Raw genomic sequence first — 72,089 nt, 5'->3', positions numbered from 1 at the left:
GGCTGGGCCTGGTTTAAGATTTTGAAAACCCAAAGCCTGCTCCCTTTGTGGAGGTGTGTTATTTTTTCCAACAAGACTACACCTGCTTCAACAAGGCCATACCTCCTAATCCTTCTCAAGTAGTGCAACTCTCTGATAACCAAACATTCAAATATGAGCCTCTGGTGGCCATTCTAATTCAAGCCACCATATTTTCCTTGACAGTGTGGGACTTCCTCACTGTTTCTCTTAATGACACCCCTTCTTTTACAGACACGTGGGCGTGTGCATGTGCGCGTGCGTGCGCAGACACACACACACATATACACACATATGCTTGCATGCACACACATACACACACACATATACACACATATGCTTGCATGCACACACATACACAATACACACATACATACACACACATACACATGTACATACATACACACACATACACACATACACACATATATATACACACATACACACATATATACACCACATGCATACACACACAAACTCACACATACACACATATGCACACACACTCATGCACACACACATACATACACACATATGCATGCACACACACACATACACACACATACACACCATATACACACATACACACCACACACATACACACACATATACACACACATACCCACACAGACACACACAATCACACACACATGCAAACACATACACACATGTGCACACACACACGCACAATCATGCACTTTCACAACAGGATGTTGAACTCAAAAGGCATGAATTTCCCTCCTTCATCTCCCTCTTCCTGGCAACCACCAGGATTTTCAGCTAGCCTGGTGTTTTTCTCTCGAACTCTTAACCAAATGATCCTTGAGCTTAGTTTGTTCTACACTCTCTACCTAATGAGACTACAAATCCAGAGATGGGAACCTCCAGAAATGGTAAATCCAGAGGTGTTACCTCCCTGGTAACACCTTTCCTTTCCTCTTCCTCTGCTTTCTTATTTGTACCCCCTTTCTATTCTCTCCTTCTCCAAATAGAGCATTCCTACTTTTTGACAACCAGAAACAGATAAATGCTGCTTAACTACAGACAACAGTAATTCATACTACACAATAAATGATTATTAACTAATTATTCCAGCCCAGTGCTACTGACTCATCTTCCTCCCAGCTTAGCCCCAGATGCTTGTCACAACTCAATTTAGATGGCAATCTGTCTGGCATCTTCGCTCCATTTCTCCTCTGGTCTGTCCTGGACACTGAAGACATACCAAACACATCATCTAATTCATGCAGGTCCCTTTGTTAAGAAAGTGAAGTGTCTCCTTGCTCCCTTGCTGCCCAATTCAAGGACCAAGAGCAGTGGACAGGAAGGAGTTGGAGCCCGGAGAGAAATGTGACTCGTAGCATATAACTTTATGACGCATACTTCCCTTTGCCTGGTTTCCTTGCCTGATACTGTGGCCCCTCACGACTTAGCTCTGAGATCATGCCTCTCGCTGGTTCCACTTGTATCCACCCATTCCTCCTAAGAACTCCTGGAGCTACTACTCATTCCATAGGAGGCTACAAACTATAGGTCCCCCGAGAGACCTACATGTGTGCCTAACGACCAATGAAAACCCACCTCCATATCTTTTCCCAGCGGTTGGCTTCTGATGTCTTTATTAGCTAATCAACAATTAGAGAAACTCCCCCTCCAGTGACTTATTAGGGAGGCAGTGGGCACGAACCTGGGATTCCAATGATATCAGCACAAAGCACCCATTACGATTTCTAGGACGTTTTGTTTGGAAACAAAGAATTGAACCAGAGACATATGGAGAATGGTGGAAATAGAGATAGTTAGAGCGATTCCAGAACAGAAGTGAAAACAGAGAGGTGGGAAAGGTTGGAAGCTAAAAAACCTTGGGCAGGAAAGTTGTGACCCTTTAGGGCCATGTACACAGTACCAATCTTCCTTCCTTCCTCCCTCCCTCCCTCCCTCCCTTCTTCCTTCCTTCCTTCCTTCCTTCCTTCCTTCCTTCCTTCCTCTCTCTCTCTCTCTCTTTCTTTCTTTCTCTCTCTTCCTCTCTCTCTCTCTTTCTTTCTTTCTTTTTCATCTTTACTAAATTGGGTATTTCTTCTTCACATTTCAAATGTTATTCTCTTTCCGGTTTCCAAGCCAACATCCCAACTCCTCCGACTCCCCTTCTATATGGGTGTTCCCTTCCCCATCCTCCCTCCATTACTACCCTCCCCACAACAATCCCATACACTGGGGGTCCAGCCTTGGCAGGACAAGGGCATCCCCTTCCACTGGTGCTCTTACTAGGATATTCATTGCTACCTATGAGGTCAGAGTCCAGGGTCAGTCCATGTATAGTCTTTGGGTAGTGGCTTAGTCCCTGGAAGCTCTGGTTGCTTGGCCTTGTTGTTCATATGGGGTCTCAAGCCCCTTCATCTCTTTCAGTCCTTTCTCTGATTCCTTCAACGGGGGTCCCATTCTCAGTTCAGTGGTTTGCTGCTGGCATTCGCCTCTGTATTTGCTGTATTCTGTCTGTGTCTCTCAGGAGATATCTACATCCAGTTCTGACAGTGTGCAGTTATTTGTTTCATCCACCTTACTTAATTTGGTGGCTGTATATGTATGGACCACATGTGGGGGAGGCTCTGAATGGGCGTTCCTTCACCCTCTGTTCTAAACTTTGCCTCCCTATCTCCTCCCAAGGATATTCTTGTTCCCCTTTTAAAGAAGGAGTGAAGCATTCACATTTTGGTCATCCCTCTTGAGTTTCATGTGTTCTGTGCATCTAGGGTAATTCAAGCATGTGGGCTAATAGCCACTTATCAATGAGTGCATACCATGTGTGTCTTTCTGTGATTGGGTTAGCTCACTCAGGATATTTTCCAGTTCCATCCATTTGCCTATGAATTTCATAAAGTCATTGTTTTTGATAGCTGAGTAGTATTCCATTGTGTAGATGTACCACATTTTCTGTATCCATTCCTCTGTTGAAGGGCATCTGGGTTCTTTCCAGCTTCTGGCTATTATAAATAAGGCTGCTATAAACATAGTGGAGCATGTGTCTTTGTTATTTGTTGGAGCATCTTTTGGGTATGTGCCCAAGAGAGGTATAGTTGGGTCCTCAGGTAGTTAAATGTCTAATTTTCTGAGGAACCTCCAGACTGATTTCCAGAGTGGTTATACCAGTCTGAAATCCCACCAACAATGGAGGAGTGTTCCTCTTTCTCCACATCCTCGCCAGCATTTGCTGTCACCTGAGTTTTTGATTTTAGCCATTCTGACTGGTATGAAGTGGAATCTCAGGGTTGTTTTGATTTGCATTTCCCTTATGACTAAAGATGTTGAACATTTCTTTAGGTGCTTCTCAGCCATTCGGCATTCCTCAGCTGTGAATTCTTTGTTTAGCTCTGAACCCCATTTTTTAATAGGGTTATTTGTCTCCCTGCGGTCTAACTTCTTGAGTTCTTTGTATATTTTGGATATAAGGCCTCTATCTGTTGTAGGATTGGTAAAGATCTTTTCCCAATCTGTTGGTTGCCATTTTGTCCTAACAACAGTGTCCTTTGCCTTACAGAAGTTTTGCAGTTTTATGAGATCCCATTTGTCGATTCTTGATCTTAGAGCATAAGCCATTGGTGTTTTGTTCAGGAAATTTTTTCCAGTGCCCATGTGTTCCAGATGCTTCCCTAGTTTTTCTTCTATTAGTTTGAGTGTGTCTGGTTTGATGTGGAGGTCCTTGATCCACTTGGACTTAAGCTTTGTACAGGGTGATAAGCATGGATCGATCTGTATTCTTCTACATGCTGACCTCCAGTTGAACCAGCACCATTTGCTGAAAATGCTATCTTTTTTCCATTTGATGGTTTTGGCTCCTTTGTCAAAAATCAAGTGCCCATAGGTGTGTGGGTTCATTTCTGGGTCTTCAATTCTGTTCCATTGGTCTATCTGTCTGTCTCTGTACCAATACCATGCAGTTTTTATCACTATTGCTCTGTAATACTGCTTGAGTTCAGGGATAGTGATTCCCCCTGAAGTCCTTTTATTGTTGAGGATAGTTTTAGCTATCCTGGGTTTTTGTTATTCCAGATGAATTTGCAAATTGTTCTGTCTAACTCTTTGAAGAATTGGATTGGTATCTTGGTGGGGATTGCATTGAATCTGTAGATCACTTTTGGTAGAATGGCCATTTTTACTATATTAATCCTGCCAATCCATGAGCATGGGAGATCTTTCCATCTTCTGAGGTCTTCTTCAATTTCTTTCTTCAGAGTCTTGAAGTTATTATTGTACAGATCTTTTAGTTGCTTGGTTAAAGTCACACCGAGATATTTTATATTATTTAGGACTATTTTTTTATATTTTATTTTTTAACTTGAGTATTTCTTATTTACATTTCGAGTGTTATTCCCTTTCCAGGTTTACAGGTCAACATCCCCCTAATCCCTCCCCCTCCCCTTCTTTATGGGTGTTCCCCTCCCCATCCTCCCCCCATTGCCGCCCTCCCCCCAACAATCACGTTCAGTCTTAGCAGGACCCAGGGCTTCCCCTTACACTGATGATCTTACTAGGATATTCAATGCTACCTATGAGTTCAGAGTCCAGGGTCAGTCCATGTATAGTCTTTAGGTAGTGGCTTAGTCCCTGGAAACTCTGGTTGCTTGGCATTGTTGTACATAAGGGGTCTCGAGCCCCTTCAAGCTCTTCCAGTTCTTTCTCTGATTCCTTCAATAGGGGACCTATTCTCAGTTCAGTGGTTTGCTGCTGGCATTCGCCTCTGTATTTGCTGTATTCTGGCTGTGTCTCTCAGGAGCGATCTACATCCGGCTCCTGTCGGTCTGCACTTCTTTGCTTCATCCATCTTGTCTAATTGGGTGGCTGTATATGTATGGGCCACATGTGGGGCAGGCTCTGAATGGGTGTTCCTTCTGTCTCTGTTTTAATCTTTGCCTCTCTATTCCCTGCCAAGGGTATTCTTGTTCCCCTTTTAAAGAAGGAGTGAAGCATTCACATTTTGATCATTTTTGAGGTACTTTATATTATTTGGGTCTATTATGAAGGGTGTCGTTTCCCTAATTTCTTTCTCGGCTTGTTTCTCTTTTGTGTAGAGGAAGGCTACTGATTTATTTGAGTTAATTTTATACCCTGCCACTTTGCTGAAGTTGTTTATCAGCTTTAGTAGTTCTCTGGTGGAACTTTTGGGATCACTTAAATATACTATCATATCATCTGCAAATAGTGATATTTTGACTTCTTCTTTTCCGATCAGTATCCCCTTGACCTCCTTTTGTTGTCTGATTGCTCTGGCTAGAACTTCAAGAACTATATTGAATAAGTAGGGAGAGAGTGGGCTGCCTTGTCTAGTCCCTGATTTTAGTGGGATTGCTTCAAGTTTCTCTCCATTTAGTTTAATGTTAGCAACTGGTTTGCTGTATATGGCTTTTACTCTGTTTAGGTATGGGCCTTGAATTCCTTTTCTTTCCAGGACTTTTATCATGAAGGGGTGTTGAATTTTGTCAGATGCTTTCTCAGCATCTAATGAAATGATCATGTGGTTTTGTTCTTTCAGTTTGTTTATATAATGGATCACGTTGATGGTTTTCTGTATATTAAACCATCCCTGCATGCCTGGGATGAAGCCTACTTGATCATGGTGGATGATTGTTTTGATGTGCTCTTGGATTCGGTTTGCCAGAATTTTATTGAGTATTTTTGTGTCGATATTCATAAGGGAATCTGGTCTGATATTCTCTTTCTTTGCTGGGTCTTTGTGTGGTTTAGGTATAAGAGTAATTGTGGCTTCATAGAAGGAATTCGGTAGTGCTCCATCTGTTTCAATTTTGTGGAATAGTTTGGATAATATTGGTATGAGTTCTTCTATGAAGGTCTGATAGAATTCTGCACTAAACCCATCTGGACCTGGGCTCTTTTTGGTTGGGAGGCCTTTAATGACTGCTTCTATTTCGTTAGGAGTTATGGGGTTGTTTAAATGGTTTATCTGTTCTTGATTTAACTTTGGTATCTGGTATCTGTCTAGGAAATTGTTCATTTCCTGCAGATTTTCAAGTTTTGTTGAATATAGGCTTTTGAAGTAAGATCTGATCAGTTTTTGAATTTCCTCTGATTCTGTAGTTATGTCTCCCTTTTCATTTCTGATTCTGTTAATTTGTACACATTCTCTGTGTCCTCTTGTTAGTCTGGCTAAGGGTTTATCTATCTTGTTGATTTTCTCAAAGAACCAACTTTTGGTTCTGTTGATTCTTTCTATGGTCCTTTTTGTTTCTACTTGGTTGATTTCAGCTCTGAGTTTGATTATTTCCAGCCTTCTACTCCTCCTGGGTGTATTTGCTTATTTTTGTTCTAGAGCTTTTAGGTGTGCTGTCAAGCTGCTGACATATGCTCTCTCCTGTTTCTTTCTGCAGGCACTCAGTGCTATGAGTTTTCCTCGTAGCACAGCTTTCATTGTGTTCCATAAGTTTGGGTATGTTGTACCTTCATTTTCATTAAATTCTAAGAAGTCTTTAATTTCTTTCTTTATTTCTTCCTTGACCAGGTTATCATTGAGTAGAGCTTTGTTCAACTTCCACGTATATGTGGGCATTCTTCCCTTATTGTTATTGAAGACCAGCTTTAGCCCATGGTGGTCTGATAGGACACATGGGATTATTTATATCTTTCTGTATCTGTTGAGGCTTGTTTTATGTCCAATTATATGGTCAATTTTGGAGAAAGTACCATGAGGTGGTGAGAAGAATGTATATCCTTTTGCTTTAGGATAGAATGTTCTATAAATATCTGTTAAGTCCATTTGGTTCATGACTTCTCTTAGTTTGTCTATGTCTCTGTTTAATTTCTGTTTCCATGATCTGTCCATTGATGAGAGTGTGGTGTTGAAATCTCCTACTATTATTGTGTGAGGTGCAATGTGTGTTTTGAGCTTTAGTAAGGTTTCTTTTACGTATGTAGGTGCCCTTGTATTTGGGGCATAGATATTTAGGATTGAGAGTTCATCTTGGTGGATTTTTCCTTTGATGAATATGAAGTGTCCTTCCTTATCTTTTTTGATGACTTTTAGTTGAAAATCGATTTTATTCGCTATTAGAATGGCTACTCCACTTTGCTTCTCCCGACCATTTGCTTGGAAAGTTGTTTTCCAGCCTTTCACTCTGAGGTAGTGTCTGTCTTTGTCTCTGAGGTGTGTTTCCTGTAGGCAGCAGAATGCAGGTCCTCATTGCATATCCAGTTTGTTAATCTATGTCTTTTTATTGGGGAGTTGAGACCATTGATATTGAGAGATATTAAGGAATAGTGATCATTGCTTCCTATTATATTCATATTTGGATGTGAGGTTATGTTTGTGTGCTTTTCTTTGTTTTGTTGCCAAGACGATTAGTTTCTTGCTTCTTCTAGGGTGTGGCTTGCCTCCTTATGTTGGACTTTACCATTTATTATCCTTTGTAGGGCTGGATTTGTAGAAAGATATTGTGTAAATTTGGTTTTGTCATGGAATATCTTGGTTTCTCAATCTATGTTAATTGAGAGTTTTGCTGGATACAGTAACCTGGGCTGACATTTGTGTTCTCTTAGGGTCTGTGTGACATCTGTCCAGTATCTTCTGCCTTTCATAGTCTGGTGAGAATTCTGGTGTAATTCGGATAGGTCTGCCTTTATATGTTACTTGACCCTTTTCCCTTATTGCTTTTAATATCCTTTCTTTGTTTTGTGCATTTAGTGTTTTGACTATTATGTGATGGGAGGAGTTTCTTTTCTGGTCCAACCTATTTGGAGTTCTATAGGCTTCTTGTATGTTTATGGGCATCTCTTTCTTTAGGTTAGGGAAGTTTTCTTCTATGATTTTGTTGAAGATATTTACTGGTCTTTTGAGTTGGGAGTCTTCACTCTCTTTTATACCTATTATCCTTAGGTTTGATCTTCTCATTGTGTCCTAGATTTCCTGTATGTTTTGGGCCAGTAGCTTTTTCTGTTTTACTTTATCTTTGACAGTTGTGTCAATTATCTCTATGGAATCTTCTACTCCTGAGATTCTCTCTTCTATCTCTTGTATTCTGTTGGTGAGGCTCATATCTACGGCTCCTTGTCTCTTCCTTTTCTTTTCTATATCCAGGGTTGTCTCCCATTGTGCTTTCTTTTTGTTTCTATTTCCATTTTCAATTCCTTCACTTGTTTGATCGTGTTTTCCTGGAATTCTTTCAGAGATTTTTGTGTTTCCTCTCTAAGGACTTCTACTTGTTTATTTGAGTTTTCCTGCATTTCTCTAAGGGAGTTCTTTATGTCTTTCTTAAAGTCCTCCATTATCATTATCAAATTATCATTATCATGATCAAATATGATTTTAAATCTAGATCTTGATTTTCTGGTCTGTTTGGATATCAGTGTTTGCTTTGGTGGGAGAATTGGGCTCTGATGTTGCCATGTAGCCTTGGTTTCTGTTGCTTGGTTTCCTGCACTTGCCTCTCCTCATCAAGCTGTCTCTGGTGTTACCTTGTTCTGCTCTTTCTGACAATGGCTCTACTGTCCTATAGGCCTGTGTGTCAGGAGTGCTGTAGACCTGTTTTCTTTCAGCTAGTTATGGGAACAGATTGTTCTGCTTTCAGGTGTGTAGTCATTCCTGTTCACTGGCTTTCAGCTGTTCCTGTGGGCCTGTGTCCTGAGTCCACCTGGCAGGTCACTTGGAGCAGAAAAGTTGGTCTTATCTCTGGTCTCAGGCATGAAGTCACTCCTTGGGGCTGGATTTCAGCTCTCTGTGAGGGCAGCAATCAGATGGGCCTGCCCTTTCTTCTGGGTCCCTGTGTGCACGTGCCCCTGATGGCGTTAGGTGTTTTCCTGTAGAGTCAAAAATGTGGGCAGAGAGTAGTATCCTCTGATTTCCCAGGTGTGTCTGCCCCTCTGAAGGTCTAGCTCTCCCTCCTATGGGATTTGGGTGCAGGGAGCTGTTTGACCAGGTCCGTTTCCCCATCTTCTTTCTCATTTGTATACTGTTGTCTTTTCTTACATGGAACCCTCAAGGACTTCCCAGTCTTCCTGCCCATTGGCTTCTTTCTTAAGCCATACTTCCTCCCTCCCCTTCCTCTCCTTCCCTACCATATAACAGATTCCCAAACCCTGCAGGTGCTTACTTGATCTGCAATTCTGAGTCTGCCCCCACAGATCCTGCCCCACAGAGACACTCAGCTGACTGGAAGCTCACTGGCTGACCTACAGACATTGCCTCATGGTGGGGGTCTGCTTTCCATCTGAGAAAGCTTGTTCTTTCCTTTGGGCAGAGTCTCAGTGCTCTTCCTTACCAGAACCTTTGAGCATGCTTGTTGCAGTTTGGCTTTTCTTACTGTCAACTGCAGAAGTTATTTAAAGCACAGAATCTGGGGTGGTTACTATTGGTTGCCCTCTTGACAGGATCTGGTCTCCCAGAAGAGACAAGCCTCTCTGGGCAGGCCTGTGAGAGAGTAACTAGATCAGGTTCATTCAGGTAAGAAGATCTACCTTGAATGTGGGCAGCTGTTGTCGAAATTATTTAATCTCAATCATGGGTTTCTACTCCACCTTTGAACATTCAGTTCTGGGATAAAAGATACACAACTCCTATTATTATAATAAGACTTACTCATCACTAGAGCTGGGCAGATATCTACCCTCTAAGTTATTAGAACCTGTTTTCTCATTACTAACCCCAAATTATAATCTGCCACGTTCCATTTGGACAGCGCTTAACTTTAATTGGCCAGCCCTCATGGCCATGCTTTCATGATTCACTTAACCCATGGTGTCTTCCTTCTCCTCGTGGTTCTCCTCAGACCCCAAGCCTGAGAGCCTCAAGCTCCACCTATTTCAATTCTTCCCTTTATAGGCTGTAGGCATCTTTATTCACCAATCAGAGATAACCTCATCACATAGAGTCACTTGGGTCTATGTGCAGGTTCTCTCATCCTTGGGGGCAACTAGACCTTGGGGGCCAGTATTTAACAATACATAGCAAAAGGCAGCACCATGGCATGGACTGGAAGACTGGAAAGAATCACCTGGAAAAAGCCAGCCCAGCCCCAGCAATCATCTCTCTCTGCTTCCTGACTGGACACAATACCACCTAAGGCTCCTGCTACCATGATCCCTGCCCCACATCCCCATGGTGAACTGTATCTCTTTAAACTCTAAGCCAGAATAATTCCCCTCTTAAGTTGGTTTTGTCAAGAATTTCGACACACAGCAATAAGAAAGTAATTATTAACAGTCACTTGATCAAAAGGGTTTGATTGAAAAAAAAAAAAGCTCAAACAAATTAAATGAGACAAGTAAATATGGGATCTACCTGGCCCCGAAGACTGAGCTCTTCTGTAGTTGTAAGTGACACTTTCTTTTTTTTTTCTCATCCCTCCCCCCGGAGCTGGGGACCGAACCCAGGGCCTTGTGCTTGCTAGGCAAGCGCTCTACCACTGAGCTAAATCCCCAACCCCGTAAGTGACACTTTCATTGTCACTATTCTTTCTTTTGTTAAAAAAAAAAAAAAAAAGAGCAGCTAGTATGGTGGTGCACGCTGGTGGATCACGCCTTTAGTCTTAGTGCACAGAAGCCAGAAGCAAGTGGATCTCTATGAGTTCAAGACCAGCCTAACCTACAGGTTCCAGGCTTGTAAGAACTACATGATAAAACCTTATCTTGTTAAAAAAAATTACTATTTGAAAGTGGTTGATTATTTCTTCAAATAAATCTTTTAAAAATGTGTATTAGGGGGTGATTCGGGGCTGTGGAGGTGACTGAATAGTTAAGAAAGCTCGATGTACTTTTAGAGAATCGGGATTCTGTTCCCAGGACTCTTCCTGGGGCTCACAGCTACCTGTAAGCCCGCATTACAGACTTACAGAGGGATCTAATGCTCTCTTCCGGCTTCTGTAATGTACCCTGAACATATGTGGTATATCCACAAACAGATACACATAGATGCATACACAGACATAAAATAAAACTCAGAAAAATTGAATCAGCACACACACTGCTGGGCTTCATTGTGGCATTTTAAAACAAAAGCTACAAAATAAGACTTTGATAGGTTCCTGGAGCATACACCGTGAGACTCCATATCCTCGTGTAGAGAACCTTGTACATTCTTCTTCACTGTATGCACAATATCAAGGAAATTCAATCAGCCTAGATGCCCATCAGCAGATAAATGGATAGTGAAGATGTGGATCACACACACAAAGGAACTTCATTTAGCTCTAAGTATTGGCATTTCGTCTAGGCCCCGCCCCAGTTACCTGGCAACAGCCAGGTGTGCCTGACTCACTATAAAAGGGGCTGCTTGTCCCCTCCTCACTTTCTTGCTTTTGCTACTCCTTTCCTCTCTTTCCTTTCTGTCCCTTCTCTATACTGTCCTGTCCTGTGGCTGGTACCTCAGGGGAAAGGATGCCTCAGCATGGGTCCGCAGAGGAACCCCCTTCACCTCACCATTCTGTGCCTCCACCAAACATACCTCTGGCTTCTTTATCTTTTTTATAAAATGCAACAGTAAGGAAAATTGAAATCATGAAAATTTGCAGGCAAATGGATGGGAAATAAAAAGTTAGGTGACCCAGAAACAAAGGCAGAACTTGCTCATTGCGGTGGTATTTTGACATGCAAGCTGTCCCCAACTGTGATTTCGTAACACAAAGCAAGGAGCAAGCAATTTCAAAAACAACCAGCAGATGGTACCTTCCTACCAGGAATTAAGTTTCGGGCTGCAGAAATTCACATTGTTTTTGTGCCTCGCAGACATGCTGTGGAATTAGATGGCCCATCATGCTTACCAGTAAAGGAAAATAAGTTGTCAGGACAACCCATGATGGACAGTGTGCAACATTTTGAAGCAGCAGAATTGCAAAGAGAACTCGCAGTTTTCTTACTCTGGTGTGGGAAGCCACGTATAGGGCAGACTCTTGGATGAGGACATATGTGGAAGAAAGACCCTGAGGGCCTAAGCTTAGAGAAACATGATAAAACTGTAAGCAACTTAATGGAAGTAGACATGGTCAAAAGAGACACTGTGTCTCTCAGTATGACCCTCGAACTGCAGAAGCAATGGATCCCCAAAAACTGGGGATGTCCACAGGAATCTCACGCCCAGAGAAGGAAAATGAGCCAGCCAGCTGGGGGACTGGTCTGTCACAAATGGACTCACAGCTTGTCAGATAGGCTTATAAGTTGAGACAGAAGCCCAGAGAGTGACCGGTCAGTGGTGTATGGGACCACACCCTTGATTGGGACTGCTTAGATGTTCACATTCTGGGTTCTCTGTTTAAACTTGAATCTCATTTCAGGACCTAAAAGATGGATGGGGGCTGTGTGTGTGTGTGTGTGTGTGTGTGTGTGTGTGTGTGTGTGTGAGAGAGAGAGAGAGAGAGAGACAGAGACAGAGACAGAGACAGAGAGACAGACACACAAAGAGGAACATATACACAAAGAGAGAGATAGAAAGGCAGATACACACATTCTTGGGGAGTAGCGAGGCCTGGATGTGTTTTTCCTCACAATGTAGCCACAATGAACTTTTCTTGCTTTTAACTATTAACTTCTCTATTTCAATTGTCTGTTTGGAGACTGGCAGTTGTAAGGATGGGTAGTTGAACTTGACTTTGTGGTGGTACCGACTGTGACCCCAAGTTCACTAGGGGAAGCAGGCCAGGAAGATGGCTCTACAAATGACAGAGTAGAGCCTGTGTGTCTTCCCTTCCCCACTGAAGGAACCACTAGCAGGGAGAGCTTTCCACTCTAGGAGAAGATGTCACCAACTTCAGGCAGGTCGGAGCTTGGGGAGAGAAGGCCATTAAGAAGAGATCAGAAAGGAGAGTTGGCTCCTTACCAGACCCAGAAGTCCCCTACCACTGGCACCAGAGTGCTGTAACCTGGCACAGGGCCTTTGACCAGGACTGAAGTGGAATCCACCAGGAATTTCCCTGAACCTGACTTGCATGGCTCCTATTTCCATGGCAGCACTTACACAACTGGAAATCCCATTAACAGTGTTCCCCACTAAGGTCTCAGAATCACATAACAGCTAACCTGGCCTGCCTCCTTTACATGGTGAAATTACCTGTCAGGACGCTAAATACAAAGAAGCTCACCCGCGTCGAACAAGGACTTCTCTCCATGGTACTTCGTTAAAGCTCTAGTTTCCGGTACTGGGTCCATACCTCCCATGCCCTAGAATAAGTCCCTGAGACAAAAAGGTAACCTGTGGGTTCCCAGGTAAAGCATGAATAGTTGGGGTTTTCTGCCTATGTGCCTTGTCTACCCTGAGGCAGGGTGCTTCTGCCCAGGATCCCTGAAGATCAAATTAGTTGTAGAAATTCACCTTGTTGACTGCTCCTTACTCCGTTTGGAGCCGGCCTTGCACACAAAGCATTTGAGTTCTGGGAACCCAGCTGAGACCGTCAAGTACATTTGCCAACTAAACCATTTCACCTACTGAGCTATCTTGCCTGCTCCTGCATTCCTGAACATCAGAAGGTCTCCATTATTTTCTTCAACTCACGAGAATGTTAGTCGTAGACAGTAAAACAGACCCTACCGCAGTCTCCATTCGTAAAAGTATGCTTAATCACGGAAGAGTGGAAAAGATAATCTCTGAATTAACAATAGCCCTTTAAAATTGAGAAATATGATTTCAAGAGGAAAACCTGTTGTCTTCTTTTGTTACAACCCTTTACAAATGTCACCAGGGATTAGCGTGGGGCCTGCTGCCTACAGATCACTAAGTTTGAGGCACTCTGCTGCCCTCTAGTGGTCAAGGGAGTTGCTGTCGCTGCTCCCAGGTGTCCACAGGCAGGATTTAACTGAACACTCATTTTTTCTGTCTTTCTCAAACACTGTGTTGTCTTAACATGGCCTTAGGATGGCATACGAGCCATGCTTTTGCTCAAAAGAGCTTCTCCAGAGACACTGATGGCTCAAATTAAACTTGCAAAAAGTTTGGGGTTTTGCATTGAGAAGTCAACTTCCGTGCTATTACTGAGAATAACTGCTGAGGCACCGAGGCCTCGGGTCAAAGTATCTTCTCCGTGTGAGTGATAAGCAAGTATAGGGGAAGTTATTGGGAACAGCAAACAGTCTCTGAGTCTTTGTGGCTTATAACAGGATTATTTCTGCCTGATGTTACATAGCTACTGCAGGCCATTGAAAGACAAGGTCACCAGGCTAAGGGAAGGGAAATTTAGACACATAGTTACCTTTCCGTTGTGGGAAATCTCACTCCTGGCTGAACTATTGACAGCAAACTGGCTGTTGGGTGAAGGGGAGACATTTCTTCAGGGGTTTGTGTCGCCACTGGCCAGCTGTCCATATTCCTGCTAGCAACCCGCATTACATTCTTTGAGTCATATACTAAACCATAGGAGACAGGGGAAGTGGGAGTCGGGGTTGGGTGGGAAGAGGAAGAGGATAGACAGGAGGGAGAGGGACATAAGAGGGGGTTGCGGAGGTGGATATAATCAAAGTAATTATGTACATGTGTGAAAATGTCACAAGAAAGCCCATTATTTGCATAATTAATACATGCTAATACATACATATTTGAAAGAAGAGGCAGACCGAAGCCTTCATTCACAGATGAGGCTGGGGGACTGGGGAGATGGAGCAGGACAGCTTCTCTTCTGCGTTACAAAGCCTGGGTTCTCTGGCCTGTGGTCCAGCCTGGTCCTCAGAGCTTTGAGCAATGCAGACCAGAGGAGGCTGGGTGAGCGAAGGCCTTCATATCTGCTTCTTAGGAGGGAAATGCTGATGTCCCCACTGTCATTTCTACAAAGTTTCGGTCATATAGCTTTACTCCTGGTGGTGGGGGGACACAGGACAATCGGTCAGTAAGCTCATAGCAGCATCAGGTGCTTGTCTTACTTAAAAAGAATTATTATGGGGTTGGGGATTTAGCTCAGTGGTAGAGCGCTTGCCTAGGAAGCTCAAGGCCCTGGGTTCGGTCCCCAGCTCCGAAAAAAATTATTTACTTATGTGTGGACACACCCGTGCCATGGTGTATGAGGTGAGGATAGAGGACCACTGTGGGAGTCAATTCTTTCTTTTCCGTATGCAGGTCCCTGTGATTGTCAGACTTGGTGGCAAGCACCTTTACCCAGTGAGCCATTTCTCTGGCCCAGCATTGGGTCCTTTTTAATGAAAAGAAAAAGATCCTCTCCTGAGGTCATGTGACCTATTTTTTTATGGTTTGTGAATTCATGTGTGTGTGCATGTGTGCCTGTGCATGTGTGAGTGTGTGTATATGTGTGTGTGTGTATGAGTGTGTGTGTGTGTGTAGGTGTGTGAGTGTATGTGTGTATGTGTGTGTGTGTGTAGGTCAGAGGACTTGTAGTTGCTTCTTTCTTTCCACCATTGATGGATTGAACTCAGGTTGTCAGACATGGTAGCAAGCATCTTCCTGTGCCACCTCACCTGGAAACACTATATTCTAAGGAGATTCCATTTGGCTGTCAAACAATGGAGACAGCGGCGCCCCAAAGCAGTGAAATTTCCCTCGGAATGCTTCAAGAAGAAAAGGGCTGGATCTTACTGTCAGCTGGAGGGAGCGCTTGTTTCCTGGGGACAGAGACTTCACACAATTCTAACAATTTGTCAGACGTCTTAGGGCTGAGGCTGCAGCCCAGGCACTGACAGATAGAGATAGATGACAGCACACCAGGGCTACTTAGCTGTGCATGTCTCCTGCTTTCTCTTCAAACCTAAGCCTCACATTAAGACCTCAAAGATGGACTTGGCCACAGAGGACTCGCTGGACCTCTTTATTCCTCTTCCCCACATTGAATACATCTCCTTTCTTTGCTTGTTTCTGTTAACCAGGGTCACACCATTTTATAAAGCTGTGTTTTGGCTGAACTCTGATAATTCCAGAAACAACAGTAGTTTGCTTTCCGGGATTACAGTAACCGTTTGTCTAGATTTTTCACCCTCTAACCCTCATAGCTGATTCAAAGACAGCCTGACTGCAAGCATAGATTATAGGTTTTATTCATCAGGGGTATCAGAACCCTCCCCTCCTCTGAGACATGTAAGGCGGGACCCTCACTTTGCCACATAGATCTTATCTTTTTAGGGACCCCCAGCATGCTGCTGCCTGTCTGTGACATTAACAATTCTCCTAATAAACTTCTTACCACATCAGAACAATCTGTTTTCCATATATCCCTGAACTCTAAGCCCCGAGCCTTTCAATTTCTTTAATTGGTCCATTGAGAATGGGTGACCAAGGCTGGCCCTGTTATGGTTGCCGGAGCTTTGACCCTAACCAGTCTGGGAACAGCCTGGCGTCCATCAGAGCAATAGTTTCATCTTTACTTCAGAGTCTGGGAATTCAGAGAGACAGTAAGTCATGGATTATGCTAGAACCCCGAGGCACTCAGAAGATGAAGCCTGTTCTGTCCTGGGTCTCTCAGGCCACCTGCTTGATGTCATCCAAGCCAGCTTTTCTCAACAGAGGAAACCATGAGTCCACTCCCATAGGTCACTATTTACAAACTTTGTAACTTGAGTGAGGGGACATTGAAACTAAGTCAGTAACTTTCAAGTTGTTCTTTGTCCTAACCAGATGGACGCCAACCATTTATTATCCAAATATACAGTTGGTATCACAGCAACATAGTATCTGAGATGGTTAAGGACCAAATTTGAGCTACCACCTGCTCCACACTTTATAGAAAAGGATCAAGAGATGGCCAAGCTGGTAAACTGCTTGCTGTGCAAACATGGGAACCCAAGTTCAATTCCTAGCAAGCACTAAAACCATCAAGGTGTGGTAGAGCACACTTGGAACCCCTGCACCAGGGAAGCAGAGGCAGAAGGCTCCCTGTGCCCATTGGTCAGTCAGCTTTGCCCAGACAGTGTTTACCTGAAACATTGCTCTGGCCTCCAAATAACATGGATTCATGTACATGTGCATGGCACATGCATGCATGCCCACACAAACATACACATGCACACACACATACATATATATACCTGAACACACAGCACACACTCATAATTAGACTGCACACACAAACATGCATTCGTGTACACTTGAACACATAAGAATATACATATATATGAATACATGTATATCTGTACACACAAGCACACACACATAGCACTTATGTATTACCTTCATGCACAAGCACACACACATAGACTTGCACACATAAGCGCACACACTTGAACACATGTATACTTGAACACACATATATACACATATATGCACACACAAGCAAACATAGATGCATATATACTTGCACACATGCACACATGTATACATGCACACACATATGCCCACATGTGCACACATATACACACATACAAACACACATAGGAATTTGTATCCAGGCCACCTGCAGATTGCTGTCTATTAAGCTCTTTAGAAAATATTTCTCTTAGTTACCAATGAGACAACATAAAAGAAGAGGAGATACTGTAGAGATGTCTCAGTGGGTGAAGTGCACATCACACAAGCAGAAGAACCTAGATTGAATCTCCAGAATCCGTGTAAAATCTAGGCATGGTTGGGAATACCTGCAATTGGAAAGCTCTTATGCTGCAGTGGGAAACTGAGTCAGGAGAACATTTGGCAGTAAGCTTAAAGTTCATAGCAGTGAACAACACAGAGAAGACACAGCAAATGAGGTGGAAGATGGAGACTCACATCTGAGGTGTCCTCTGACCTGTGCCATGGCATGGGCACCCACACTAACACGTGCAAACATACCTGCATACATGCACATGTGCACACACAGACACAGACACAGACACAGACACACAGACACAGACACACATGAACACATACAAACACTACACATAGAGACACACACATAAACACACAAATATACACATGCACACACATAGACAGACATGCACCACACACATAGACACACATGGACACACACACACATATCATACACACAGATATATGGACACATATATGGATATATACTACACACATACACACACACACACAGACATGGACACACATAGACACACAGACACACATGCAGAGAGACACACACATGGACACATACATGGACCATACAGATGTACACCACACAGACATACATGGACACATACACTAACTACACACACACACACACACACACACACACACACACACACACACACATAAACACACAGAGACATAGACAGGCACACGCACAGATATATGAACACACACACCACACACATACACATACACGTGTACAAATGGTCAAATGGTGACACACACACACACACACACACACACACACACACACACACACAAGTTTCCTGCTAATATAGCTATGTAAAACACCCATAGCACAGTACAAATTGGTATGAGAAAGTGAGTCTCAGGTGCAAAAATTTATGAGTGAATTTTAGGTAAGTATTCATATTCAAGTTAACCTGTTTTAAAGCAGATCAAGCCTCCTCCGGTACCTTGGCCCCCAATCTTGGCTGTTTGCACCCATGTGCTCCTGGAAGGCAACCTTTAAAACAGGCTAGTGTGACAGAGTGGAGGCATAAGGAAAAGACAAGACTGAAAAGGGACTAGTGTTTATTTGTGAATTCATCTCAATTTCTCCTGATCATTTTTTAAAGAATCGTGGTTTGTATGACGAGATTTGCAGCAGAGAGGTTTTGGGAAAGTGGCTCATTTTTTAACCCAATCGATACTGCTGTTTGATTTCAAAAGCAAAATATGATTCAGTGCTCTGATATATCTGATTTAATATGCTCCACTACTCCAGGGGCTGTCTGCCATCTATACTCTTAAATTTGATGCTGTCAATATGACCTGACATTTAATTATTTGTGTTGCCTGTTTAAAATTAAAATAGCAATGGACTCTGAGGTTCCTTTAAAAATTATATTTTTCATAAATTATGCTGCTGTCTAGCAGACCATTATGCCCTTCAACTTCTGTAATAAAAGGGGACAATGTGACTTGGTGTGTGAACCATAGAGACCAGCACGTTGTTGGACAACGATGGACATCGCTCAAATCCATTAATCAAAGCTCTTTAAACCCTTATGAGCTGAGAGCTGTGGTGTCCAGGTTTTGACTAAAGGCAGAATATAGATGTCAGAAGAGATGCTGCCCAGGCAGGTCATGTCTCAGAGACCCCGACTCACAGAGTGTTGATTTCAGTTTAGTTGTTCCCGGGTCATTTTTGGAAAGTATTTGCTAAGAGGAAGTGCATTTGAGCTGCAGTGTCTTCTTAGGGCTACTGGAAATACTATGAGATTAACACAACAGAAACCTGAAACCTTCCAAAGCAATTTTATTATCTTTATTTCTTTTAAAAAGATGATTTTATTTGTGTGTGTGTGTGTGTGTGTGTGTGTGCTCGCACGCAAGCGTATGCACAGTCAGTGCTCATGTATGAGGTTAAGCTTAATTGCTGTTACATGAGCATGGATGCAGGTTATTTACTGGACTTTGGGTAACTTACTAGTGGCTCACCATGTTTGTGAGAAGAGTCTCTCAAGGGTCTTGCCAGGAAGCCAGTGTTGGATCAGGGCTCAGGTTTTGTTACATGCATTCTGGGGCCTGAACTCAGGTGCTTGTTCTTGGGAGACAAACATTTTACTGACTGAGCCCAGTTTAACTCATCCTTATTTGCTAATGCGTTTGACAGGCTGTAATCTTTGTGGTCCCCAGCAGACTGCCAAATATCACACACCCCAAGGGACTGTCTGTGGTCTCCCTTGATCCTCACACATACAGAGCTGCTTCCTTCCTGTTTCCTTCTTCAAAGCAGCATCTATTTTCTGGGATTCTCTGCTAGTGGTTGTGGAGGATGAAAGTACAAACAATGTGGCTTAGGCTCTGGGCATCATCACATGATAGCAGAGATCGGGGACATCCATGTCGCCAAGGAGACAGGAAGATTGTCATGGATTCAAGGACAGCTTGGGCTACATAGTAAGCTCCAGGCAAGTCTGGTCTACAAAGTGAGACTGCCTTAAAACTAAATAAAGACAGACACAGACACAGACACAGACACAGACACAGACACAGACACAGACACACACACACACACACACACACACACATTTAGATTAAGTTGAAGAGAAGCAAATCTATCTCTCATGTTTATTTATAATCTGTCCATCATCTATCCATCTATCTATCCATCTATCTATCTATCTATCTATCTATCTATCTATCTATCTATCTATCTATCTATCTATCTATCTATCTATCTATGTATCTATCTATGTATCTATCTATGTATCTATCTATGTATCTATCTAATCTATCTATCTATCTATCTATCTATCTATCTATCTATCTATCTATCTATCTATCTATCTATCTATCTATCTATGTATCTATCTATCTATCTATGTATCTATCTATGTATCTATCTATGTATCTATCTATGTATCTATGTATCTATGTATCTATCTATGTATCTATGTATGTATGTATGTATGTATGTATGTATGTATGTATGTATCTATCTATCTATCTATCTATCTATCCAGCTATCTATTATCATTGATCATCTGTCTATCCTTTCTCTCTCTCCTGTCTTATTCCCATGAAATTACTTGATCCTCACTGTATCCTTCTCTCTCTCTCTGACATATACACACAGAAAATATATTGGGGTTATATTGCTTTATAAACTTGGTTTTCAACCTAATGAATTAATTTTATGCCAACAAATATTTATCAAGAGAATAATTTCTTTAATGGCTGTAACCAATCTTCTATTTTGAGATATTTAGGCTGCTGTTATAAATAACATGTGATGAGTATCCTTGTAGCCAATAGTTAATTTACATTCTTAATTAGCTAGTTAGACTCACTTCCTTAAAGTAGAACTCTGGGGTCAAAAAGAGTTCACAGTTTCTGGGTGCAAGTGGCTCTACATTGGCTCTGTGATCTGTTATATGAAACATTGGAACATATTTTCACTGAACTTTTTCTTTTGCTGCTGCTGAGAATGGACAGGTGTCATGCATGCCAGGCAAACATTTCGAGATCCAGTGCTGGCCTTTTAGTCAGGGTTTGTTGAAAGCAACTGATTTCATTAAGAACTACATTTAGTGGTGCTCATGTGTTTACAGAATATGAATGTTGGGATTGGGTATTTAGCTCAGTGGTAGGGCGCTTGCCTAGCAAGCACAAGGCCCTGGGTTCGGTCCCCAGCTCCGGAAAAAAAAAGAAGAAAAGAAAGAAAGAAAGAAAAACAGAATATGAATGCTGAAAACATTCAGAATAGATTCTGATATCAATCTTTAGGTCTACAATGCTTAGGGAATGGCCAGGACTCAACTCACGGGGCCAAGAGAACAGTCTCTTACAGGGCATTTGTGCCTGAAGTCCTTGATATTTGCTTATGCACATGTTTTTATACATATGTATCCATAGTCTTCAGTCGATGAGTTTTCTACTCTTATGCTTTGAAGTATATGTGAGTGGTGTGAATAGGTGTTCACATATGTGTGGGTACAGATATGTATGGGTGCATGTGAATGTATACTTTGTGTGTATTCACGTGGAGGCCTGAAGTTGATGTCAGGTGCTTTTCTTGATCTCTCTTCACCTTCTTCATTCATGTGGAGTGTCTCAGCTAAACCCAGCACTCCCTTACATGGCTAGTCTAGCTGGACATCTTGCTCCAGGGATCTCCTGTCTCTGCTTTCCAAGCACTGGAATTATAGGCAGGCCATCACAAACACACGGCATTTACAGGGGTTTTGGAGATTTGAACTTTGGGCTTCACAGCAAACACTATCGGCTGAGCCATTTTCACAGCTCAATGTATGGCTCTTTATTTGGCCATTTATCCTGAGGACTATGTACTGACGTCACTCACAGACTAATACAGAACCCTGTCAGGAAGTGGGGCTTCTTTCATTGACTGTGTGTCTGATATGAGATTGTATCCTGTCTCTGTTGAAAAGAAGTTTGATTCTCTTTTTGTTGTTGATTAAGCCTAGTTGACCTTAGATCAGGCATGAAGAGTTAGGTCAGTGCTTCAGAACACTTACTTTTTTCTACCCACAGAGTGGTCTAGTTTGGAGATTTCAATGCACCTTCGCTTACAGGTCAGCGCTTCAGATGGAGTTCATTTTAAAAAATAAGAGGGTAGGGTTGACTACAATTCAGTGGTAACTAAGAAAGCAACTGAGAAGGACTCCTGGCTGCTCTGTCTAGGTCATTATGCAATCTGCAACACCCTACGTAGATCTGGAAGCATGAGGATGGCAGAGGAGGCCAGTGTCTTGGTCACTCACCGGGCTGCTCTGAAACCTGAGCTGGCCCTTCTAGGAGTGTGAGGACAGCATGAGTGGGCTGGGATCTGGGGTAGTCACCTGGCTAGGATGGTACACCAGCTCTTTGACTAGGCTTGGGATGATATGGGTAGATAGGGATACAGTGAGCTTATCAGGCTTGATGGTTGCACAAGCTGTGACTCTGCTAGGACAGGGAATCTAGAGATGGTGTGGGCAGAGAGGCATGGGTCTAGAGAGCCCTCCAGGCTATGCCAATGCACAAGAAGCATGACTAGAGCTAGGCCTGGGTGTCCTGCTTCCCCTTTATATTTAATCCAGGACTCCAGTCCATGGAGAGGGACTGCCTGCATTTATTTATTTATTTATTTATTTATTTATTTATTTATTTATTTATTTAGTTATTTATTTATTTTTTATTAACTTGAGTATTTCTTATATACATTTCGAGTGTTATTCCCTTTCCCGGTTTCCGGGCAAACATCCCGCTCCCCCCTCCCCTTTCTTATCGGTGTTCCTCTCCCCATCCTCCCCCCATTGCCGCCCTCCCCCCAACAATCTAGTTCACTGGGGATTCAGTCTTAGCAGGACCCAGGGCTTCCCCTTCCACTGGTGCTCTTACTAGGATATTCATTGCTACCTATGAGGTCAGAGTCCAGGGTCAGTCCATGTATAGTCTTTAGGTAGTGGCTTAGTCCCTGGAAGCTCTGGTTGCTTGGCATTGTTGTTCATAAGGTGTCTCGAGCCCCTTCAAACTCTTCCAGTTCTTTCTCTGATTCCTTCAACGGGGGTCCTATTCTCAGTTCAGTGGTTTGCTGCTGGCATTCGCCTCTGTGTTTGCTGTATTCTGGCTGTGTCTCTCAGGAGCAATCTACACCCGGGTCCTGTCGGTCTGCACTTCTTTGCTTCATCCATCTTGTCTAATTGGATGGCTGTATATGTATGGGCCACATGTGGGGCAGGCTCTGAATGGGTGTTCCTTCTGTGTCTGTTTTAATCTTTGCCTCTCTATTCCCTGCCAAGGGAATTCTTGTTCCCCTTTTAAAGAAGGAGTGAAGCATTCACATTTTGATCATCCGTCTTGAGTTTCATTTGTTCTAGGCATCTAGGGTAATTCAAGCATTTGGGCTAATAGCCACTTATCAATGAGTGCATACCATGTGTGTTTTTCTGTGATTGAGTTACCTCACTCAGGATGATATTTTCCAGTTCCAACCATTTGCCTACGAATTTCATAAAGTCATTGTTTTTGATAGCTGAGTAACATTCCATTGTGTAGATGTACCACATTTTCTGTATCCATTCCTCTGTTGAAGGGTATCTGGGTTCTTTCCAGCTTCTGGCTATTATAAATAAGGCTGCTATGAACATAGTTGAGCATGTGTCTATTTTATATGTTGGGGCATCTTTTGGGTATATACCCAAGAGAGGTATAGCTGGATCCTCAGGTAGTTCAATGTTCAATTTTCTGAGGAACCTCCAGACTGATTTCCAGAATGGTTTTACCAGTCTGCAATCCCACCAACAATGGAGGAGTGTTCCTCTTTCTCCACAACCTCGCCAGCATCTGCTGTCACCTGAGTTTTTGATCTTAGCCATTCTCACTGGTGTGAGGTGAAATCTCAGGGTTGTTTTGATTTGCATTTCCCTTATGACTAAAGATGTTGAACATTTCTTTAGGTGTTTCTCAGCCATTCGGCATTCCTCAGCTGTGAATTCTTTGTTTAGCTCTGAACCCCATTTTTTAATAGGGTTATTTGTCCTCCTGCGCTCTAACTTCTTGAGTTCTTTGTATATTTTGGATATAAGGCCTCTATCTGTTGTAGGATTGGTAAAGATCTTTTCCCAATCTGTTGGTTGCCGATTTGTCCTAACCACAGTGTCTTTTGCCTTACAGAAGCTTTGCAGTTTTATGAGATCCCATTTGTCGATTCTTGATCTTAGAGCATAAGCCATTGGTGTTTTGTTCAGGAAATTTTTTCCAGTGCCCATGTGTTCGAGATGCTGCCCTAGTTTTTCTTCTATTAGTTTGAGTGTATCTGGTTTGATGTGGAGGTCCTTGATCCACTTGGACTTAATCTTTGTACAGGGTGATAAGCATGGATCGATCTGCATTCTTCTACATGTTGACCTCCAGTTGAACCAGCACCATTTGCTGAAAATGCTATCTTTTTTCCATTGGATGGTTTTGGCTCCTTTGTCAAAAATCAAGTGCCCATAGGTGTGTGGGTTCATTCCTGGGTCTTCAATTCTGTTCCATTGGTCTATCTGTCTGTCTCTGTACCAATACCATGCAGTTTTTATCACTATTGCTCTGTAATACTGCTTGAGTTCAGGGATAGTGATTCCCCCTGAAGTCCTTTTATTGTTGAGGATAGTTTTAGCTATCCTGGGTTTTTTGTTATTCCAGATGAATTTGCAAATTGTTCTGTCTAACTCTTTGAAGAATTGGATTGGTATTTTGATGGGGATTGCATTGAATCTGTAGATCGCTTTTGGTAAAATGGTCATTTTTACTATATTAATCCTGCCAATCCATGAGCATGGGGGATCTTTCCATCTTCTGAGGTCTTCTTCAATTCTTTCTTCAGTGTCTTGAAGTTCTTATTGTACAGATCTTTTACTTGCTTGGTTAAAGTCACAACGAGGTACTTTATATTATTTGGGTCTATTATGAACGGTTTCGTTTCCCTAATTTCTTTCTCGGCTTGTTTCTCTTTTGTGTAGAGGAAGGCTACTGATTTATTTGAGTTAATTTTATACCCAGCCACTTTGCTGAAGTTGTTTATCAGCTTTAGTAGTTCTCTGGTGGAACTTTTGGGATCACTTAAATAAACTATCATATCATCTACAAATAGTGATATTTTGACTTCTTTGTTTCCGATCTGTATCCCCTTGACCTCCTTTTGTAGTCTGATTGCTCTGGCTAGAACTTCAAGAACTATATTGAATAAGTAGGGAGAGAGTGGGCAGCCTTGTCTAGTCCCTGATTTTAGTGGGATTGCTTCAAGTTTCTCTCCATTTAGGTTAATGTTAGCAACTGGTTTGCTGTATATGGCTTTTACTATGTTTAGGTATGGGCCTTGAATTCCTATTCTTTCCAGGACTTTTATCATGAAGGGGTGTTGAATTTTGTCAAATGCTTTCTCAGCATCTAATGAAATGATCATGTGGTTTTGTTCTTTCAGTTTGTTTATATAATGGATCATGTTGATGGTTTTCTGTATATTAAACCATCCCTGCATGCCTGGGATGAAGCCTACTTGATCATGGTGGATGATTGTTTTGATGTGTTCTTGGATTCGGTTTGCCAGAATTTTATTGAGTATTTTTGCGTCGATATTCATAAGGAAAATTGGTCTGAAGTTCTCTTTCTTTGTTGTGTCTTTGTGTGGTTTAGGTATAAGAGTAATTGTGGCTTCATAGAAGGAATTCGGTAGTGCTCCATCTGTTTCAATTTTGTGGAGTAGTTTGGATAATATTGGTATGAGGTCTTCTATGAAGAAGAATTCTGAGAATTCTGCACTAAACCCGTCTGGACCTGGGCTCTTTTTGGTTGGGAGACCTTTAATGACTGCTTCTATTTCCTTAGGAGTTATGGGGTTGTTTAACTGGTTTATCTGTTCCTGATTTAACTTCGGTACCTGGTATCTGTCTAGGAAATTGTCAATTTCCTGCAGATTTTCAAGTTTTGTTGAATATAGGCTTTTATAGTAAGATCTGATGATTTTTTGAATTTCCTCTGAATCTGTAGTTATGTCTCCCTTTTCATTTCTGATTTTGTTAATTTGGACACAGTTTCTGTGTCCTCTCGTTAGTCTGGCTAAGGGTTTATCTAACTTGTTGATTTTCTCAAAGAACCAACTTTTGGTTCTGTTGATTCTTTCTATGGTCCTTTTTGTTTCTACTTGGTTGATTTCAGCTCTGAGTTTGATTATTTCCTCCCTTCTACTCCTCCTGGGTGTATTTGCTTCTTTTTGTTCTAGAGCTTTTAGGTGTGCTGTCAAGCTGCTGACATATGCTCTCTCCTGTTTCTTTCTGCAGGCACTCAGTGCTATGAGTTTTCCTCTTAGAACAGCTTTCATTGTGTTCCATAAGTTTGGGTATCTTGTACCTTCATTTTCATTAAATTCTAAAAGTCTTTAATTTCTTTCTTTATTTCTTCCTTGACCAGGTTATCATTGAGTAGAGCATTGTTCATTTTCCACGTATATGTGGGCATTCTTCCCTTATTGTTATTGAAGACCAGTTTTAGGCCGTGGTGGTCCGATAGCACGCATGGGATTATTTCTATCTTTCTGTACCTGTTGAGGCCCCCTTTTTTTTTCCCCTTTTCTTTTTTTTCGGAGCTGGGTACCGAACCCAGGGCCTTGTGCTTGCTAGGCAAGCGCTCTACCACTGAGCTAAATCCCCAACCCCTGAGGCCCGTTTTATGACCAATTATATGGTCAATTTTGGAGAAAGTACCATGAGGAGCTGAGAAGAAGGTATATCCTTTTGTTTTAGGATAGAATGTTCTATAAATATCTGTTAAGTCCATTTGGCTCATGACTCCTCTTAGTCTGTCCACGTCTCTGTTTAATTTCTGTTTCCATGATCTGTCCATTGATGAGAGTGGGGTGTTGAAATCTCCCACTATTATTGTGTGAGGTGCAATGTGTGTTTTGAGCTTTAGTAAGGTTTCTTTTACATATGTAGGTGCCCTTGTATTTGGGGCATAGATATTTAGGATTGAGAGTTCATCTCGGTGATTTTTCCTTTGATGAATATGAAGTGTCCTTCCTTATCTTTTTTGATGAATTTTAGTTGAAAATTGATTTTATTTGATATTAGAATGGCTACTCCAGCTTGCTTCTTCTGACCATTTGCTTGGAAAGTTGTTTTCCAGCCTTTCACTCTGAGGTAATGTCTGTCTTTGTCTCTGAGGTGTGTTCCCTGTAGGCAGCAGAATGCAGGGTCCTCGTTGCGTATCCAGTTTGTTAATCTATGTCTTTTTATTGGGGAGTTGAGGCCATTGATGTTGAGAGATATTAAGGAATAGTGATTATTGCTTCCTGTTATATTCATATTTGGATATGAGGTTATGTTTTTGTGCTTTTCTTCTCTTTGTTTTGTTGCCAAGATGATTAGTTTCTTGCTTCTTCTAGGGTATAGCTTGCCTCCTTATGTTGGACTTTACCATTTATTTTCCTTTGTAGTGCTGGATTTGTAGAAAGATATTGTGTAAATTTGGTTTTTTCATGGAATATCTTGGTTTCTCCATCTATGTTAATTGAGAGTTTTGCAGGATACAGTAACCTGGGCTGGCATTTGTGTTCTCTTAGGTCTGTATGACATCTCTCCAGGATCTTCTGGCTTTCATAGTTTCTGGCGAAAAGTCTGGTGTGATTCTGATAGGTCTGCCTCTATAAGTTACTTGACCTTTTTCCCTTACTGCTTTTAATATTCTTTCTTTATTTTGTGCGTTTGGTGTTTTGACTATTATGTGACGGGAAGTGTTTCTTTTCTGGTCCAATCTATTTGAGTTCTGTAGGCTTCTTGTATGCCTATGGGTATCTCTTTCTTTAGGTTAGGGAAGTTTTCTTCTATGATTTTGTTGACGATATTTACTGGTCCTTTGAGCTGGGAGTCTTCACTCTCTTCTATACGTATTATCCTTAGGTTTGATCTTCTCATTGAGTCCTGGATTTCCTGTATGTTTTGGACCAGTAGCTTTTTCTGCTTTACATTATCTTTGACAGTTGAGTCAATGATTTCTATGGAATCTTCTGCTCCTGAGATTCTCTCTTCCATCTCTTGTATTCTGTTGGTGAAGCCCGTATCTACAGCTCCTTGTCTCTTCGTTTGGTTTTCTATATCCAGGGTTGTTTCCATGTGTTCTTTCTTGATTGCTTCTATTTCCGTTTTTAATTCCTTCAAATGTTTGATTGTGTTTTCCTGGAATTCTTTCAGGGATTTTTGCGATTCCTCTCTGTAGGCTTCTCCTTGTTTATTTATGTTTTCCTGGAATTCTTTCAGGGATTTTTGTGATTCCTCTCTGTAGGCTTCTACTTGTTTATTAATGTTTTCCTGTGTTTCTCTAAGGGAGTTCTTCACATCTTTCTTGAAGTCCTCCAGCATCATGATCAAATATGATTTCAAATCTAGGTCTTGCTTTTCTGGTGTGTTTGGATATTCAGTGTTTGGTTTGGTGGGAGAATTGGGCTCCGATGATGCCATGTAGTCTTGGTTTCTGTTGCTTGGGTTCCTGTGCTTGCCTCTTGCCATCAGATTATCTCTAGTGTTACTTTGTTCTGCTATTTCTGACAGTGGCTAGACTGTCCTATAAGCCTGTGTGTCAGGAGTGCTGTAGACCTGTTTTCCTGTTTTCTTTCAGCCAGTTATGGGGACAGAGTGTTCTGCTTTCGGGCGTGTCGTTTTTCCTATCTACAGTTCTTCAGCTGTTACTGTGGGCCTGTGTCTTGAGTTCACCAGGCAGGTCACTTGCAGCAGTAAAGTTGGTCTTACCTGTGGTCCCAATGCTCAAGTTTGCTCGTGGGGTGTTGCTTACGAGCTCTCCGCAGCGGCAGCAACCAGGAAGATCTGCGCCGCCCTTTCCGGGAGCTTCCGTGCACCAGGGTTCCAGATGGGGTTTGGTGTTTTCCTCTGGCGTCAGAGATGTGTGCAGAGTGCAGTCTCTTCTGGTTTCCCAGGTGTGTCTGCCTCTCTGAAGGTTTAGCTCTCCCTCCCACGGGATTTGGGTGCAGAGACCTGTTTATCTGGTAGATCCCTTCAGGTTCTGGCGGTGCCTCAGATGCAGCGGTCCTGCTGCTCTTGGGATCTCAGAGGCCTTATACAGTTTCCTCTTGGGCCAGGGATGTGGGCAGGGGTGGGCAGTGTTGGTGGTCTCTTCCGCTCTGCAGCCTTAGGAGTGCCCACCTGACCAGGCGGTGAGGTCTCTCTCCCACGGTGTTTGGGAGCACAGAGCTGCTGCGGCCCGGGATCCGTGGGTGTGGGACTTCAGGTAAACACAGGAAGTGCCCGGTCCTAGAGGAATTTTGCCTCTGTGTGTCCTGAGTTCACCAGGCAGGTCTCTTGCAGCAGAAAAGTTGGTCTTACCTGTGGTCCCGAGGCTCAAGTTTGCTCGTGGGGTGCTGCCTATGAGCTCTCTGCGGCGGCAGCAACCAGGAAGCGACTGCCTGCATTTAGAGTGGGTCTTCCCACATCAATAAATCCAGTGTAGGAACTCCCTCATGGATGTGCCCTAAGACGTGTCTCCTAGGTGATTCTAGATCCTGTTAAGGTGACAGTCAATCCAAACCATCCATTCATCAAATATGGAGACTCCAGCATATTCTGGTAATCTATAAGAGTTATGTAGGAGGGAGAAAACACCAGTCATTGAGTTGGGTGTCCTTAAAACATAGACTCTGTTACTTGAGAGAGGCACTGCAATAAAGAGGGAAGGTTTAAAAATGATCACCCATAACATTTCCACACAGTAGAGAGGAAGATTTAGATTTTCAAAGCTTTGCCTGGAAGACTTGTAAATGGAAAGGGTAGAAAGTGGGGAGTTGGGGGCGGGGGATGGGGGGGGACGGGAGGGGGAGCTGTGAGTGCTTTTTGAGCTTAACAAAGTAACAAATCATGGAAATTTCCAAAGCTAATTATTGTTGTTTTTGTTAAAAAATTCCTTTGATATGCTAAGAGTTTTAATTAGGGTCATTAAATACAGAAACCCTTAGGTTGCAAAGAACACAGGAACAGCCCACTGATGTGCTAATCATGGGCGGATTGCCATTTCCCAAGGGGCCTTAATCATGACATGCAAAAGAGAGACCATCACGCAATGGGGAGGCTTCACAGATTTGTATGGGTTGAACTCTTACCAGACATTTTTTGAAAAAGTATTATGACAGATAAAAAGGAGGTTTAATGGGAACATATAAAGAGAAGAATTAATTCTACCAAGGGAGCTGAGATCAGATTGAGAGAGGAGAGGTGGTGCAAGCAAATTCGAGATGGTGAGTAGTGTTTGCCAGGGGACTTGGGAACACAGGATGGGAATGATAGAAAGACCAGACAGTAAGAGGTCTCAAGGTTGCAGGAGGATCTGGATGGTGACTTGAGTGTCACTGGTTGTATTTTTCAGGTTCATGTGATTGCAGTTGAAACACCTGATAAAGGCTGCTTTTGAAGAAAAGAGAAAGGTTTATTTTGCCTGTGTGGTTCTGAAGGTTCAAGCCGTAAATTGGTAGTACTGAACCAGCCTGCCTCCATCTTAGGCTTAAAAGCCATCTTATAGTAAAGACAGCTCATTCTTGAGTAGGATTCAACTCACTTCTCAAAGACTGTGCTATGCTCCTCCTGTGACCTTAACCTCAAATGGTTCTGTACCACCAGTTCCAGGAAATGACAATCAGGCCTTGGTTTTGAAAGGTGATTATGACCACCTGTTGTTATGACTACCTTGTTATTATATGCTTCTGTAACCCTGCCTATTTGCTTGCCAAATCTCTCATTTGGAAACCTCTTACCCCTAAGCTATAAAAACTTTATCTTCCCCATGTCCAGGGTTGACATCTTGAACCCCATCTTAGCGGGAGGCAGCCCAAGTACAAAAATAAAAAAAAGCTTGCTTTAATTAATTGCTTGCTTTAATTAATGCAGCCATGATTTGGGTCAGCAGTCCTTCTCCTTGTGTCTATGGGATTAACAGCAGCCCCATGTGGTTGGCCTTTTTGAATATCTCAGATGTGGGTTCAAGAAGGATACTGGAGAGAAAGTTGGGGTAAAGAGTTTATTAGAAGAGTTATTCATGGTATAATTAGACAGAAGATAGCATGGCAGGCCTCTGACAAGAGTTCAGATCCAAGCAGTAAAGCCAGAAAATGCAGCAAGGTTCTGAAGAGGGGAGTCAGAACACCTGTAGCAGAAATGATGTTCCTCTTGTACCTTTCTGAAGATGGGGAAGGTTTCACAATTTAAGTCCGCATCTGGGCCCTCTGGAAAGGTAGGATGTAGGAAATGGGTGGGAACAGGATGCATGCAGACCAATATCCCCTTTGATGCAAACTCACTTCCCAGGTTCCTGATTCCTGAAAGACAGTCAGGTAGAGATTCTCAGACCAATAGAGGGGCCTGTTAGTATCTGTGAGAGGGGAGGGCTAATTCAAGGTTGTGGTTTGAGCAGCAGCTGGATTCTAATGCTATATTCTTACATTTCAGGTAGCCAAGGGGAGGGGCACAAGTGTCTTTAGGATATCCTCTGTTGCTGATGGAAGGGTTGCAATGCCAGACTCCCATACAGTTGACAGAGTCAGAGGGGGAATCTTTGTAGCATCCAGGTTGATAAAGTGTGGTTCCCAGGTCCATTTGTTCTGCCTCCCTTCTCCATGTGGGCAAGAGAATGGGGTAGCCTAGAGCCAATGCATGAATTCTCTGAATTTTCACACTGTCTCCTTGAAAACTTTGAAGGGAAACCATGACTTCCTGTTGTTAAGTTTTAAGAGTCGTGGTGTAAATGGTTCCTCAAGTGCCAACTGTAGAAACCAATACATGAGATTTCTCTGAGATGCCATCAGTGGAGTGTTTCTGAACCAAGTCATGGCTGCTTAGAGCCCTGTCCTCAAAGACTGAATGTTAGGGTCTTACCACATCTATCTACTTACCTCTGACATGGAGGAACTAGGTCATCGAGTCACCCCATCTTCTCTGGCTGGCTGATGCATGAAGCTTTTCTCCAGATGTTCCTCTACATAAATTGGTCTCTGACATTTCCCCTCTTCAATCTCCCAGGGTGTTCCTCATGTGCAGTTAACAAGACTTCCCTGAACACATGGAAGCTGCCTGAAACACTGGGGGCCTGGAGACTGTGAAAATTTGGAAAAAGGGGGTTGTGAAGATGGCTCAGTGGTTAGCAGAATGTGTTCTTTTGTAGAAGATCCCTGTACTGTTGCTAGCATCAAAGTCAGTGGCTCATAACAGCTACCTCCAAGAGCTCTAATACCTCTGGCCTTTATGGCACCTGCCTCACAAGCACACACACAAACACACACACACACACACACACACACACACACACACACACACACACACAAACACACACAATAACTAAAATAAACCTTAAAAACAAACACGAAAAGCATTCTAATAAGAGAAACATGGGGTGCAAAGAAGACACAGGGGAAGGTATGGAGAACCATCTAGAAGGAAATCTTTAGGGAGGAACTATACAGTCACCATACATAGTTGCTCTTTCAACACTCTGCCTCAGATGCAGTTGTCAGCCGAATTGTCAGGATTGAACCTCTAACTCAGGTCAAGACTGAAAAGGACTGAAGTGGAAAGATGGTTGCTGGGTCTCTTTATTTGTTCTTCTGTCCAACTTTGCATCTCTCATGCTGAGGTTAAACATTGCAACCAAAAGTAATTTGGGAAGGAGAAGGTTTATTTCATTTTACAGCTTATAGCCTATCATGAATGGAAGTCAGGGCAGGGAGAGACTGTGTCAGAATCTGAGCCAGGCCATGGAGGGGTGCCGCTTGCTGACTTATTCTACTGTACTGTTTTCTTATATCAAGGGCTATCAGCCCAGGGGTGGCACCACCCACAGCCCTTCCCATACTTACCATAAGTGAAGTAAATGACCCTCACTGCAGATTTGCTTACAGGTCAAGCTTATGGAGTCTAACCCTCAAGGTTCCCAGATTACTCCAGTCTGTGCCAAGTTGACAAAAAATTCACTAGCATATCCCAATGTGGCCACAATGGAAAAATGCCTTTTCTCCTTTTTTGTTATTATTTGACTGTTTAGTATCCTGTTAGGCAAAGATGGCTGAACTTACTTTGTTAGGGCTTCCAGTAAGTTAGGTGAAACAGAAGACCTTCCTGCATCCGGATATTGAATCCAGGAGTTGAATATTTCTATGTATGAAGTAAAGGGACCCACAGGAGAGTTTTAATGTTACTTATTCTCATACCAATGTTCTTTCCAGGACAGTGCTATTTCTTGTATTCCCTACAGAATACAACACAGGCACTGAGCGACCTAGTCTTACCAAGCTAAGGGAATCATAATTGTAGAAACGGAGAGAATGACTTCTAATAGCTCAGCTTTCTTATTGCTCTGGCAGGAACCCATCCATCCTTCCTTGTAGGTCACCTATCACTGTGTCTCAGGACTGCTGGGGACTCAGTTTGCGGTGCTCTTATTATCCAGGAATACACAGAGGTGACTGAAACCTTTATATTTTCCCCAGAGTAGGAGAAGTCACCATTCTACAGAGGCTCAGACAAAGGTGCGAATCAAGCTTGTTTGAACCTGTGCAGGGAACAGGGATGCTAAAGGAAGCTTTGCAGATTCTTGGATCACCATGGAGATGGAACGATTCTGAGAAAGTTTTCTTTGTAGGAGCAAGGAAGTATTGGCTGCATCCTTCCCCTGGGACACTTTAGAAAGCACGGACCTATATGTGCCTTTCTTGCTTCTGCTGAGTTCTCCCACAGTGCACTGCAGCATTCAAGGAAGCTTAGCAGCCCACAGTGAGCACCCCTCGGTCATGAAAGACACAACTCCTATCATTAAGAGCCATTTGTCTGGTTCATCTTCCAGGACCCACGATAGGACCTTAAATGAAATGAAAAGCTGAATACATCTTTAGGGGAAAAAGTTTATAGAATGAAAAGACAAACAAACAAAAAGCAAAAAAAAAATCACAACCCCTCCCCCCAAAAAAACCCAGAACAAAAAATAGCGTGTGCACACACACGCATGCACACACGCACACACACACCAAAACAAAAACAAACAAACAAAAAACCCAACCTTGCAGTGAAGTTTCTAGTTCCCTGAGTGATCCTTCCTTAATATGGAGAAACAAAACCACATAGCCCAGGCCTCCCTAAGTTTGAGGGTTTACAACCAGCCTGAGATCTTGTTAAAATTCAGCTCTTGATTGCATAGGTCTGATGTGCAATGAGAAGTTCGGCATTTCTAATGAACTGTCAAGTAATGTTCACAAGACTGGTCCATGTACAGCTGTTTCTCAAGTGGGTGAGTGGCTAGTAGTTGGAAACCAGGCTTGAGCAGAAACCCTGGAGCTTTGTTGACCTATGGAGTTCAGAGTAGTTAATGACTAGAAATATAATGTTCTGGGTCTTGTTCTGAAGGTATCTTGAGCCTTGAGACTCCTTTTCCTAGAGGGCCAATTCCACCTATGCTGGGAAATTCATCCAGGGATTGTCAACTTGGCAGGATTTAAAGTCACCTAGTAGACAAGGGAGTGTCTGAGAGAGTGTATCTAGATGAGGTTTATTGACGATGGAAGACTCAAACTGAAACTGGCTGTTATCATTCTATGGATTGAGATTCTGAACTGAATAAAAGAAGAAAGTGAGCTGACACCAGCGTTCATCTCTCTGCTTCCTGACTGTGGATGCTATTGGACCAGCTGCCTCACTCCTGCTATTGTGTCTTCCCAGCCATGATGGACTGTGTATCCCTAAACTGTGAGTCAAAACAAAGCCTTTCTTTCTAATGTTCTATTTGTCGGTTCTATTTGTTGCAGCATCTAGGAAAGTAATACAATTATTTTATGCTATTGAAACAGAAGGTTTGGCTAAATCTTTACCCGGTCTTTTCTTGTCTGAAGAATCAGTGTTTCTCCTTGGATAATGTCTCAGTAGAAGCTCTGTTCCTCCAGGACTAGAAGGGACTGCTCTCAGCTGGCTGTGTTCAGCAAGTGCTCTGCTTATCAATTGGAGTAGTGGAAATCACCCCGGAACATTCATCCTGGTCCTGGCTCCAAGACCAGATGAACCCAGCCCAGTGCAAGAATATTTCGAGTTAGCCCTCTGAATAATCAAATGGGTCAGCTCCATGATGCCCATTTTATATACGTGAACACTGTAGAGAGTTTATCTTCTTAGGCACCTGATGGCATCTGTGCAGGATCCAACACATAACAAATATTTGACTAGGATGGGAGGTGAGGATGGCAGTGTCCACATTCCTGGGTTTCTAGAAGGCATGTGCTTATCCATGCCGTGTCCATAAGGACAATAGCATGTTTGTCTGGAGATGATGCAGCACTGAGATCACAGAATCTGGAGGCTGAAAATTGCATCTTAGAGCAGAAGATTTTAGTCATGTTGTTCAACACTTCTAACTTACTCTTTATCATGTGTATGATTGTATAATGCATATGTTCATGTGTGTGGGCATGCATGTGTGTGTGAATGCTAGATGTCAGCCTTAGGTGTCTTTCTCAACCACTTTTATTAGTCCTCTGACACAGGATTTCTTACTGAGCCTAGAACTCACTAATCTTGCAAGACTGGCTGGCCACTAAGCTCCAGCGATCCTCCATCTTCCCCTTCTCACCGAGTTTCCAGGTATGGACCATTGTCCCTGGCTTTTTATGTGGGTTCTGGGGTTTGAACTCAGCTCCTCACACTGCATGGTGAGCATCTTGCCAACAGAACCATCTCCCCAGCCCCACCAACTTCTCTGATGTTTGCCCCTTAGCTAAGGTATCCATTGTTGTAAAGAGACTCCATGACCAAGGCAACATTTATTAAGCAGATTGTTTAATTTTGGGTTGGCTTACAGTTTCAGATGGTTGGTCCATTATCATCATGGTGGGAAGCTCAGCATTGCACAGGCAGACAGGGTGCTGGAGAAGGAGCTTAGAGTTCTCCAACTTGATCCACAGGCATCAGGAGACTGTGTGTTACACTGGGCACAGCTTGAGCACAGGATACCTCCAAGCTCCCACCCCCAAACGATGACACACTTCTTCCCAAAAGGCCACACTTCCTAATAGTGACACTCCTTATGGACCAAGCATCCAAACACATGCATCTATGGGGACCATGGCTACTCAAACCAGTACCCCCCTCCCCCAACTTCTGGAATGTGTATATTGTCACCTATCACATATGTAGTTTTCAGGATTTAAAGGATGACCCATAAGTTCTACCAAAGGTCCTGGCCTTTTCTGCCTTTCTTTTCCTTCTAAGGCTCTCATTACCTTTCAGGATCTATGCTTAAATAACAAGTAAGCATGTAAACAAACAAACTACAATAAACATGAGCAGCTTCACCCCTCTGACCATTTGCAGATACCTGATGTCTTAGTTAGGGTTTTACTGCTGTGAACAGACACTATGACCAAGATAAGTTTTATAAAGGACAACATTTTGCTGGGGCTGGCTTACAGGTTCAGAGGTTCATTCCATTATCTTCAAGGTGGGAGCATGGCAGCATCTAAGCAGGCATGGTGCAGGCAGAGCTGAGAGCTCTGCATCTTCATCTGAAGGCTGCTAGTGGAAGACTGACTTCCAGGAAGCTAGGAGGAGGGTCTTAAAGCTCATACTCACAGTGACATGCCTACTCCATCTAGGCCACACCGACTCCAATAGGGCCATGCCCTCTGATAGTGCCACTCCCTGGGCTAAGCATACACCAACCATCACACCTGGAGATCAGGAATTGGCCTTAAGATGGACCAGTAGTCAGACCCACGTGGTAGGCATACATTTGTGGATGAGTTAGTCAAAAATCATTTCAACAGGTCTGGGGGGAAGATGAGGAACCAAATTTGTTCCTCTGCACTCGTGCAAACAGCTGTGTGGGATAGTATCTATCCTGGGGAATCAGAGGCAGGATCCTTAGAATTGTCTGGTCATCTAGTCTTGTTGATTTGATGAGCTCCAGGTTCAATGAGGTCTAAAATAATAAGAGAAGAGCTATAGAGAATATGGTTGTGACAGCCTAGCTCTAGATTTCTTTGGAATAAACAAACCTTTCCAGAATGCTCTGCTCTGTGGCCAAGCCTCTGTGCTTTCTGCATCGCCCCATCTTCAGTGAACTAGTGTCTTCAAAGATTCTTCATAAGCTCTCCAATGGCTCCATGGTGTTCCCCCATATCCCTGCTTGATTTGGGGGCCAAAGATGGCTGTTTCTGTTTGAATCCTCACACACATAAAAAAGAAAGAATCAAAGAGGAAGGGCCATCTCAACCTGGTCTGTCTCTCTGCACTGAGAGGCATTTTTTTTCTAAACATCTACACTTAGACCATGTCAATGGGAAGGGCTGGATATGAAACGTCTAAAAAGCTACTCGGGAGGAAGTAGCTAGTGTGACTCCCGTGTGTCTGAGAGGGAGAAGGGACCTAAATCAAGCTCTCTCTTTATCTCCATTCATCCAAGCTAATCTCCAAATGGACAAAGCAATCAATTGAAGTAATAAATATGGCTTATTCAAAGGGCTGAATAAATGGCTGGAACAATTCCCCCAACTGGTTTCCATCGAATAATTGAAATTATGCAAGGGCATGGAAATTTTTCAACAAATAAAATATGTCTGAAAATCTATTAAAGACATGTCTGCAAAAAATCATTCGGAAAAGCCCAACTCAGCAATAAAAAATAAATTACATTTCTGTTCTTACTGTTGCTCCCTTTGGGGAGGAACATATTACTATCCACCTCACAGACAAATGGGACTGGCACATTGCAGAATAAATGACTGTGTTTCTAACCATGAGGTTTAGACCATTACATAATGACTCTACACTGAGAACAAAATGGGAAATAATTCTGTAACGTTTCTCAGATAATGGTCTTGCTGTTTTGCCTCATCCGTGGGGCTTTGGAATCGGAATTTTCCACCTGTGACTTTGAATGATCGACAGCTTTGCTCAGAGATGGAGCTGATTCCGACCAATCAAACCAGACCTGTGGGGAAGTCGGGTAGCTCACCAGGGTTCCTTATTTCTGCTTCGTTTAGCTTGAACCGCAAATGGAGCTCAGAGGAGAGATGGACCACCAAGAGCTATGCTAGGAAGTTGACCAAGAGAAGGGGCTGCAGAGATGGTTCAACAGTTAGGAGCATGTACTGCCTTTGCAGAGGACCTGAGTTCAATTCCCTGAATCCAGGTTGAGCAGCTTACAATTGGCTGTAACTCCAGCACCATGGGGTCTGTCATCCTCTTCTAACCTTCCCTGGCACCTGCTCATACTGTGAGACAAAGAAAACAACAACTTAAAGACCAAAGGAAAGCAAATAAGGATGTTCTGAGTTGGCCGCCTTTCTCCTTTTTTCTCTCTGTTTTCTGAGCTCTTGTCCTATTGGTCTCAGTGTTTACTATTTATTTCTTGGAGCGGCAGCAACATTGCTTAAGGTTGCAATCTTTTCTTTGTTCTTAGCTCACTGTTTTGTTTTGTTTTCATATCATTTAGGTAAAGACTTGTCTGTAGCATTGCAAGAGTGGGGCAGCTGAGCAAGGACGGGACATTGGCTAACTTCCAGCTTTTGAGAGACCCTGTTATTTAAGGAGGTGGGGCTGTTGACTGGACTGGAGAGAACCTGAGATTGGGGTTATACTCTGACTCCCTGTGATGGTTAACCTTGTCAATGTTGATTGGCTCTGGAATGAACTGAGAGGTACACAGGAGGCAAGTCTGCGATGGCATTTCCAGGGAGGATTAACTGATGAAAGAAGACTTCCCCATCACCCCAAGTGCCTAGCACCTTCAGAGTGGTCCAAGAGAAAAATCAGCTATGTTCTCTTGCCTGCCTTCCCTCTTGCTAGTGATGTCCTATGGCTTTGCAGTTGATCAGATGCCACCCTCTGCTGGACACAGAACCCACCTTCTTCAGCATCCCAGTGTAGACTGAAGACCAGAGGCCTCTAGGAATCAGCAGGTTGGGATGGCCAAAACATTCAGTCTTACTGACCAAGCCTCTCGCAGACTCTCAGCCTCTCCTGTGTGCATTTAGACACTGTTGGACTACCCAGCCATATTGTGTAAGCCAGCCCACTAAACCTCCATTATAATGTGAAATGTATTCACTCTGTACTTCTGTTCCTCTAGAGAACCCTGACCCAATATACCCCGCCCCTTTCTGACATCCAGGAGCCCCTTTCACATCCAGATGTCTGAAATTTCATTCGATAACCCTTATCACAAAATCAATTGTGGGCTCTCTAAGAAGAAAACAGAAAGGAGGAACATTTTGAGATTGAGGAGCTGATCGTTTACAATCAGAAAATCATGAGGAACTCCAGCTGGTGGTATGTGCCTATATATCCCAGCTTGGAAGTGGAGATAGGAAGACCAAGAGTTCAAAGCCATCCCAGGCTATATAGCAAGGTCACTGGGCTAACATGAGATCCTTTCTCAGCCCTCCCCCCCAAGAAAAACCATTAGAAAAGAAAGAGATAAGGAACCATACTGATTATACTATCTATATAAACTGCATATAATTAGAAAATATCATTTATTTTGAATTGCAAATGGAAATGACAGTGGGTTGCCAAAAATCTTTTTGTACTTTTTACTGTTTCATAACAAGTGAGTGCAGACAGTCTCTCTCATTCTCTCTCTCTCTCTCTCTCTCTCTCTCTCTCTCTCTCTCTCTCTCTCTCCCATCTTTGAGATTACTTCCTATTTGCTTTTTATTGATTTGTAAGTTTAGTATGCATTTAGCCATTTAAACTGGTACTCGTGCACTAGTTTTATGACTCAGAGGAAGTTGGGGATGGGGCTGCCATTTCCATTTCTGGGCCCTAGGTGTGTCATTTATAACAAGTGCTGACTCATTTGGAAATGCTTTCTAAGGTCTTTGTCAGCTTAGACGTTCAGGAACTTGTTCACCAGATCGAGAGGGATTCCGTAATTGGATAGTTTGGCACTACTTACGAGGATGACACTATTATTAAACGTGTACTCCCCGAGGTTCATCCACAGGCAACTAGGACACGGAGTGAACCTGGAGTTGATGGAGCCTCGTGGGAGGGCATTTCGTCATTCGGAACATGGATTTCTTTCCTTTAAGATTTATTTTTAGGATAGGAGAGACAGTTTAATGGTTGAGAGCACTGACTGCTTCTCCAACAGACAAAAGTTTGATTCTCAGGAACTGTGTGGCACTTAAAAAACATCCATAACTCTGGTTTCAGGGCTCTGACTCCCTTTTTTGGCTTCTCTGGGCACTGCATGTAGGTAATACATTATACATGAGGCGAAACACCCATCCACAAAAAATAACATAGATAAATATTCAAATAGGGAAATTTCAGTTTTATTTATGCATATGTTTCTTTGTGAGGGTATGCACGCCTGACTATAGTGCTCACAGAGTCCTGAAAAGGGTATGTGTATCAGATCCCCTGGAGCTGGATTTAGAGATGTTTATGAGTTGCTAGTGTGTGTGCTCAGCTCTTCTGGAATAGCAGTGAGTAACCACTGAGCCATCATTCTTAAAGATATGTCCTCAGGATGTATTAGAAGACACTGGTCTCCCTCTGATTTCTGAATTGTTCTGTGGTCACTTGTTTCCACAGGCATGTTCTCCACAGCCACTGGAATTAATACGATCCAGCCATGAGGAACTCAGATCCAGCTTTACAGGAACTCAGACAGTGCCTGCAGCACATCCTAGAACCTACAAAGCCGTGAGGTAATGAACCATATTTTATATATAAAGTCTTTAAATATGGTTAGCCTGCATTTTGTTATGGTCACAGAAAGTTGATGTTCACAGCATTTCGAAAAAAATCATTACCTTTATTTATTTATCATTATTATTATTATTACTACTACTACTATAACTATTATTATTATTATTGTGTGTGTGTGTGTGTGTGTGTGTGTGAGAGAGAGAGAGAGAGAGAGAGAGAGAGAGAGCGAGAGAGAGAGAGCGCTACTGGCATGTGCCATAAGCCTATATGAAGCGAAAGGTTTTAGATTTGGAGTTCAAGGACGACACAGACAGCTTGTTGTTTTTGTGAGATTTTTTTCTTTTCTTTTCTTTCTTTCTTTTTAAAAAAGATTTATTTATTTATTATATATGAGTACACTGTAGCTGTCTTCAGATACACCAGAAGAGGGCATCAAATCTCATTACAAATGGTTGTGAGCCACCACGTGGTTGCTGGGAATTGAACTCAGGATCTCTGGAAGAGCAGTAACTGTTCACAGCCTGACTGTACAGATGCATCCATTGGCTTGCAGGCACGTGGCCCTGGGGAGCCTGGCTTTCCTGCACAGTGGGAGCCCTCTGAGACCCGAGGGTTGGGGGGACACACCCCTGCTACTCTGTTTAGACTGAAACTCAACATTTCTCCAAGTCTCAACACACTTTCTACCCAGGGTCTTACTCCTAAGCAGCAGAAGAGAAGTTCTGCTACCCATCTGTGTAGCATCACAAAGGTAAAGCCCTATATGAGGCAGGCAGACAAGATTATGCTTTCCATCTTGTGGGATGTGGGTCTGGGGGTGCAGCTGGATCCTTGTGGAGGGTTTGAGCCAGGGGTGTGACTCCATGCTCCCTTTTCACCACCTACTGCAATTGTAACTGACTTCCTGGATGGAAGAAGGACACTTGTGCCTTGACCTCTGACTCTCAGAATATTGCAATGGACACCAAGAAATTAGAATTTCTCCTGGAGCCCCTTGCTAAGAAAAGACTTGTACCAGCTAGAGTGAGAGCTTGTCTCCTGAGGAGATTTTACACGGTTCTGACAACTTATTAGAATACCTTGGGGAGAGACCTGGAGAGATCGTGATGGATCAGTGTCAGGTGGGGCCACGCTAGGCCTGCTTAGCTACACATACCTCTTGGCTTCTATCTAGACTAACTCTCATGTCAGGACCCTCAAAATGGACTTAGGAAGGTTGCTCAGGTCTAGTAAATAAATTGTTCTCTCCCTTTCCTGGTTACTTAGCTGTTTAATTGACCTATTGAAAACAGATAACTAATCCTAGCTAGTTAAAACTGTCAGGGCCCTGTCTCTGACCAGAACAATTCAGGTATTTGCAATTCTGTATTGAAGACACTTTTCTGGAGGGTACTAGTATCTAAGGACAACCTTGCATAAATGAGATATTAACCATTGCGATTTCAAGCTTCCAAGATGTGGGGGTCATTAATTATTGAATTCCTGTGCATTTCCGTAACCTATGCTGGTAGACCAAGCCAAGAGTCAGGCCACAAAGGTTGCCCATGTGACTGTGATCTAGAGACATATTGATTTACTGGTTAAAAAAATTCAAAGCCACCACACTCCAAGTATCTGGATGAACTATTCTGCGTTTCCTTTTCCCGCTCCCCTTGAGCTTGAGAGTTGCTGAAGCGTCAAAAAAGTGGACAGGAGGGATCAGAAGGAGGTAAAGATTTTGTCTGGATTCACAGATCGAACTGCCAAGCTCTGGCCAACTGAGAGTTGCAAGTTTGCGAGCCTGGTCTTCCAAGCACATACCTTTTCCAATATTGGTCCACAGCCCTTCCCTGCTTCACTTGTTTTAGTTCTGGTGGACAGCATGCAATAATTGGATTTCTGCCCTTCAACTAAATAACTTGGGATTTTCTGGGGGGCACCCTTGTTATATTTTGTCTATCTTCTCAGAAAACTTTTCCTGCTGCTTTTCACTCAGATTGATTTCCTGGGTGCTTCTTCAGAAGTAACTCTTGCTTGCATCTTACCTTTCATAAAAGGAAGATGTGTTACAAGCCAGACATCAATTCTAAAGTGAAAATTTAGGATGCCCTTTTCTGGAAGCTGAATTTGAACTGCTTCTATCACTTACTGTGCAGGATGTGTCCTCCCCCAACTCCCAGTACAAGTATAGCCTGTTTCCATGTTCCCTGAGTCCCCCACCCCCACCTTGTGCTGATTAGTCAATTGTTTCAGATTGTGAAGCCATCTCCTCCCAATGGGATGAGATACCATCACTACCTATATCAGACATAAAAGACAGAGACCAGTTTTGGTCATGTGTACTTGCTAGCCTGTTTTGGGTTCTGGCACACAAATCCTTTTTGCAAAACAAACTTGACAGTAACTTTCACTGGTGTGTATAATTCTGTCCCAGCAGTTTGGGGCTTTGTGCTGGATTTCCAACCCATCTGGAAAAGTGCCACAACCCCTCCAACTGGAGGGATGTGTCTCATATCATTTTGCCATGGCTTGCCAGGTATCAGGTGCAGTACCCGCTCTTTGATCCAAAGGTGTCTCAGGATGGAATATGTCTAGATCACCAAGTAACCTCTACACTCAAGACCTAGGTAGGAAGTGCAAAGAATGGCACAGTACTCCTTGGTGGTTTTGTCATCCCGATGGTTGGATAAGACAGAGTGAATGAGACCTGCCAATGACTCAAGGCAAATGTAGAACCCTGATCCATAGCTCAGTATCTGTCCCTGGTGACTTCTGAGAAGCCTCTGGCTAAGAATGACCTAACATAGGTCCCTATCCCAGGAGGGAATCAGTTGGAGAAAGACAAAGCATTCAAAATTAGAATCCTCCAGTGTGTGTATATATACGTGTTTGTTTGTATGTGCGTGCATGCATGTGTGTACATGTGTATATATGTGAATGTATATATGTGTATTTGTGTGTATATGTGTGTGGGTGCACACATGCATGTATGTACATGTGTATATGTGTGCATGTGTATTTGTGTGTGAGGGGAGTGGGTGGGGGTGTGTGTTGAAGCTCTGGCAGATTAGTTCTCATGAAGCTAGGGCAGGAAACAGTGTAGGTAAAAAGAGTTCCAAGGAAGCCAATTTCCCCAGACAAGGGCAAGCCAAATCCTCTGGCAGCCCCAGAGACTCACTGGAAACTTTTAATATATCCTCCCTACCCAACTAAGGAGAGTCGGAACAACCTCAAAGACACCGTCAAAAGCCTACTAATGTTTTAAACCAAGATTAACTATTTTTAATAAGTTGGTGTCTTTGGGTCTTAAATTCCAGCCAAGAAAGAGGGTCATGGATCTGATCTCAGCTCATGCCATGCTCCGGTGGCCCCAAGGCCACTTTCTTCTTTGCCATGTGCCACCTATAGGTGTTGAGTACACCTCTAGTAACCATCCACCTCTTTTGTGGATTCCCTTTCTCAGCAACTTCTTGTACCCTCAAAGTGATGAGAGGTCACTCATAAGCCAGATGACGTTGCTTGGTGTTCACAAAAATGTGTGACTCAAATTGCTAAGTATTTAGACCAGCTGCTGCCAGCTACCACATCTGACAAGAAGGGAAACCTAAGCCCACCTGGGAAGAACTAAAAAATTCTGCTTGCTACCAAGATGGTTGTGTTTACTGCTTAGCAGGGCTGGACACACTACACTCCAGTCAAGAGTGTCCCTTTGATGGGGACTCTCTATGGAGGCTGGCTAAACTTCTTTCTGTGAACACAGAAAGTTGCTGACCCAACTCTAAAGTTGGTACTAAAGAGACATGACTGCCCCACGAGACCTCTTGAACTTTCCTCCCAGTGTAGTCTCCATACTGTTGTTATGGACACTCGTATTTTACTCAGTGTTTCAGTTGTGATTGTTGTGTTTCTGTTCCTTCATTGTCAGATTGGACCAATCCCACCCCAATGCATGAAAAATGCAAAAGAATCTAGTTTATTTAAACCTGGCTCTGTTAGGATTCCTACCCCTTATCCAGATAACTGGGGCTATTATTGTTTAAACACAAATGAGACTAAAACTAATTTACCTTTAACTGTCAATTTTGATGTCTTGTTCGTCCATGTGGAAACCCAAGACCTATAGTATCAAAGATAACTCCAATATTGTGGCATTTATGTGCCCTCATATCATGTGACCATAGGACATATACTAAACAAACATGGCACACATCTCTCTTGGTCAGAACAGGCATATGCCTCCTCAGTAGAATTACAAGTGCTGTGCCAAAGCTAGGATCACATATTTTGGGAGATGGAGTCCTCAGGAGAATGGCTCGTTAAAAATAACAACAGTCATTGGTGAAAGAGGCCATTGATTTGAAAGAGAGCAAGACTTGAAGGGAGGAAAGGAAAGGGAGAAACAATGTAATTATACCACCATCTCAAAAAATAAGAGAAATAAAAAAAATGTTCTGACTTATTTAAGGCATTCTCCCAAATATCAATCACCCAATTATAGTCCCTTTCTCATAACAATGACCCTTATTTAAAAGTAATGAGGAAAAATTTAAGGTTTGAGATAGCCCTTCTTTATGGAAACTGGATATAGAGGTGGTATCAGTACTCGATTAAACTCGATTAACTCGAAGGGTTAAATAGCCTGTTCACTCATTAAGCAGAAGGGGCTGCTGTGCTGGTGGAGCAGGCTGACTGTGAGTTTCAATAGTTCCTTTCCCAATGGGATGCTCCTCTGCAGGATCTCCCTCTTCTAAGATCCATGGCAACAGATCCTGATGGATCCTGTCACTACTGTTTCACCAGATCAAAGACAGGAGGTATCAGCTGCCTCCTGGACCTGCCCAATCTCCACAGCTTAAAAGTAATTATCCCTTATACCTTTCTATGTGGGAGGAGCAATGAACCCCAATGACAAATATAATAGGGTGCAGTGAAGATGATCTTTTTTTTTTTTTTTTTTTTTTTTGGTTCTTTTTTTCGGAGCTGGGAACCGAACCCAGGGCCTTGCGCTTCCTAGGTAAGCGCTCTACCACTGAGCTAAATCCCCAGCCCCAAGATGATCTTTTAAAGAGATGACCAGTCAGTCAGTCCTGGTAGCCCCACAAATAAATGGCCCCTGTGTGAGTTGTTACCTGGCTATTGTAGTGGGATTGGTTCTTCAGGTCACCTGGCTACTTCCTCTCTGGCATCCAGCCACTCCAGCCCATGTCAAGGACTTTCCTCTAAGAGTAGAAAACTTTTAAATCTCACATTTATATGCAGGCTATGAGAGCTCCCTGAGGAAGTCTCAAATGAATTTAAGATCCCCAAACAAATTTTAGCTAGTTTTGATCCTGCTGTATTTTGATGGTTCATTGTTAATAAAAACACAGCTTGGATTGACTCTATGTATTCTAAATAGCAGAGATTTATTAATTGTATCTGAGACACAGTAAAGGGAATGTGTGAGCAACTGGACTCCACTAGCCAGATGGCTTGGGAAGATAGACTCCTGTTGAACATAACACTAGATGAAAAGCGTGGGGGTCTGTGTAATGTTAGGAAGATAATGTTGCACCTCCATTTCTAATAACAGCTCCAGATGGGACCATTACTAGAGTCCTTCAAAGCCTTAATGCTCTTGCCAAGGAATTGGTGAAAAGCTCAGAAATAGATGACTCTTCTTCCTAACCTCATGGAACAATGTGTGGTAAATGGAAGGGAATAATGACTTCAGGCTTAACATCATTAATTATGATAATTGGAATATTGATCTTAATAGAATCCTACGTATCCCTTGTGCCAGGCTCCATTCAAAAGAGTTATTGAGACAGACATTGCCAAGCAAACCCACCACCCTTCACATAGTTTTTACTTTCTAGACATTTAGAGAAAGGAAACTCAGTGTCTACTATAGGAATCTTGTGAGAAACTATATTTTTCCAAGTAAAATAGGTATCCCCACAGGAGTCCACATTCCCTGAAACTTTCTTGAAACCCACCTTTCCTCTCCCTACCAATTAGCTCATTGTATGACTATAAAGTCAAGCTCCACCTATGGGATGTGACACAGTTGCCACCCACTTCAAGGATAAAAGGCAGAGGCCATCTTGGCCCTGTGGAATTACTAGTCTATAAAAGAAACTGGCTGGCTGATCTACTTTTGCTTTCTTTGCATGCTTCTCTGGACAAGGCAGAGATAATTAATTTCTAACACTATGACAGTCACTACGAGACTCCAGAAGAAATGGAGTAAAGTTTGAAAGCAGTTGAAGCAACTTAATTCATTTGTTTTCTTATCTTTATTCCAAGTGTCAAAGATTACTTCTTCTCTTTCTTCCCTCTTCCTTCTTTACATTTTTGAGGCAGGGTTTCATATCCCTGGCTGATTTCAAAGTAACTACATAGCAGAGAACGAATGACCTTGACTTTACGATCTTGCTGTCTCTACCCCGCAAAGATAGAGATTATAGGAAAGCACCATGACACCTGGTTTATGCAGTGCCAGGGAAGCAAACCTGGGGGGCCTTGTGCAGGATGAGTTTGATGCTTAGTATAGGTTGATAATTAGATAGGCTCTGTTATCACCTAAGAAACAAGCCTCTAGGCATGGCGGGTTGAGGTCATCTAGAGTAGGGTACTTGAGGTGGGATGAGCTCACTGTAACTGTGGATGGCATCATTCCATGGGATGCAGTCTTAGACTATATAGCAAGGAGAAAGGTACCTGGCTGGCTGTGGTCCTGATTTCAGTGGCCAAGAGCTTCATGTTCTGCTATTACACTTTTACTGTCATCTTGAATGTCCCTTGAGCCATGAGCCAAAACAAACCCTTCTGCCTGTCTGCCCTTCTGCTACTTTGCTCAGTTGTTTTGTCATAGCAACCAGAAGAGTAACTGATACCTAGCCAAGCACCCTACCAACGCAAAGCACACCACCAGCCCTACCTTCCTTCTTCTACTGCATTTCTTTCTATCTGTAATTATTCGTTTCATTTCTGTCACCCTGATAAAGTATCCTGAGTAAAAACATCTTAAGGGATGACAGGTTTATTGGACTTACAATTTGAGGTTACAGCCCATTACTGAAGGGAAATTGAAGTAGGGACACGGAGCAGGTAATCACATCCACAGTCCTCAGCAGAGAGAAATAAATGTGCCCATGGTACCTACTTACTTCCTCTTGGATGGCTTTCCCTACTCTTGCATGATTCAGATCCTAGCCCATGAAATGTTGCCACCCACAATGCACTGGGCCTTCCAACATCAACGAATAACCAAAACGATCCTCCACAGACTTTCCCAAGGTTAATCCGACCCAGACAACTCCTCCATCAAGGTTCTTTTTCTGGGTGATTCTAGGTTGTGATGAGTTGACAATTAAAGCTAACTACCACAGTAACGTGCTCATGTGGTTCAAAATTACAAAGATATAAGTGGATATGTGGTGAGAAGACCGTTCTTACTTTTATCCCAACTCAGTTTTGTCCCTTTCCAATAGGATGACTCATATATCTATAAAGATATGGGTCATGCATAAATACATATATGCATAAGGAAACATTGATTTCTGTTACATATCCTGTCCTTTCTCTCTTATACAACTGTATCATCCAGTCTTTATTGTTCTTATTTTTCTTGCATAGTGGCCTCTCCACCTTGCTGATCCCTTCATGTTAGTACTTGAAGAAATTTCTCTTTTCTTTAAATCTCCTTGACTGAGTTAATTTAGTCTGATGCTGTGCGGACAGACATCTGTTCCTGACCTGTACTTTTACAAATCACAGGGTAATGAACAGTCTCATTCCAAAGTCATGTTAGATCTGTGTGAGTATGTCTGTAGAAAAGCTTTCTAGGAGAATTGTTGAGCTAGTCTATTAGGCTAACAGTGAGTTTAAGAGCAAAGAGTAACACTTGCAGTGTGCAATGTGTGCTCAATAATATAAACATCCCTTCAAACCACAGTGCTTGAGACATTGGTTCAGCACCCTGTCACTTGTACACTCACCAAGGATTGGTTTTGCTCCTACTGTGTACCATGTACTGTGTGGACAGACATTAGGGAGAAATCGACAAGGTCAATTATGCTTTCGTTAGCGCTATGGAAGAAGTTTAGCTTAGATGATAATGTAACAAGTTTTGCTTTGTATGTGATTAATATCGACCATCTGAGGGCTTTACTTGTGTGTGCACATGTGTGAGCATGCCTGTGAAGTCCGGAGGTCAACATAGGTGTCTTTCTCAGCCACTATTCACCTTTTAAAGATTTAAAATAGTTGAAGTATGTGTGTGTGTGTGTGTGTGTGTGTGTGTGTGTGTGTGTGTGTGTGTGGTGGGTACATGCATACCACAGAGTACATGTGAAGGCCAGAGACAATTTTAGGAGTAACTTCTCCCCTTCCAACTTCACGTGGACTCAGAGTCATGAATTTAGGTCTCCAGGTTTGCACGGTAAGAGCCTTTGCCTGTTGAGGCATCTCATATATTTCTATCCACTTTAAGTTTGGGGACAGAGTCTTTCACCGAACCTGGCACTTGCTGATTTGGCTTGAATGGCTGACCAGGAAGGGTCAGGAATCTCTGTCTTTGTCTCCCCAGCATTTGGATTAAAAGGAGGCATCATCACACCATGCTTTTTACAACCAAGGTCCTCATGGTTGAATGACAAGCATTTTGCCAACTGATTCATCTTCCCAGCCCTCAGATGTTAGAGTAAATTACTCACTATTATGTGGGGGTGGGCAATCAGATGAAGGTCATTGTACTGGATGGTTCTATGTCAACTTGACACAAGCTAGAGTCATCACAGAGGAGGGGGCCTCAATTGAGAAAATGCCTTCATAAGCTACAAGGGAATACAAGCCTATAAGGAATTTTCTTTCTCCTTTCTCCGTCCCTTCCTCCTTTACTCCCTCCCCCTCTTTCTTTCTCTCTCTCTCTCTCTTTCTTCCTCCCTCCCTCCCTTCCTCCTTTTCTGTCTTTTTGTTTTGTTTTGTTTTTCAGGACAGTGTTTCTCTGTGTAGCCTTGGTCGTCATGGGACTTGCTCCTTAGCCCAGGCTGGCCTTGAACTCACAGAGATCCAATGGCTTCTGCCTCCTGAGTGCTGGGATTAAAGGTATGCACCACCACTATGCTTTGACCAGGAATAGAACCTGGGCCAAGTTCTTGGAAGGCAGCCATGCTCACCCCTATACCATCAGTGCCTTGGCTGTTTACTTAATTAGTGATTGATTGGGAAGAGCTGGGCCATTGTGGGTGTGGCCATCCCTAGTTGATGGTCTTGGATTCTAAAAGGAATCAAGTTGAGCAAGTCGTGAGGAGCAAGCTGGTAAGCAGCATCCCTCCATGGCCTCTGTGTCAGCTCCTGCCTCTAGGATCCTGTCCTGTTTGAGTTCCTTATGTCCAGTGTATATAGTTCTGGAGGCTGAACCCAGCTTTGGATATACTAGACAAGCATTCTATTAACTGATCTACATCTTTAGCCCCCCAAAATTGAATTTGAACTAATTATTTCAATGCCTTATTAGAGGAATGATCTTGAACACAGTGGGTCTCCAAAACAAGTTAGCAGACAAAGAGAAACTCTTCTTCCTGATGTGTTCTCCAGAATAAATGCAATACATCTGGCCTGCTTCTGAATCCCTGGAAGCCCACTAGCCAGCTAGTCTAGCTTCCATGATTAAGACTCAGGCTGATGCAAGACCCTATCTCAAACAAAGGGTAGAAGGTTACTGGGGAATGATCCCTGATTTGTTAGAATTTAGTCAGGCCATTGCTTGGGCCACATTATATAAAGCAGCCCTTTTATTTCTGTAAAGAAAATGGAAAGGGCCGTCACAGGGATTGAATCCCCAACCTCAGATACCCAGACTCCTGAGGAAAAAGTAGCAGGTGCCATTGTCATTTTTTCAGGAAACGTATAGATCTCAGGTTGCCAGGCTCCCTGGGACATGAGAGAGCTACCATGGTGACACATCTTCAGAGTTACACATTTCTTTCCCTGTCACCTAGAAATCAGGGACAGCCTAGCTACAGGATCCTGCTCTAAAGCCTATTCTCCAAGACAGAAGGAAAGGTCTGTCTGTTCTCAAAACTCCTGCCATGTTGCTGTCTATCTGCCCGTGATATTAGTAACTATTTTAATTCTTACCCCAAATGACAACCCACCTCAGGGTTTCCTTTGAGCCCCAAATCCATGACATTTGCATTTGTTTGATAGCCTCCAAATGCAAGATTACATACACATGCACGTGTACATTTCCCACATATATGCACCCCCACACACTCATATAAGCACACACAGAAAGAGTGTAATGATTGAAATGGAGAACTGGAGTGTTGGGCAAGCAAATGTCACTGCAGAATAGTTTTTCCTCCACTGGTCCTCTGTGGAGTTATGGTGCCTGGACTGAGAATGGTAGCAAGACAGGGCTGCAGTGTGGGATGGGCTCTTTACCTGCCAGACACAGGCACTCTTGGGCATCCTATATCAATTAGCTAACTGCAGAACTGCATTCTGCCTCTCCTCTGGGAGTTCCCCAGGCATTGACAGCATACCATTGGGAGAAGGTGGGGGCAAAATCTGAAGCAGGAGTCCACAGTGGTTTCCAGTCTCCTCTCTGGGTATGTAGGTGTCTCCAGGAACCACAGAAAGAGGGAGTCAGGAACCAGGAGTCCGAGATCTACCTTTCCCCTGGGGATATCTGCTTGCCAGGTAGAGAAGAGGAGGCAGAGCCCAGGATGAGAGGAATCCGGTCTGATTGAGAGCAAGTGCTAAGAGCATGGGGCTGAGGGGGGCAAGCCTTCTTTGGGAGTTTCAGGTGTGACTCTTTAGTCAAAAGCCTACCCTGCAGAGATCCTTAATGAAGCAGTTCTCTGAGATAACCCTTGCTTGTTCATATTGTTTTATTCGATGGTGAATGTGAATGCGTACACTTTGTTCAGGGTGAACTAGGGTATCTTAGAGTTTCCATTGCTGTAAAGAGACATCATGACTAAGGCAATTCTTATAAAGGACATTTATTTGAGGCTGGCTTACAGGTTCAGAGGTTCAGTCCATTACTATCAAGGCAGGAAGCTTGGTAATGTCCAGGCAGGCATGACACTAGAGGAGCTGAGATTTCTACATCTTGTTCTGCAGATAAACAGGAGAAGACTGGTTTCCAGGTAGCTAGGAGGAGGCTCTCTCAAAGCCCACCCCAACAGTGACACACACTTTGTCCAACAAAGGCCACACATATTCCACACTCCCTGGGCCAAGAATATTCAAACCACCACAAGGGTGGTTTTGTGAGAGGGAATAGCCAGGAAGGGAATCTCACTGGCTGAAGGCTTAAGGCTAGCTAGATATCTCATTAGCATGAAGAAAAACTCCAGAGGTTACTGTACGTGATTGATTGCCATTGGTCCTCTCAATGTGGCGTCATGGTTACAAGTTCTAAAGCAGGTACAGAGACAAGTAGGGAGATGCTCTACTTCTACTAGTTTCAGATCTCTGAGACTCCCAGGGTCTGAGCTCACTCAGCCTTGCCACTTCTAATGTCTGTCTGGTGGCACAGCCCATTTGCTCTATAGCTTATTATTTTTTGTTTATGTACTTGATGGTATGTGAGGGTGTGTGTACCACAAGGCATGCACGAGGATTCTAGGACAACCTCAGGCATCGGTCCTAGCCTTCTACCGGTGGCTTCTCCATTGCTGGGGCATCTGAACTCAGGCCATTAGGCTACAAACACCTTTACCCAACTGAGCAGTCTCTCTGGTCCAGGGCATCCTACTTTAAAACTGTTGGTATCCAAAAGGCAGGCAATATACTGCTTGCTGCCACACTTCTGCTGGGTGATCGTGCTGTGGAATGATTTGAATTGACAATGAGTTCCAGGAAACCTGGAAGGGACCAGGAGCTCATCTAGAAAAAGGGATGGTGTAACAGAGGTAGAGGAACCGAAGTGGGAATAAGAGGAGGCACAATTAATGCTCCAGAAGTTTCTAAGCCATCAAAGTCTGTCTGTGCAGTCCTCTCGACTAACCACTATGGAAACTAGATTCACACTCCGTGTCACTAGCAAAATTCCCTCTGCTGAGAGTCACTCTGGAAGGCCATGCTGATTGCTGCTTCCTCAATGCAAAACCTCCCAGTTAGGCAGAACATAGATCACACGCCATTAAAACTGCCAGTTTCTATCCCATTCACACCATTAGTAGAAAATATATAACATTAAAGGAAGTGAGTTGCAATGAAAAAATATGGTAATTCACACGGGCAGGTCACAATTGACAGTGTGTTCAGGAGGCAGCGTTCCTGAGCTGTCCCTAGAGATCTTATATTTAGCAAAAAGACATTTCCCAGAAAACTTTTCATAAATATTCTCCATGGGGGAAATGTATATTTATCATTTCATATAAAAAGAAATTTAAGGCAAATGTGTTAGGAGCTTACTTCTCAGAAATTTCACGGGTATTTTTAATCTATGGCCAGAAGATTCTTTCTCACCAAGTCTGCAAGAATGGAGGCATTCACAATGTAATTAGCACAGTATTATCTCTATTTCTCCTGTCTTTCCGGCCTTCCCCACAGCAATACCATAGACTTCATGTCCCTGTCCCATGTCCCGATTCCACCATAGGGGTGGGTGTCAATTGTGTTTCCTGATTTTCATGATGCTTTGACATGTGGAGGTTTGTTTCATTGACTAGAAGAAGCTGCCCTCCCAAGGGTGGCAAATTCATAGAGATGGGGAAAGACGTTCTGTGAGGGCCTGGCTTTAGACAGATCAACTAATCCAGACTCCATGATTCCAGCCTTCTCTTGAATCAGGCCCTTAAGCTCCAGGAAACTGTCTCTGTTGCTTAATCATCCCAGCATAAGGCATCAGACAGTGGGACAGCCTGTCTGTCATGGGCATTGATCTGAGTCAGGAAGGACATCTACTGAGATTTTTAAATTCTTCTGTCCTGAAACAAAGACTTGGACCAAGAATACCTAGCTACTGATGCAAATAGAGACAATTTATTACAAAAAGTACTTCTGAGACTCAAAGTGGGCTAGAGGGCTAAGGCAGGTCTGAGATTCAAAAGCCTGGTGCCTCTGAGTTCTCATTCCTTTCTGGGTCATTTACCTCATACCTATTTTGGAATATCTTGCTGTCTTTTCTGGCACATGCTGTTTTGCTACACATAGCCCTGGTAGGGAAGTTTCTAAGCTTCCTCTGCCAATGGACTGCTTTCATAAGTCCACCTTGATACCTCTTCCCTATTTTGCTACAGATCATTCCAGTGCTCCTGCAATTACCTAAATGAGCCAATCTTGACCTTGCTGAGCGTGGTCACCCTACTTTGCCCATCCTTATCTTAGAAAAGCACAGGAAAGACTCTTACCAACACCATTGCTTGATCCTGTTTCCTGTCTGGCATGATGCTTCCCTTTGCATGCCAACCAGTTAGCGGAGTTGTTAGGATCAGAGCATGGAATCGGGTCCTCCTAACCAGTGAGGCTTACTTCCCTGTCCTCAAGAAGTGAGTTAAAGAAACAAATATCAGAGAGAGGCAGAGAGAGGAGAATTACTCACTGTGGTCCTGTGGGGAAGAGGAACAAAGAGGTTAAGTGGATCTTTCAGCCTCAAAAGCATCTTCAGACTGCTTATGCATCATGAGACTTGTTTAGGTAACAGGCAGAAAATATACAGCTAAGCTGTCCTGGTCAAGGTGTGCTGCCCCTACGCACCATCATTGCCTGAGCTCCAGTCTCTTCCACAGGCTGAGAAGCTGTGAGAACTGTGTGAATCTTTCCAGGAAGCATGCTTTTCATATGGCCGGCACCAGAAGCCCTAGTTCTTCCCTTCTCCTAGCATGAGATGAAACTTGAGGAAATTCCAGTTTCTTGGAGTCCATTGTTTCAGCAGCCTGATACCAAAAATGGGTTGAGGCACGGGTTATCTTTAGAGTGTCTTTGTTCCTGAGAGGACAGCTAGACATTCAGAGTACCACGTTCCTCTGTTTCTTGAGATAGACGTAGGGGCAGTGAACTGTTTCACATGGTAGCCCCTCCTGATCTGAAGGTCCAGGTGTCTGAAACCAAGTAGCAGCAGTAGCCATTCACTTTAAAACAGGCAGAGATGAGGTCCAAGAATTAGCTCTCTTTTGGTTTAGAGGAGTAAATTAAAAATCATCCTTCAAACCCCATACAAACATCTTCAAGTGGCACTCTTTTACCACATTTACTGTCATTAGAGATGTAGTTAAAAATATATGTATTTAAATTATTTTAATTTGCGTGTGTGTGTGTGTGTGTGTGTGTGTGTGTGTGTGTGTGTGTGTGTGTGAACTCATTCTGGTTGGAACACAACATGTATTTGGATGCCCATAAAAGGCAGAAGAGGGATTCAGAGCTCTTGCAGCTGCAGTTATTGGCAGCTGTAGGTCACCTGAAGTAAATGCCAGGAACTAAACTCTGGTCTACTGTAAGAAGGGCAAATGCTTTTAACCACAGAGACATCCCCCCTAGCTTCAGAGATAAGGTTTTTAAATGGTACCCGGTCCTCCTGCCCACTATCTGGGAACACTGAATGTATGTTGATGGGAAAGTTTAGAGCCCAGCAGCCATGGGAAAGGAGTTCATAGAAAGCCCGACCGCAGGCAGGACATGTTGGAGGCGACCCGAGGAATTTAGCGAGAGTATAAAAACCGCCAGATTTGGAGGAAAGCAGATAACGTTCATTGCGGGCGGAACGAAGTGAAGGAAATGTAATTTGACAGCATTGCTCTTAAAACACAGCGCCAGGCTTTGACGAGTGATAAATTGATAAATGAGCTGATAAATGATGGATGGCAACATTCATCCCTCGAGACACAGCGATGCAACAGTGCTGAAGTGCTTGGAGGGGGTGGGGGTGTCATAGTTTCTTAGGGTGAGCCGAAGTGGAAAATGGGCAACAGTTACTTAATGTATCTGCCTCAGGGGAAACGTTAGGGGCTATGTGAGCTAAGGGGGGACCGTCAGAGGTGTCATTTCCTAGAACCGAGACACTTTGCTTGCAGCAGGGCGACACGGTAGAGGGGTGTTTTAAAGATGGCTCCAAGAAGAACAGAAGAGAAAGTGAGGCAAGGCAGAGTTTATCCAGCACAGTCATACAGGCTGATTGCCGTTAAAATATCACGTGAAACGTACCATCCCTCCCTCCCCCTTTAAGTGAGTCTTAAGTAGTATTTATATTAGCATCGTTGTGCAACAGCTTTTGAGAACTTTGCCTCTCGTAGCCCTGAAGCTCCACACCTGTGCTTTTTTTTATCTTTATTAACTTGAGTATTTCTTATTTACATTTTGATTGTTATTCCCCTTCCCGGTTTCCTGACCAACATCCCCCTCCCCCCTCCCCTCCCCTTCTATATGAGCTTCCCCTTCCCATCCTCCCCCCATTACTGCCCTCCCCCCAAGAATCTCATTCACTGGGGGTTCAGTCTTAGCAGGACCAAGGGCTTTCCCTTCCACTGGTGCTCTTACTAGGCTATTCATTGCTACCTATGAGGTTGGAGCCCAGCGTCAGTCCATGTATAGTCTTTAGGTAGTGGCTTAGTCCCTGGAAGCTCTGGTTGCTTGGCATTGTTGTTCATAAGGGGTCTCGAGCCCCTTCAAGCTCTTCCAGTCCTTTCTCTGATTCCTTCAACGGGGGTCCCGTTCTCAGTTCAGTGGTTTGCTGCTGGCATTCGCCTATGTATTTGCTGTATTCTTGGTATGTCTCTCAGGAGAGATCTATATCTGGTTCCTGTCAGCCTGCACTTCTTTGCTTTGTCCATCTTAACTAGTTTGCACACCTGTGCTTTTCATGTTTCTCACTGCTACCCAAAATATCTGACAAAAGCAAGTTAAGGAAGGAAGGGTTTATTCTGGTTAACAGTTTGAGGGGACAGTTAATAATGGAGGAGAAGGCAAGGTGACAGGGTGGGAGGTAGCAGGTGACATTGAACTAGCAGTCAGAACAAGAGCGGGTGAATGCTGGTCCTTAGCTGCTTTTTGTTTTGTATTCAGCCCAGGACTGCAGCCATTGGAACGGACTACCATACTTAGGGTGGCTCTTTCCACATCAGGTAGCCAAACCTTGAAACTACTTCAAGGGCTCACTCAGGTTTGTCTTCTGGATAATTATTAGATCTTGTCAAGATGGCCATGCTAGGCTATCACAATACCCAGAGAACAAGAGCTTCTTATCGATCTGCTTCCTAAGTCCTGGTACCACCGGTTTGCTTTTGACCACTTTAGTTGACTCATGTAAACACGGGTACAGGGTGTTTCTTGTCACTGGGTTAGTTCACTTATACGATGTCTTTAACGTTCATCAATGTTGCGGCACATGTTGATGTCTTACTTCTTTGTTTGAGACGGAGTATTATCTCACAGTAGATTTTATTGTTACCCCAATTTTAAAGGTCACAGCCCTAGGCCCAGCGGTCTCAACAACCTAGGCTTAACCTCATCCACAATACACCACGTAGACAGACAGATAACATTGAAAAACAGAGACAGGAGATTTACCCAATGGGATCACACCGGAAAGAAGGACAAAGAGGTCCAGTGCTCTCCCAAGCCCATTGAGATGAGGCTTAATTTTTTTTTACGTTTTATTTATTCACTTTTATTGTTACTTCGAGACTGAGTCTCTCTGTGTAGCATTGGTTGGTCTAGAACTCACTATCTAGAGAAGGATGACCTTTAGCTTGTGACAATCCTCCTACTTTTCTACCTCTAGAGAGCTAAGATTACAACTTGCAACCAGACTTGGTTATGATACTGATCTATCTCAGGGAGTAAGGCAAGTCCTCCTAGGGGAAGGGATAGTTGACAATATAGTGTCCTCAGCTGACGGTTTGTCCACAGGAGGATTTAGTTTAAGATAATCTAGTGTAGCTGGATGTTTCACCCCTGAAGTCTATTAGGACTTATGACAGTCTCTTCTGTTTTCATTTCTCAGACTTCTGGAATGGATACACTAGAGAATGTCCTATCTTCTGAATTAGAGTCATTTAGTTTGTTGCTTTCATTCTTATGGGTCCTCCTATTCCATATCTCCAAGCTTCATCTTAGTCATAAGGGGACAATAGAAGGAGGCAACTGGGTGGGAGAAGAGATGGGGAGGGGAGTTGGGGGGTTCAGGTGTGGGGAAGGACAGAAAAGATGGCCAGATGACTGGGAGAATGAATGGAAATATGCAACTGATGGAGGTGGGGAGGAAGAGGGTATCTCAAGGATGAGACAGACACCTGGGTTAAGGGAGGCATCTAAGAATCAACGGGGGTATCCTTAGCTGTGACTCATAGTATTGGAGATATGGATCCTGAGAAGGCCACCTCCTGTAGCCAGGCAAGAATGCCAATGGAGCAACAAGGACAGCAACCCACCCAGAAAACTTTTTTTTTCTTTTTTTTTTGGAGCCGGGGACCGAACCCAGGGACTTGCGCTTGCTAGGCAAGCACTCTACCACTGAGCTAAATCCCCAACACCCAGAAAACTTTTTGACCCAACATTTATCCTGTCTACAAGAAATGCAGGGACAATGGGTGGAACAGAGACCAAGGGAATGGCCAACCAATAACGGCACCAACTTGAGACACATCCCATAGGCAAGCACCAATCCTGGATACTATTAACGATACTCTATTATGCTTGCAGACAGGAGTCTAGCCTGGCTGTCCTCCGAGAGGCTCCACCTAGCAGCCGACTCAGATGTAGATACCCACAGCCAAACAGTGGTTAGTTTTAAATAGAGGACAAGAGGTACTTTTAACTAAACAGTCCTGGTCAACATATGAGCTTGCCCTATTGTTTGGGCTGCAGTCTGTCCTGCAAGGTGACTTGACAAAATGTTAGAATTATATGAAATCTCTTTCTGAGAAATAAGTTCCTCTTCTGACTGGCTCCAGGCTTCAACTCTGCCCTTCTTCTGTCATCGGGTGATTCCATATTGGGGCAGAAAGAGTTGCTGAGATGCAATAGAGGTGATAATGACTAATGACTGTGTAAGTAAGGGAGCAGAAGTGGAAAGAGAGGATGGATCCCAGGAAGAGTATTTGATTACTCTGAATGAGTAGTGGGGAGGAGCGAGGTATCAACAGTGATGTGTTAGCTTGGATATTGGCTGGATTTTGGAACTTGTGGAAGGGACAAATGGTAACCATGTCAGATATGGGATCTATCTATCTATCTATCTATCTATCTATCTATCTATCTATCTTCTATCTATCTATCTATCTATCAATCTATCTATCTATCTATCTATCTATCTATCTATCTATCTATCTATCTATCTATCAATCTATCTATCATCTCTCTTCCATTCCTGCTAGGACATTAAAACTAGACAAATATGGGAAGTCAGGTGAAGATGTAAAGATGACACCTGTTATACCACCAATAAAGGAAAAGAGAGAGAGAGAGAGATGGAGAGAAGGGAAAAAACAGCTTGGTTTAGTAGTGTTGGCAAAGACAAGAAAAGAAGACAGAAATGGGAGAAAGAATATTTCCTCCTCTATTTTATTTTGAATATTTTAAAATTTATTTACGGACCTCGTCATGTATGTATATAATGTATTTAATTACATTCACTCATTACCCTGCTTGTTCCCCTCCTGCTCCCTCTGGATCCTTCTTCTTCTCAAAAGTCTGCCCTCTTTTTGATGTTTTTTTCACAATTGCTTTAATACTTAGGGTGGCATCTAAAAATTTTCGTACCCTTGCTTTCAGTCTTTCTACTCCTGCTCTTGCAAAACCACTCACTGAGCAGAAGTGGAGTTGATCCCATGAGCAAGGGTGTAGGGCTATATACTGGGGCAAGGGGTACTTAGCAGCAGGGAAGAAACTGACTCTCCTTTCCCACAATGCATCAGTCAGTAGCTCCTCAGCTGGGGGGTGTGGCCTCATAAGTCCTTCTGTCTATCATGGAAGGTTTACTAGCCCAGTCTTGCACAGGTCCTGTGGAAGTAACCACAGCTGCTTTGAGTTTATGGGTACAAGGGTCATGTGGTGTCCATAGGATATCTTATTATGCCATAACTTATTAGATTATCTTTGGGGGTATTTCTATGCTTCCTTTTGCTCCCAGATATCCGCAGGTTATTTTTCCATTCACTTTAGCCCATATAGCTCCTGAATAAAAGGCCCAGAGACCTGGTACTTTTATTAACAAGTTGCTGGCAAGATGCTGGGCAGGGAAGACCAGCCCCCAACAATGCCTGTTAGTATTGTCTAAGCTCCACCCCCACAGTTACCTGGCAACAGCCAGGTATGCTCCGCCCCACAGTTACCTGGCAACAGCCGGGTATATCTGACACTATAAAAGGGGCTGCTTGCACCCTTCTCACTCTCTTGCTCTTGCTCCTCCCCTCTTTGCCCTTTGTCCCTTCTCTCCCCATTCACCTCCCCACTTCTCTCCACAGGCTCATGGCCAGACTTTACTCCTCTCCTCTTCTTCTCTCTCTTGTCCCTCTCCCTTGTCTCATCCTTCCGTTAAACCTTTCTACATGGAACTATGTTGGCCTGGTGTGGTTTGTCCAGATGCAAGCCGAGATTTCTACCCCAACAATGCCTGCCATGTTCTTGGTCTTTTGTGCTTTCTGTTGCCTCTTTTGCAATGTTTACTGAGCCTTGGAGGGGTGACACAGATACTTTATTTCAGACTGAGTCCTCAACAGCCACTTATTGTCAGCACTTTAAGCAGTTGGGAGTTATGTGTGAAATCCTTCCGTGGGGGAGGGGTGACTTCCTAGGTATAAACCTGTCTATTTAGAAGACAAAATGACAAGTCTACTTAGCAAAACAACAGCTCCCCAAGGGCCCACGACCTCCCAAGCCACAGACTTTGACTAGGTGTGAAGTACTAGGTAGGACTTCCCACCTGTGGAGTGGCTTTCAAATTCAGCTGAAAAATGGTTGATTGCCCCTAAAACAATCATGCCTTGACTGGACTAGTGGGCACACAGTAAAGTTTTTTGTTTTTGTTTTTTTTTGTTTTTATCAGTGGCTCTGGGGATGTGAACAGAGCTGATGTGGAAAAGAGGGATGTGCGGTTGCATTTTTGCTGTTTAACAAGTTTTATGAGCATAGAGTTCTTTAAGCTGATGGACCTATATGTCTCTGTGTACATTAGTAGTTCTTGGTTGTGGCAAAGGGGTTGACTGCCTCGAATTTAAATGTTTGGTCATCAGCTGGGACAAAGTTACTCTTGGCATACAGTTGGTCGGATCAGAGATGCTGTCAGGCATCCTAGAATGCATAGGGCAGCCCTATGACAAAGAATGGCAGAGATCAAATGCATGTGTTGTCAAACATTATCTTAAGAGTTTTATTGCTGTGAAGAGACACCATAACCAAGGCAACTCTTTTATTTGTAAGCATTTATTTTTACATTTTACTTTTCTTGGATATTTTATATATTTACATTTCAAATGTTATTCCCTTTCCCCACCTCTCCCATAATCCCCCCCTCCCATGAGAATGTTCCCACTCCCATCCACCCACCCACTCCAGCCTCAATGCCCTGGCATTATCCTACATAGGGGAAAGAAGCCTTCACAGGACCAAGGCCTTTTCCTCCTATTGATACTGGACAATGTCATTATCTGCTACATATGTGGTTGGAGTCATGAGTCCCTCCATGTGTACTCATTGGTTGGTGCTTTAGTGCCTAGGAGCTTTGGTGAGGTCTGATTGGTTGAGATTGTTGTTCTTCCTATGGGGTTGCAAACCCCTTCAGCTCCTTCAGTCTTTCTCTAACTCCTCCATTGGGGTCCCCTTGTTCAGTCCAATAGTTAGTTGCAAGCATCCTCATTTGTATCAGTAAGGCTCTGGCAGAGCCTCCCAGGAGATACCCATATCTGGCACTTGCCAGCAAGCACTTCTTGGAACTAGCAATAGTGACTGGGTTTGGTGGCTCCAAGGCAAGTCTTATAAAGGAAAACATTTAATTGGGGCTGGCTTACAGTTTCAGAGGTCTATTCCATTATTGCCATGGCAAGAAGCATGGCAGCATCCAGGGAGTCATGGTGCTGGAGGAGCCAAGCATTGTACATCTTGATTTGAAGGCAGCCAGGAGGAGACTCTGAATCCACACCGGGCAAGCTTGAGTACTAGGACACCTCAAAGCTCACCTGCACAGCAACACAATTCCTCCAATGAGGTAACATCTATTTCAGCAAGGCCACACCTCCTTATAGTGCCACTCCCCATGGGCCAAGCATTGCAATGGGGAGTCTATGGCAGTCAAGTCTATTCAAACTACCACGAACCTCCTCCTGAATGTTCACATATACATGAGTGCTGCTCTCAACCTTAGTCAGAGACCCTCTTATTGCAGTGGGACATAGTTAATGCGGAAGCTCACAGCTGATCAAAGTGCCAAGAATAAGTGAGGGTGGAATAATTGACCCCAAACGGGATATTTATAGCAAATTCCTCAGGCTCAGGGGATATCACAGAGGAAGGGGCAGAAAGGAAGTGTGCTGTATAAAGCTATCCTCTGGACATTCATGACGGTGAAACAATGAAATTTCATGGCTGATGTGGCTGTTGGAGTTATACATTTATTTCCTCTTTGATTATCTTCACAAGTCCTGACAGGATTGAGCCTGTCACTACTTTATATCAGATGAAAGAGGGGTAATGTGGTTCTACTCCTCCCTGAGTGTTAGCCTTTGTTCTAGGCTCTGCCCAACAGTTACCTACCAACAGGAGGTTCAAGCCTGGCTTGCTATGAAAGGACTGTTTGGCCTCTTTCTCTCTCTCTCTGACTCTTTCTCCCTCCTTTTCTGTCTCCCCCCTCCACGTGTTCCTGATCATTCTCTTTCTTTGTCCTCTCTCTTTCCATTCTTCTTTGTCCTCTTTCTTTCTCTCCTTCCACTTCCTTTTTACCCCCTTTCCATGCCCCCAAATAAGCTTCATTTTATAGTAGACCCATTGTATGACTCAGCATGGGTCCACTAGGGCATCCCCTCTTACCATGTCATAGCACCGCATTATAAAACATATCACTGAGGACAAATTAGAAGTTAATGATGGCTGGGAGAGTGGGTTTCTTTTCTTCAGTGGTGTAGCCATGTAAGTTGTCCCTTCTCCAGTAAATGACCTCTCATTCACCCTCACGCAAGCAACTCCAGTTGTAAGGAGTGGGTCTCACAGAAAACAAGACAGGAAAATAGGAGGGGCTTGTTGGGGTGAAGGGTTGCAGAAGGAGGGCTGAAAGGGGAATGTGAAAAAAAAATGAAATTTCATTGCATATGTATGTGTACATGTATGTGTAAATGAATGTGTATGTATTTAACTGTCAAAAATAATAATAAAAATAATTGACTGACTTTGATACATCAAAGGACAAGGCTGAGACATGGTGCTTTGTTAGATAGGATACATTCATTCCTCACATCTTATGTGTTTGTTTAATTATGTGTTTATGTATATTCATGTATGTGCATGTTTGTCTAGAGGCCAGGGAACAACTCAGGTGTTGTTCCTTGGGTGCTACCTACATTCGAACACTTCTCACATCGTTTTAAAAGCCTCAGGCATTGTATTTACAGGGAGGACCATCAGCTGCCCTGCTGCATTCTGTCTCTTTCTGGTTTGCAGGGCGACAGCAGGGTCCTCTCTGAGAGTGAGGATTTGAAAGATTCTGGGCAGTCAGCACACTTCTTTTTTTTCAACCAACATGATTTGTACATCAGTACGGTAATTTTAGAAGGTTTCCAGCAAATGCCATAACACACTATAAAGGAAATGCTTTCAAAGAGCCACAAAGCTGAAATCAGCAAGCCCTCTCCCTTTAATACTCTTGTCACTGCTGCTGCTGTTGCAAGTGCACTCACTGGACAGCCTAAAAGTGGAAACAAACCTCCTGGCTGTCTCTGAACACTCTCTGAAACTCTGGGTCTGCTGGCATCCCAGAGATGTGGCTCTAGGTCCCCTGTGTTCTTCGCTGTAAGTTAGGACTTTAACATTTTAATAGAGAGCACTAAGAACTCCCTTAGAATCCAAACAGCATCATTTCTTATTTCTGCAGGGCTATGCTTCCTGATCACCCTACTTCTTCCTGTAAGACTGACCTCTAGGGTTCATTTCTGCTCTATTGGTAGGTAATGAGATATTGTGCATTTGCACCATGGTAGGTAATGAGATACGGTGTATTTGCACCATCTATTTAATTGTTTTGAGTGTATGTGATTTGTGTGTGTGTGTGTGTGTGTGTGTGTATTCACACATGGAAATTGTAGGCCAACTTCGGTGTTTTTTTTTCCCATTGTTTGTTACCTTAGTTTCTGAGATGTAGTACGTCACAGTATGATCTTGTCTCATTTCTTCCAGCTATGCCGATGTGCTTGACTTTTGTGTGAGTGCTGAGATCTGAACTCAGGTCCTCCTGCTTCTATGGCAAGTCTTATGGACTGAGCTATCTTCTAGCCCCTTCATTTATTTTATCAAATATAAATTTATATGTGTTATATGTTTGTATTATGTACCTGTGTGGGACTGTGAAAGGCACTCTGATTCCTGGTTGAGCCAAGACTAGAAACCCTGGTGACCCTGAAGGGACAGTAGGCATTCTGTCTGACTCCTGGGCACTAGGCCCCTGTCACCAGAGTCAGCCCTCCATAGATTTGTGGCCACCAGTCATGTAAAGAAACCATCCCCATGACCCTCCACAGGTAGAGGATGTGATCTGTGGTCACATGGGCTGAAGACAGATTTTTATTTTAATGAGTTACCTAAGAGCCTGGAGACTTGGCCAATAAGCTTTCCTTCCCAGACACTCCTCCTGCAAAAGGTATTTCATCTCAGTCCTACCCTGAGAAAGGAGGTACAATTTTACTCATCCACCTTCCGATATGACAATAAATGTCTTAAAACCATAGGACTGTCTCTTTTCATCAGGATCTGCCTTGGGAAGCCACTTTCTTTCTTTCTTTTTTTTTTTTTTAAAGATTTATTTATTATTTATTATATATGAGTACACTGTAGCTGTCTTCAGATACACCAGAAGAGGGCATCAGATCTCTTTACAGATGGTTGTGAGCCACCATGTGGTTGCTGGGAATTGAACTCATGACCTCTGGAAGAGCAGTCGGGTGCTCTTAACCGCTGAGCCATCTCTCCAGCCCGGGAAGCCACTTTCTAATCCTCCTATAGAAGGCCCCTCTGTGCTCCCAGCCAAGGCTGCCACCAAGCCAAGCCCAAGACTTCAGCCTGCTACCTCCATCAAGCCAGGAACTCTCCTCGAGGGACCAGTTGGATCTCCCATCCCGTCCCACCTCTTCTGCCCTGCCCCGGATAGACCCAGCCTGAGGGCCCCTACTCCATTTTCAGCTCTTCTGAGGCATCCAGCGGCACCCAAGTGTCCAAGAGCCTGTGATCTGGCCTCCCCAACCCCCTCCTTGCAGGCCTGAGGACCTCCAACCAGCCCCAGCTGTCCTGGGTCTCGGACTGTGCTTCCCCACCTCAGCAGTGTCTTGCCGATTCCCTACAGTCCAACACCTGCCCAGAGACAGTGTGGGGTAAACATGGTCAACTTCCTGCATCCTGCCTCCCCAGCGGTCACTCCCTGAGGTGGAATCGGATACAGGACCCATAACACTACACACCTGTACTTGGAAGCCAGAGGTCAACTGTAGCTAGCTGTCTATCTTGGCTTTTAAGACAGGCTGTTTTGGGGTTGGGGATTTAGTTCAGTGGTAGAGCGCTTGCCTAGGAAGCGCAAGGCCCTGGGTTCGGTCCCCAGCTCCAAAAAAAAAGAACCAAAAAAAAAAAAAAAAAAGACAGGCTGTTTTACTGGCCAGACCTTGCAGCTTCAACAAGTTTGATTGTCCACTGAGCTTCAGTGATCTCACTGTCCGAATCTTCAGTGCCTCGATTACAACTCTGCCTCCGTGCCCAGTTTTCCATGTGGAGTCTACAGATTAAATCAGGTTGTCATGTTTGTGTGACAGATACTGTCCTGACTGAGCCACCTTGCAGTCCTGTTACTTTGTATTTTAGTGAGGTTATAGTGATTGTACACAGTTATGTAATAAGAGTGACATTTCAGTACATGCATGCAATGTATAACAACCAACTCATGGTAAGGCACAGACATCAGACATGTATCAAAGTGTTAGGAAGATTCAAAATCCTCTCAATAGCTTATTTAATACATTTAGTTAATAGCTGAAAAATGCTTTTCTTACTATTGTGCTACTGAACATTGGAAGTTATTTCCTCTACCTAATTGCACCCCACACCTCTCCCAATCTCTCCAGTCACCACACCCTTCCTAGGTCCTGAGACCCTTGCTCTTCAGTTCCATGAGATAAACTTTAGCTTCTGCATAGAGGTGAGGACATGCGCTGTTGTCTTTCTGCCTCATTTCATTCAATGTAAGGTCCTTCGTTTTCAGTCCATTGCTGCAAATGATTCGATTTTGTTCTGATTCACGGCTGAGTAATGCATTATGGTTCATAACATTTCTTGCAGATTGTGTGTTCATCTCAGTTTGGCGTTTTTGCTCTCAGAGTGCCTGGTTGGTGAGCCTGACTTGGATCCTGGAAGCTGGTCTACCTGGGTTAGAACCTGGTTGAGTATCTCCCAGCTGGGGAACAAAGGTGGTCATATGATCCAATATCTCTTCTGATGCTAATTCCTCATATGTAGAATGAGAATGAGAATAGTAGTTTCCCCTGCTGAAGGCTGGTTTGAGTTTAAAATGAGCACGTGTACAGCGCTCTGAACAGGACATTGTAACAAGCCCGCAATTATGTTGGCAGCACTGCTTATTAGACACTGTTGTATTTTCCTAGGGTGACTTAAAACTACAGAAGGCCAAGAGATGCCTCAGTGATTACGAGTGTTAGCTGTGCAGCCATAAAGACCATGCTCGGAGCCCATTCTACTTAACATGCCAGGTGCCCCACGTGTAACTGAACCTCCTTGGAGGTATAGACATGAGGAGATATAGACATGAGAACCACTAGGACCCCCTGATTCCTAGTCTGCTGAGAAAAAATGAGCCCTGCATTCAGAGATGGACCGTTATTTCAAAGGAACAAGTAAATAGTGATAGATACCTGATGGCCTCTTCCAGCCTGTGAGTTTACACGCTCACATGCATGCACATACATTTGTACACACTTCCACATAAAAATGTAAATAAGTAAATAAATACCATGGTGTGGCTAGGAATAACACAGGGACCTGGAAAGGAGGATAAGGGTAAGACAGAGAGAACTCTGGATTCACTTCAGGAAAGAACAACCATCTCCCACTCCCCATCCCCAGTTGCTAGCATTTAGCTAGCAAGGCTTGAACAACAGTCTTTATGAGCCCTTTGTCCTAGTTCCTCCTTCCACACTCACCTGTCCTGGCCTTGTTTGCACTGGAATCTCCTTAGGGGATTCGTTGTTCCGTGCCTGCAGCTTTAGTGGTCTTGTAGCCTATCTCAGTCAGGGTTTGTACCTGAGAAAGGAACTGAAGACCATCTGGACCCCAACAAATAAACAAGTAACCCAGAAAAGTGTTTTCACACAGCTCTGGGGGCCGGAAGGCCAATGTCCAGGTGTTTGGTGTGATCAGACTTCTTTGAGGGATCCAGGCAGACCTCTACCTGACTCTTTGCTTTCTGGTATTTGGCCGCCCAGTTCTTCCATGTTTGGTAACTGTAACACTCGAGGCTTATTCTGCCCCCTACCCACCTCTCTTGTTTGTCTGTCTTTATCTCTCATCTTTCACTCTCTATCAGCCTAACGGTTATTAGGGTGAGGACTAAGCTTACCTTCATTCTTTACAGTTGCAAAGGCCCTCTTCTGAAGAAGGTGTCAGCCAGAGGTTCTGGATAGACATGGATTAGGTCGATACTATGAGACCCATGAGGGCACCGTGTAAATCACTCCACAGACTCATTTGATGTAGTGAGTGCTTCTTTGGATGAGAAAGTTCCCTGAGAATGCTCTGCTTGGGGGCCACTCAGTGGCTAAAGGTGCTTGCTATGTAATCCTGAAAACCTGTTTCAGATCCAGCATCCACATCAGACTCTTCAAACCACCAGCTCTAGAGGAGCTGACATCCTCTTCTGGCCTTCATGGGTTCCTGCACACACACATGTATACATACATATATACATATATGTGCAGATGTGCACAAACATGAATGGAAAAGTGTAAATAAATTTAAAAAAGGAAAACATTCAGCTAACTCACAGAAATTTTAGAAGTTGGGTCTTTGGTCTTTTTCTTACAGGTAGATATTATTTATTGGGAGAACCTTTGACCCCATTCCCTTTATCCATACTTTTCGTGCTTCCCTCCTTGCTAATACCATTTCCCCATTCCATGATCCTGCATCTACTTTTCATTTAAAATAAACAAACATAGGATTTTTATGTTAGGAAATGCATGTGAAAGAAAACACATTTGTCTCTCTGAAAGCAGTTAATTTACCTGGGAAGATGATCTCCAGTTTTGTCCATTTTCTTACAAGTGGCTCCAATCCCTTATTTATAGTTGAAGAAAGTCCTACTGTGTGTAGATACCATGTGATATAGACATCCTGTTGCTGGATGCCTAGGCTGATCCATGACTTAGGGAAGCTTTTTTTTTTTTTAAGATTTATTCATTTATTATATATAAATACACTGTAGCTGTCTTCAGATACACCAGAAGAGGGCACTAGATCTCTTTACAGATGGTTGTGAGCCACCATGTGGTTGCTGGGAATTGAACTCAGGACCTCTGGAAGAACAGTCGGTGCTCTTAACCACTGAGCCATCTCTCCAGTCCAGCTTTTTTTTTTAAACACTTTTTTTTTGTCACAGCCTTAATCATTTCTCTGAGAGATGATTTAGGAAAACCTGATACAGTGCTCAATTTAGACCATATTGGGTATAAAATCCGATGAGTAATAATAGAGTAGGAAGAGGTGGTAATACCTAGTTCTCTCCACCACTTGTCCACTTACAGGACAATATAGATCCCGGACATCAGCTCTTTGTAGGCACTTTCTCTAATGGAAAAGGTCACTTTTATGCTTTATGCTGAGTAGGACCAGGCACATGAGTTCACTCCACTGAGCTCTTTTACAATGTCTGAGTGCAGTATAAGAAGTGCATGAAAGAAATTGTGCCTGCCAAACTTGCATGTATGCAGAAGAGCCACAGTACCCCTGTAGGGGGGTGTGTCATCCCCAGTGAGAAAGACATCCAGACACACAGTACTGTCTACACATTTTCCAGCAAATTCTGCCTGAACTCTGTAAATTGTTTTAGTCAAGACACCTACTAGTGTCCTTTACATTCCTGACATGTATGAGCCCAGAGTAAGACAAAGATAAACAATGCCTCCGGTGGGAGGGCGTTTCATTTTTTTCCCCCATATCTTGGTGGTTTGCCTTATAGGCCCATCTTTTAGAACGGAGGTTTGAGAGCTACACACACTGGTCCCCCTGCTTCCCAAAATGCAAATCGGCACCAGGGAGATGGCACATTTAGTAAAGCTGCTGGCATTCAAGCCTGACAAACTGAACTGAGTTCAGTCTTCCAGACCCGTAGAGTGGAAAGAGAACCAACTCCCATAAGTTGTATATCTTCCACACACATGTTGTGGCACATGCTTTGCTCTCACACGTACTCAGTAGACTCTGAGTCTTTCTACTTTTATATTTTTTTTTGAAAAATGACTCAATGAGTTTCATTATGGTTGTTTTCAAGAACTTGGGAGAGGATTATTTATAGGACTATGGGAACCTTACCTATAGCCACAAAGAAAGTACCTCCTCCTTACCTAGAAAGCCTTAAAGCATATGCCCACGCCCTATAGTCAGAAAATGACTGAATATTAATGGTCTTGATTCTTCAACCAAAAGACATGGCTAGCACATTGGATTAAAAAAATCATCGTTTATTGCCTCCAAGAAGTGTTCCTCACTATCCAAGACAGATGCAACCTTAAGGCAAGGGAAGGAAGATGGTATTTCAGGCAAAGGAACTGGATAACAAGCCAGGCACTGGGTAAGTAACTCAGCAAGACTCTATGGAAACTCACCCTCTCGACTCTTTCTCCGGCCTGCAGCCTGAGCTTGCGTGCTTATGGACTGAAGCTGACACAATATGACAAAGAGGACTACATTCCCTGTCTGAGAGGTTCGTCTCCACACAGCACAAAGATGCTCTGCAGGAAACTGAGAAGCAGGTTTCAGTACTCAGATCCCACTGGGTGGCCACTGGGTACATTTCGTCTTCTCTCTCTGGTGCCTGAACTCCAGAGCTTGGATGGTGAAAACAACTCCACCTTGAACTCAGTGTTGGTGAGAACTGAGATGTTGTCTTAAAAACGACAACAACAGCAACCAACAGACCCTCTGCAGAAAGTGGAGAGGATGGTTAAAAGCACCTCGAGGCTATTTGGAGGATAAAAGGCTGATGCTGGTTCAAGTGAGAGCATGCCAGGACTGTTAAAGTCTCACTCTGGTATCTCTACTTACCTCTTTGAGAAATCTATCCATTGGTTTCCTATAAGACAAAAATCATAGTTGACTGTAGAGCTTTCTACTGATAATTTATAGTATTCAGTATACCTAGCACCTACTTAGAGCTTTGTATGTACAAAACATTGTCCTTGGGCTGTGGATAACTAATGCTCTGGGCTGTGGTTGCAACACAATACCTAAGGCTCTGGCTCTGGGTACATCATAATAGCTAAAGCATTGGCTTATAATTGTATCGTGACAATTAAGGCGCTGAACTGGAAGGGGTTTCAATACATGATGACAGATAAGACGGGTGATCCAGCATGGATTGGAGTATGGATTGTTCAGTGGATGGGTCTTTTCATTCTTACTCATGGGTGTCCTGGTGAATCAGGCTTCATTTCTCTATACTACTATCCTGGATCCCTTTTATTGGGAACCAAAGCAGAATTTGAGTCTGCAAGTTCTACTTCTCCATTCATGAGTGGCTTGGGTGAGGAAGACATTTCCTATGTTGAACAGATGCTTCTTCCAAGAGAGTTATTTATTAGCTAGAGCTGTTCATTCATTCATTCATTCATTCATTCATTTATTCATTCACTCACTCATGCAAAAGTGGCATGTTACTACTCCCCATGAGCAGAGTTCTGTTGACTGTTGACTGTATAATTGTGAGGAAATTTCTGCGTTCAGTTTTACCCTCTGTCCTGGTAATTTGGATTGCCATTATAAAGCACTCAAGACGGAGGCACTTCAGCAAAAGAAACCCATTTCTCAGTGTTCTGGAAGCAAAGAATCTGGGTTCTGATGATAGCAGTGGCAGTGGGGGCAGAGCAGAGGAACTCTCCAGCAAAACACAAGACGGCAAAGAGCAGAAGGCAAAGACTTCTTTCAAAATCAGGGTGAGTCTCCCTTCAATTAGCTCAGTCAAGGCAATCTCACTTAGGCATACGCAGAGTCTCACCTAGCCGATACCTGTCACAGATCTGTCTAGAGACTTGCCTAATGAATGATTCTAGATCTTGATGTGTTGACAATTAAAGTTTATCAATATTAACCATCACGAGCTTGCTTGCTTGCTTTCTCCTCCCCCTTTCTCCTTCCCTCCCTTTCTCTTTGTTTGTTTCTCTCTCCTTCTCTCCCTCCTGTCCTTCCCTCTCTCCTGCCTAGCTTTCTTTTTTATATAGGCAAGGATAACCTTCAACTTTTATCCCCCTGGCCCTACCTACGTGCTGAGATTACAGGCGCACATGTTTGTGCTTGAATGTGGTTCTGGGGATGGAGTCCAGGGCTTCCTGCATGCTGATCAAGTGGTCTACTAACTGGAGACAAGCATGGCTTCATTGCAATAAAGTTCTCTTTTCCTGGGTGCGTCACTGTGGTTCTTGCTTTTCCTCCAAGCCTGTTGAAGTATAAGTATATAGCAGAATCATATATGTTCATTAATTTGTGCAGCGATGGTCACAGCAAGTTCATTACCATATTCACTCTCTCATCTAGGGATCATAATTTTCTGTGTTTTCAAATGAAGCAGAGTGGAGCCATTGGTTTTAGTTTTGAGTTTATTGTACTTTTAATTATTCTATACAAGACTCTTGGTTAGAAGCCAATGTAGAAGATATGAGGAATAAAAGACAAGCTTCCCGATATTGAAAGTCTGTCCATGTAGGGGCAGGGGAAATGTCTCAGTTAGCAAACTGCTTGCCACAGAAGCATGAAAACCTGAGTCCAACCCCCAGGACCCACACAATGCCAGACATTGTGGCACACACTTGTAATCAAGGCACTGAGTAGGCAGAGGCAGGAGAATCTTTTGGACTTGCTAGCTATTCAGCCTAGTAGAATTACCCACCAAATCACGGGAAGATAGGTCCTCATCTCAAAAAGCCAAAGTGACTTGTGCCTGTGGAATTATACTAGAGGCTCTCCTTTAGAGCAACTACATATGTGTGTACTTGCATATGTGCATCTGAATATGCATACCTGGACACACACACACA

The sequence above is a fragment of the Rattus norvegicus genome, chromosome 13, assembly GCF_036323735.1.
Source record: "Rattus norvegicus strain BN/NHsdMcwi chromosome 13, GRCr8, whole genome shotgun sequence".
Classification (NCBI taxonomy): domain Eukaryota; kingdom Metazoa; phylum Chordata; class Mammalia; order Rodentia; family Muridae; genus Rattus; species Rattus norvegicus.
The sequence above is the reverse complement of the archived record's forward strand: the minus strand, read 5'-3'. Positions refer to the sequence as shown.